Source organism: Phragmites australis, chromosome 15 (genome assembly GCF_958298935.1).
Source record: "Phragmites australis chromosome 15, lpPhrAust1.1, whole genome shotgun sequence".
Taxonomy (NCBI): domain Eukaryota; kingdom Viridiplantae; phylum Streptophyta; class Magnoliopsida; order Poales; family Poaceae; genus Phragmites; species Phragmites australis.
The window spans coordinates 23,560,998-23,632,891 of NC_084935.1; the positions used below are offsets into that span (position 1 = coordinate 23,560,998).

At 42.8% G+C, this 71,894-nt stretch overlaps 4 protein-coding genes across 6 annotated transcripts; 1 reads left to right on the top strand and 3 right to left on the bottom strand.

Moving 5' to 3' along the window:
* Positions 1–15,007: 15,007 nt before the first annotated feature.
* On the top strand, positions 15,008–32,514 carry LOC133892344 (KH domain-containing protein SPIN1-like). 2 transcript variants are annotated; one of them, XM_062333050.1, is made up of 7 exons: positions 15,008–15,170; positions 15,295–15,386; positions 27,508–27,659; positions 27,826–27,945; positions 28,035–28,151; positions 29,870–30,013; positions 31,957–32,514. In XM_062333050.1, exons 1-7 carry the CDS (start codon positions 15,091–15,093, stop codon positions 32,098–32,100), a joined length of 849 nt encoding a protein of 282 aa, XP_062189034.1. In that variant the 5' UTR covers positions 15,008–15,090; the 3' UTR covers positions 32,101–32,514. The 2 variants fall into 2 exon arrangements, with proteins under 2 accessions (XP_062189034.1, XP_062189036.1); XM_062333052.1 differs by having other exon boundaries at positions 15,298–15,386.
* Positions 32,515–35,658: 3,144 nt separating this feature from the next.
* On the bottom strand, positions 35,659–36,870 carry LOC133893003 (ethylene-responsive transcription factor CRF2-like). Its single transcript, XM_062333984.1, has one exon. It carries the CDS (start codon positions 36,655–36,657, stop codon positions 35,941–35,943), a length of 717 nt encoding a protein of 238 aa, XP_062189968.1. The 5' UTR covers positions 36,658–36,870; the 3' UTR covers positions 35,659–35,940.
* A 9,538-nt stretch (positions 36,871–46,408) lies between these two features.
* On the bottom strand, positions 46,409–51,626 carry LOC133892655 (uncharacterized aarF domain-containing protein kinase At5g05200, chloroplastic). The gene is made up of 10 exons (XM_062333548.1): positions 51,250–51,626; positions 50,818–50,960; positions 50,355–50,468; positions 49,808–49,996; positions 49,578–49,733; positions 48,653–48,918; positions 48,428–48,525; positions 47,995–48,173; positions 47,483–47,593; positions 46,409–46,817 (listed from the first exon to the last, which is right to left on the bottom strand). Exons 1-10 carry the CDS (start codon positions 51,431–51,433, stop codon positions 46,638–46,640), a joined length of 1,620 nt encoding a protein of 539 aa, XP_062189532.1. The 5' UTR covers positions 51,434–51,626; the 3' UTR covers positions 46,409–46,637.
* Positions 51,627–53,345: 1,719 nt separating this feature from the next.
* LOC133893234 (glycerol-3-phosphate dehydrogenase [NAD(+)], chloroplastic) lies at positions 53,346–57,817 on the bottom strand. Of its 2 annotated transcripts, none has more exons than XM_062334210.1 (8): positions 57,342–57,817; positions 56,593–56,698; positions 56,313–56,514; positions 55,683–55,770; positions 54,715–54,862; positions 54,478–54,627; positions 54,240–54,389; positions 53,346–53,704 (listed from the first exon to the last, which is right to left on the bottom strand). In XM_062334210.1, exons 1-8 carry the CDS (start codon positions 57,743–57,745, stop codon positions 53,690–53,692), a joined length of 1,263 nt encoding a protein of 420 aa, XP_062190194.1. In that variant the 5' UTR covers positions 57,746–57,817; the 3' UTR covers positions 53,346–53,689. The 2 variants fall into 2 exon arrangements, with proteins under 2 accessions (XP_062190194.1, XP_062190193.1); XM_062334209.1 differs by lacking the exon at positions 53,346–53,704 and adding an exon at positions 53,711–53,924.
* Between the last annotated feature and the right edge of the window lie 14,077 nt (positions 57,818–71,894).

The window sequence follows — 71,894 nt, forward strand, 5'->3', positions numbered from 1 at the left end:
ACTTTCATATTTATTATAGAGAACGTCCTGCAGTTTTGCACGGGAGGCTCGTAACAATTTAGAACTGTCAGCATATAGAGAGTTCGGTTGAGGTACCTAATGAACTAGATGGCCTGAATCACATGTTATGAGCTTTTTGCATGTGAACCAGCAATCTCATACTATTATCCTAGAGGGTGTGCAACCACATCTTGTTTCAAACAGTTTTGTCATTGTCCATACATTGTTCGAGATGAGAAGAAACAATGCATGGGCTTTGTACTAATGCAAGACATTGAAGGAAAACTTTGATGTATGATGCATGGATGATGCAACCGGTGGTAGCGAGGATGAAGAAGCTGTTGACAACAATGATCCGGTGCCTGCAATCTAGTACTTTTGTGGTGCTGAGCTGCTAAATTGTGCCGCTGTTGAGTATAATACCTTATCTAACTAGGGATACTAGAATAGCGATATCCATGTTGGGCAACAGTTTCATAACAGGGGAGGTTATCCACTTTATTAGCAACTACGCTGTAATGATAAGAAGGGACCACAAGTACGTCTATCTAACCCTACGTTGTATGAGGTCAGGTGTATCAAGCACCTGAATTGTCTTTACTCTGTATGAGCACATATGCCGAAATATGAGAATAATTTTGTGATCAGTGGACACACACCACATACATGCAACAAAGAGGCTATTAGAAATCTAAGCCACGCCATTGATGCAAGGTTCATAGCCCAAATCCTCATCACTCTTGTTGGCACGGACATTTATTTGTCGCCAAATTTATTATGGGGGAGGTGCAGACTAAGACAGGTATACTGATCAATTACCACACCACGTGACGAGCGAAGTAGAAGGCGTTGAAGATGTTGTTTGGAAGTTTTGAGGAGTCTTAAAACTTTGTTCTGAGGCTACTACAAAAGATTACCATCACAAATCCAGGGACTCAGTGGGCTATGGCGGATGATCCGTTCAAGCTAGAGGATGGGTCATACAGCACCACTGGCTGATACCTCATTAGGTTATTCTGGTCATTTGAACAATGTATCAAAGCTTTTAGACATTGCAGGCCAGTTGTATGTGTAGATGCCATATTTCTGAGCGACAAGTACCATGGTACCCTTATGACAGTGATAGTGGCGGATGTAAATAATCAGATCATTCCTCTCGCATTTATAATGGTTGAGAGTGAGAACAATGATAGCTAGTTGTGGTTCCTCACTTTGGTGAGGACATGTGTCGTGGGAAATAGGGAACGAGTTTGCATCATCTTAGATCACAACAAGGGCCTTCTGCGTGTGTTGGATGTGCTGCATGATAGCACAAATAACTCCATTGCATGGCCTGATGTAGAGAAAAGACGGTGCATACGACATTTAGGAGCAAACCTATACACAAGGTACCGTAGCAAGTCTCTTATAAAGAGATTCAAAGGGTTGTGTCTACAGAATCAACAGATGAAGTTTAATGAGATATGGAAAGAGTTAAATGAGATCACTCACAAGATGATAGCAGATCTACAAGCACAGGTGGATCATCTACGAATGTAAATGGTTGGGGGACAAATTATTGTTAGCCGTTCATGTGCTACGTTTATCTAGTGGGTACAGGGAAGCTGGCGGAGCGTTGGACCCTAATCCATGACACTCATGGTGCTAGGTTAGCATATAGAATTTAAATGATCATATTGCACCCTTTCTTATGCAAATAAACCTTCTAAAATTATTGTATCACATGTTAGGTACACCATCTTGATAATGAACATAGTGGAGACATTCAACAATGTCCTAAAAGGAGTACGGGGCCTCCCGTTGTGTGCCATAATTGAGCTTATATTCTATAGAATGGCAGACTACTTTTGAGACTGTGGTAATACTACTATGAATCGCAGCACGTGGTTCACACATAAGGTGGAGGAAATCATATCCAGAAGGAGGAACAAGGTGCACTTTCATCGGATGAGGACCTACGACCTAGCCAATAATGAATTCGAGGTCATGTGCCGCCGTAGGTATGCTTCATGGTATAGCGCAAGGGACACCATGCAGCAATATCAATTTGGGACTCATGATGTGAACTGCACATGCAATAAGCAAAAATTGCACCAAATCATGTGCTCGCATGTCTTAGCCACTTGCAGGGACATAGGCGGCAATGACGGATCACATTACGTAGCACCGTACTTCACGATCGATGCATTGAGGAGCACATGGCATCCAAAGATGTGGTACTTCAACATCGGAAGTAGCTATAAAGTGATCGAAGGGCCTAGATGGGTACCTTATCCCCGAGCTTGACGCACGGATCCTGGAAGGCCTAGAGCCATGAGGCTGCAAGGTGACATGGATGAAGTAGATGCTGTTGACGGCCTACGTAAGTGCAAACCTTGCAAATAACCTGGCATGACAGGAGGACATGCCTGACCCAACAGTAAACTATCAGGCCACTATCGAATTGTAGTGTATTAGACTTGTTGCATTTTATTTTGTTATTTGAAGTTATTCATAATCATGGTTTATATTCTAAATTGTTATTCACCTATTAGTCATACTACTTATTTTGTAATACATTATTTGGTATTGGCATCACATACGATGTTTTTTTATTGAACCATGAAGCTTGTTATTCACCTATTTATTGAACCATGAAGCTTGTAATATATTCTAATTTGTTATTCACATACTTACTGAATCATGAAACTTGTAATATATTCTAATTTGTTATTCACCTACTTCTTAAACCATGTAGCTTGAAATCATTATCATGGCTCATTGTGGTCTTCCCGAGCTTCTTCAGCAATGGTACGATGAGAACCATAGGGGATGAATGATTTTCACAGGGCAGCAGGTACTACAATTATATGTGCTTTTTAATTGGCATGATAATTTACTACCAGCTCATTATATATATTGTATACCTTTTGTAGTTTCTTCCGTTGCGAGCTCGGAGTGTCCACGTGACTAAGGAGTTAGACATCGATTCCATGAGCCACTCGCATGGGCAGAACTACTACCTTTTGCTCTCATGATGGCCGGAGCTCCCATGGCTAGTGGTGACAAGACACCTCTCCCACCAATTAAGGAGCCACTGCTCACAGGTCTTGTTGGCCGGTGGCATCCTGAAACACACACGTTCCACTTTCCTTTTGACGAGATGGTCGTAACATTGAGGGACGTGACCATGCTGACCAGGCTGCCAATCAAGGGCACCCCGTTAGTAGTTTCACGACCAGTAAAAGAGCAATGGAAGGGTTACGTTGAGGGTAGATAGTTATTTATTATATAATGCACTTCAAATATTGTAATATTATTCAAGATTCATTGACCCTCTGCATCTTGTAGGTTTGGTGTGCAATATGATAACAAGAATGTTGGCCTCTCTATGTCCTGGATTCATAAGCTACCATAGTTCCATCCATGCTCTCTGGATGCGGACGAGGCTACAATTATACAACACCATGAAGTGTACTTGTACATCCTCCTAGGAGGCATCATGTTCTATAACTCGATAGGCGATTATGTCTTCCCCCATATTATATGGTTAGCGAGTCAACTCGCGTCACATCCTTATGAACCGACATATTGCAGTTGAGGATCTATTGTGCTGGCTACCACCTCTAGAGGATTGTGTGATACAGCCCAGCTATCAAAGAAGAAGGGATCGGTAGCTAGGAGTACCTCCCAATTTATCGGCCTTCGGTGCTCAAGAGCTACCATCCAGTCCCCATCTTCGATGGCATTACAGATGACATTAGGCCTACGGTAGGGTATCGGTGGATGCATGCCATGCTGAGATGGAGTTAGCAGCAAGACCATGGTAGCTACTCCTGGGTGATCAGTGATTTGGGTGTCCTTAGCGTCGATCTCGTGGAGTGAAATCCATGGTGTATAGCACGAGTGACCGAAATTGCGACTAGAGGGCTTATCACATCATATTGTTGGTGTGACTCAGACTTATGGATGACTAAATGCTTCTTATTGTACATGAACAACGTGGAAGCAAATTCCCCTGAAACTGTACAGAGGCAGTTCAGGTACCGGCAGGTGGTGCCAATACCTCCCCCACAAGACACCGGTCAGGCGCACTTGTAAGTGTGTTATTATAGGTAGCATTAGTACATTTGCTAATCCATGTTAATAAATTATAACTATTTCTGTCACGTACAGGAGGAGCGCACAGAGGGCGAAGGCATGAGGGACTAGGCATCTGTGAATGCCGAACACCTACAGAGGTGGACAGAGTTAGCCGCTGTAGATGTCGTCATTCCTGCTAGACAATTCGATGATACCACGTACTGGGAGTATCTTTCATGGTACCGTCCACACATGCGTGCTACCTTACTCAGCAAACTTATAGAGCTGGGCCCTAGACCCTTCCCCGAGGATCGTGCCCGCCTTCTTCATGTTATGCTAAGTGTTGCGGTACTTATAACATTTTTTATTAGTTAAACTTATGTATTACTGACATATCCCTCATCTTATACAGACCGAAGAGGCATACAAGATGCATACGCAGGTAGATCAAGCTTGTGGGGAAGCAAGCGGGTCATCAATACTGAGGGATCAAAACCCTCTCCGGGACTACACGAGGACGAGAGGTTGTTACGTGCAGTCAATGACCTCCTTGTGATGGGTCAATGCTCTATAAGTTCGCTGAGTAAGGTGGCACGCGTGCGTGGATGGTACCATGAAAGGTACTCCCAGTACATGGTATCATTGTATTATCCAGCAAGGACGACGACATCCACCGCGGCCGATTTCGTCCACCTCTGTAGGTGCTCGGCATTCATGAATGCCCAGTCCCGCATGCCTCCGCCCCCCTGTGCGCTCCTTCTGTAAGTGACAGAAACAGTTAAAATTTATTAACATGGATCAGCAAAGGTACTAATGCTACCTACAATAACACACTTACAAGTGTGCCTAACTGGTGTCTCGTGGGGTAGGTATTGGCACCACCTGTCGGTATCCGAACTGCCTCTGTACACACTCAGAAAAATTTGCTTCCACATTATTCATGTACAATAAGAAGCATTTTGTCATCCATAAGTTTGAGTTATGCCAACAATATGATGTGATAAGCCCTCTAGTCACAATTTTGGTCACTCATACTATACACCATGGATCCCACTCCACGGGATCGGTGTAAGGACGTCCAAATCACTGATCACCCGGGAGTAGCTACCATGGTCTTACTGCTGACTCCATCTCAGCCTGACATGCATCCACTGATACCCCACCATAGGCCTCATGTCATCTGCAATGTCATCGGAGATGGGGACTAGATATTAGCTTTTTAGCACCCAAGGTCAACAAACTGAGAGGTACTCCCAGCTCTATAACTTTAAGAGGTGTAGACGACCTATAATTGATCCCTTCTTCTTTGATCGCTGGGTTGTATCACACAATCCTCTGTAGGTGGCAGCCAGCACAACAGATCTCCAACTGTAAGATGTCGGCTCATAAGGATGTGACGTGAGCTGACTTGTTAACCATACAATATAGGGGATGACATAATTACCTACCGTATTGTAGAACATGATGCCTCCCAGCAGGACATATAAGTTTATCTCATAGTGTTGTATAATTGTACCCTCGTCCGCATCTGATGGGCATGGACCGAACTGTGGCAACCCATGAATCCAGGACATGGAGAGACCAACATCCTTCTTATCATATTGCACACCAAACCTACAAGATGCAGAGGCTCAATGAAGCTTGAATAGCACTACAATATTTGAAGTGCATTACATAACAAATAATTACCTACCCTTAACGTAACCCTTCCACTGCTTCTTTGCTGGTCACGAAACAACTAATAGGGCGCCCCTAATTGGCAGCTCGGTCAGCATGGCCACATCCCTCAATGTTACGACCATCTCGCCAAAAGAAAAGTGGAATGTGTGCGTCTCAGGATGCCACCGGTCGATGAGACCTGTGAGCAATGGCTCCTCAATTGACGGGAGAGGTATCCTACCACCACCCGCCATGGGAGCTCTGGCCATCATGAGAGCGAAAGGTAGTAGTCATGCTTGTACGAGTAGCTCGTGGAATTGATGGTCTAACTCCTTAGTCGTGTGGACACTCCGGGCTCGTAATGAAAGCAACTGCAAAAGGTATCTAATACATGTACTGAGTTAGTAGCAAATTATCATAGAAATTAAAAAACACATATAATCGTGGTACCTACTGCCCTATGAAAATCATCTGTCCCCTATGGTTCTCATTGTACTCCTACTGAAGAAGCTCGGGAAGACCACCATGAGCCATGATAATACTTTCAAGCTACATGGTTCAATAAGTAGGTGAATAATAAATTATAATATATTCAAGCTTCACGGTTCATTAAGTATATTTCAACCTTAGGTGCGGACCGCGTGCTGCAATTCATTGCAGCATTACCATGGTCTCAAAAGTAGTCCGCCGTTTTATAGAATGTGAGCTCAATGATAGCACACAACAGGAGGCCACGTACTCCCTTTAGGATATTGTTGAACGCCTCTGCTGTGTTCGTTGTCATGATGGTGTACCTAACATGGGATAGACAATAATTTTAGAAGGCATGTTTCCATACGAAAGGATAATTCTATGTGCTAACTGACACCATAAGTGTCATGGATTAGAGCCCAATGCTCCGCCAGCTTTTCTGCTCTCTACTGGCTAAACGTAGCACATGAACGGCTAACAAAAGTTTATCCCCTAACCATTTACATTCACAGATAGTCCTCCTATGCTTGTTGATCTACCATCATCTTATGAGTGGTCTCATTTAACTCTCTCCATATCTCATTGAACTTCGCCTGCTGGTTTTGCAAACACAACCCTTTGAATCTCTTTACAAGAGACTTGCTGCAGTACCTTGTGTACAGGTTCGCCCCCATGTATCGCATGCACCATCTTCTCTTCACATCAAGCCATGCAACGGAGTTATTTGTACTATCGTGCAGCACATCCAACGCATGCAGAAGACTCTTGTTGCAGTCTGAGATGATTCAAACTCATTCCCTATTTTCCACGACACATGTCCTCACCAAAGTGAGGAACCATAGCCAGCTATCATTATCCTCACTCTCAACCATTGCAAAGGCGAGAGAAATGATCTAATTATTTACATCCACCACTATCATTGTGATAAGGGTATCGTGGTACTTGTCGCTCAGAAATGTGGCATCCACACATACAATTGGCTTGCAATGTCTAAAAGCTTCGACACATCATCCAAAGGACCAGAATAACCTAATGAGGTATCGGTCAATGGTATTGTATGACACATCATCTACCTTGAATAACTCGTCCGCCAGGGCCCAATGAGTATCTGGATTCATCATGGCAATCTTTTTTAGTAGCCTTGGAGCATCATGGTAAGACTCCTCGAAGCTTCCAAACATCACCTTGAACGCATTCTGCTTCACTCACCGCATACCCGTCTTAGTCTGCACCTTCTCCATAATGGATTTTGGTGCAAACAAATGTTTGTGCCAACAAGAGTGATGAGGAGTTGGGCTATGAACCTTGTATCAACGGCGTGACTCACATTCCTAATAGCCTCTTCGCTGCATGTATGTGGGGTGTGCTCGTACGAAGTAAGGACAATTCGGGTGTTTGATACACCTGACCTCATACTCTGTAGGGTTAGAACGGGTGCACTTGTGGTCCCTTCTTGTCATTATAGCATAGTTGCTAATAATGTGGATGACCTCCCCCTATTACGAAACTGTTGTCCAACCTGGATGTCCCTATTCTAATATCCCTATTTAGATAATGTGTTATACTTAACAACGACACAATTGCAGACACCAGATCATCGTTGTTAGTAGCTTCTTCATCCCCGCTAACACCGGCTTCATCATCCATGCATTCTGCATCTACTTCAGAAGGGTCCACTCTAGCTCCCTCTCTACTAGAACTGCCCTCCCTGACATACCCTCCATCCTCTTCATGCATCACCTGCTGGCCTAATCCTTCCATGGTAGTCACTGCATCACCTTGCACCAGTCGTGGCACTATATTTACATACACCCCCATATCAAAGTTCTCCTCCAATACCTTGCGGGAGTACAAAGCTCATGCGTTGTTCCTTCTCATCTCGAACAACGTATGTAAAATGGCCGAGCTATTTTGGAATAAGCCATGACCGCACACCCTACAGGATAACAGTATGGGATTGCTGGTTCACACGCAAAAGACTCATAACATGTGATTTCAGACCATCCAGGTCATTAGGTACCTCAACCGAACTCTCTATGGCTTAAAAGTTCTGAATTATTACGAGCCTCCCGTGCAAAACTGTGGGACATTCTCCATAATAAATACGGAAAGTCATATTGTATCTGCTAAATAAATATACATCTAATAAAATAACTACTTAGATGTATGTACAATACACAACTAATTACGCCTCTCGATAAATAATAAATTAATTAACAATGCAAATTAAATAGTACTATATTTAACCATGCTAAATATTTATATAATTAACAATGCTAATTAAATCATTAATATTGAATTCTAATGAAATATTTAATATTTAATATTGAATTAAAATATTAATTAAACTAACATGAAAGTTATATTAACCAAAAATTCAATCTCATTATAATTTGACTTTAAAACTATTTTGGAAGCTAATTTTGCTAGGTTTCTTTACACCACATTTACTCTTCCAAAAGTCAGAAGCATCAGCATGCCGCTCTCAACCTGGGTGATCATCTCCTTTTTACGGTGAATACTACTATGCTATAGTTCCTAGCAAAATTTTAATGCTCACATTTGACAATGCACTATTAACCTACCATAGAATCTTTATGCTGAGTGAGTTGAAGAGAGATAGGGACTAGTCTACGGTAAGTAGAAGACACTAAAAACATTGTTTTATTTGACTTCATAGTTGTTTCTTTTTTTAACTAAGAGCAAGAGTTCTTGTACGCACCACTATTTTAATAGATTAAATTAAAATACTAATTAAACAGACGCCCACCTCTATTAATTAATAATTTCAATTTGATAATTTTTTTGGTGCATTGTTATTTTAATCAAATCTTTCTGTCCAACCCAAGTTTTTTAATCTTTCTAAAATTTATTTTTTTGTCCTTTACCCTTTCTTTTTCCTTTATTTTTCTCTCTTTACTCTTATTGCACCGACACCCTACTTACACCTACGGAGAGCATATATGGACTAGACCACCACACTACACCACCACTAGCACAAAGTGCCACCACTAAGCCATCATGTTATTAAACTAATTAAATAGTCTAATTACACTCACTAATCAAATTCACTCTAATTACTATTATACAATCTACTTACTCTAACTAAGCAAATAATTACTATTATACAAATTCACACTAATTGCTATTATACAAATTCATGCTAATTACTATTACATTGACTAAGAAAATAATCAAATTCATATAATCAAACTAAGCAAATAATTAAATAAATATAATTTAACGGATTAAACAATCTACTTACTCTAATTACTATTATTGGTACAAGTATTAATTAAATACATAATTTATGTACTTACTATAACTCGCGCTACTGCTCCTCCTCGCCTCGAGTTGATTCTCCACTCCTTGCGCTGCAGCTACTGCTCACCTCGCGCTGCTTCTCATCTCCACGTGTTGTGTTGTTACTTCTCCTCTCCCCTCCTCCCTTGCTCGCACTGCTCGTCTCCTCTCTGCTCGTGATGCGGCTCCTTACCAGGCTGCCCTCATCTTATAGTGAAACACGACAGTGCGGAGGCTAACTAATTAACGCAGGGAGAGCAGTGTGTGGGTTCAGAGATAGCAGCGTGTGGGTTCAAAAAACTAACAAAAGTGAAACAACACGACACGACGCAACCGGACGCACCGAAAGCAGCGACATGACACGACGTGAGTAGGGCCGACATGTATTGCTGAATACAGCACTGTTCACCGTATTCAGCACCTCAAATGCCGAATACAGTGAGTTTTCGGCACCTAATGTGCCGAATATGGTGAATAGTGCCATATTCGGCACCTCATGTGCCGAATATAGGTGTTTTCGGTGCCTCAGGTACCGGAATCAATATTTTTATGCTTGAGGTGCCGAATACAGATGCTAGATTTGTAAATACGTTGATATGTTGTCTATTTTGGTAAATATGGTAGCATTTGTTACCTATTTTTGGATTTTTTCCCTTTGGTCCATAAAAATGTTTCTAGGGTGATGGGCCCGCTGGAGGCCTATTTAGCAGTCAGTGAGCATTGCCCTTGATTGAGGAATTTTTTATATATATTTTTAATATTTATAAAATTACATGTCTGTTTCAAAAATTTGAACAATAAGTTAGGTAAGTTTCACTCCATGAACAAGTGACATCTTGTGGACCCCCGACAAGAAATAAAAAAAAATAGCAGTTATCAAGGGTCTCGCTTGTTCAACGGGTGATATCTTGTTGTCGCCCGCTGAACGGACAAGATCTTCCTCTCATAGATGGCCATCAGGCCCAGCTAAAAGGTGTCGTCCACTGTTTGAGCAAGGCCTTTTAGGTATAAAATACAATCACATCGCCTCGGCCGACGTCAGTGACCTCATTTGCATCTAGCCGAGCCAAGAGAGGGAGGAGAGGAGGAGAGGGGAAGGGAGGAAGGGGAAATTGGAGGCGAAGCCCTATTAGAGGAAGAAGGTACATTTTTTGATCCAATTTATTTACAAACCGGTAGAATAGCCACTAGCATTTGGTTTTGACACAGGTTAGAGGTTAGATCTAGGACTTTTTAAAACCCGGTAGGATAGACAGTAAACGTATGTTGGAATGTATATATAGGTTTAGAATTAGGGTTAGATATAGTTTAGCAATTAAATTATGTTTATGCACATATTTTATAATTAGATGTAAAATTTAGACATATGTTAGGTATTAGATGTAAGATTAATTAGACATAGTGTATACATAACTGAGGTAATAGATGTAGGATTCATAGGTATTTGATGTATCGGCCTGGGTATATTTTATTGCAATGTAGATTAAGGGCATATTTGGCAGAGCTTTAGCTCCAAGAATTTTTAGAGCAGGTCATCCCTAGCCCCTAGCTCTAAAAATTCTTGGAGATAGAGTTGTGGACAGATTGAGGTCTCTAGTTGAGACATATTGTTCTTATTTTGGATTGAAAACATATAATTAAATCACTTTATTTTATCCTATAAACTCCAAATCCTGTATGGATATCGGAACTGGAGCTCTTCCAAATAGGGTCTAACTATTGGTCCATATTTTTAACTAATGTTGCATTATTGTAGATGTAGTTTTATGTATCTTTTTATATTGTGTCAGAATAATATTAGGGTTTATGTCGATGGTTGGTAAATATGTCGGATAAGTGGCAGTTTAGGATCTTTTTATGGGATAATAAAATATTATATGGTTCAAAAGGGGTAGTACTGTCGGTGTTTAAGTCAATAGACAAGGATATCTCCAGACCTATAAAAAAAGGTGTCGGACACTTGTACAAATGGTTAATGTGGGGTTTCAAAATAGACTCCGAGATTAGCATTGTGGGCAACTATATGAGAGATGATGTAAATTGGGAGGTATACCCATTCAGGGAAGATCGAGTCTGGAGGATATACCTACACGATGTTGTGCAAAGAGGTTTTCCACCTATGTTTCTTGTGTAATGGAACAATAAGAAGATAGTTGGGGAGATATAGGGTAGGGAGTACACAAAGGATGAGTATGATGAGGATGAGGGTAATGAAGATGGTGATTCGGATGTTGTACATTTATCAGATGATCCGACTGAACTAATCGGTGAGGTAGACAAAGTGGAACGAACCCTTTCTCTAATTGAACAGATGGATTGGGACGATCTTGAGGCTAATGAAGCTCCTGAGTATGACATGTCGAATGATGAGAACGATGTTCATGTTCCCGCGGATTAGAACAATCTCAACTTTAAAAATCTTGTAGTGAATGAGGAGAATCAGGTATCCTCAGAGTATACGCAGAATGAGATGAGCGAGGGGGCTAGGTATCCTACCAGTTAGGCCATGAAGGATGTTATGACTTAATAGACGATATCGCTTCAACGACAATTTTATGTTGCCAAGTCAAGCAAGACGGAGTATGATGTCAAGTGCGTGAAGAAGGGTTGCTCGTGGTTGGTGCACGGCTTCAAGGGGGAAGTGGGTTGAGTATTGGGAGGTATCGATTGTGGTGGACCACACTTGCACGCTGGACGAACTTGAGCTTAGCCACAAGAACATCACCTCATCATTTGTCGTCAATGTGATGTACGCCGAGATTGTGAACAACATGAACTACGAATAAGAGTCTATAATCAGGTAAATTGAGGGGGAGTACAAGTACACTATCAGCTACAATAAGACATGGAGGGCAAAGAGGAGGCGATTGAGATGAGGTTCAGGGCGTACAAAGTGTCATATGATAATCTTCCACACTTGTTGTAGACCATTGCTTGAAGGAACCCGGGGACGTAGTACGACATTGATAGGTATCCATTGTTGTCTCAACATGACAAGTATATCCTAAAGTGATGCTTCTTCGTATCAGGACCATGTATCAATGTTTTTGAGCATTATCGGCTTATTCTTTGCATCGATGACTCCTATTAAAATTGTCGTATTCAACCTTCCGTTTTTGTCAAATCCGGGTATCCAAAATATTGCACAAACATCTAGTGGCACTGGACGAATCGACAAAAAAAATTACGGCGCATAGACATTTATTCTGCCACAAACAAAAGTGAATTAGAGCACAACAAGGTGTCTCTTGTTCATTGAACGACACCTTACTGTCGACAAGAAAAATTATGGCGCATAGACATTTATTCTACCACAAACAAAAGTGAATTAGAGCACAACAAGGTGTCTCCTGTTCATTGAACGACACCTTACTGTCGCTCAACCACTGGGAGAGAGAAAGATCTCGCCCATTTAGCGGGCGAGAGCAAGGTCTTGCCTGGTGAACATGTGAGACATGCAACATCACACAATTTTTTTATTTCGAACCAGAGGGGCCCACAAGATGTCGCCCGTTCATAAGGCGAGACCTTACTCTCCCACGATGAACATGCGACAGTAGCCTGTTGTTGCAAACTTTTGAAACAGACGTTTTATTTTGCAAATATATATATATATATATATATTGTGTGTGTGTGATTTGAAGTGTTAAGTTTTCTAGTCTCATTAACTGAAAAAAAGTGCTCTGGTTTTACTAATTAATGGTAGAACAAGTTTAAACCTATAAATAAATCCTTCACATGTGTAATTTGAGAGTGCAAATAAGACTTTTTGTTTATTGTTTTTTTATAAGTTTATCATACTATTTTTGCAGTGACCTTGCTAGAGCGAACTACTAGACCGCACGCATCAAGAAGACCATGTTGACACGATGGCGACTACCTCGCACCATTTAGGGTTAGGGTTTAAAGTGGAGAGTTGCTCCATCTGTTAAAGAAACCGGGCAGTAGGAGGCCCTAAGGGTGGGTGTATCCAGTTGGTGGTTCCAGGAGGAAGTGAGATGGCGATGTCATAGTTGGACATCATTGGTGACAATCCATGGCGTTAGTAACAACGTCGACGATTGCTAGGGTCATAGCACGGCATGTGAGGATAGAGGCACACCAGCGCCGAAAGAGATCAACAGGGAAGTGGACAATGAGCGGGATGGTGAACCTGGATGGCTGATTGCTATTTCTTGCTATTGGTACCTGTAGGAGATGAGATCAGTACTTTTTTTAAAAAAGATGAGCAGCAGTCCCTTTAGGCACTTGAGCAGCCTCTCTTTATGCAGCAGCACCTGCACACTGCAACCTAAAGCAGGAAAACCTTTCTACCATCTCTCTCACACCCGGGGTTCACCTTATCGTTAGTAACCAGTCGAAAACCGCGATTACCGAGTTTATCGGGCCACACCGAATTCATAATGCGAGTAGTTTTTGAATTTGAATTCAAAAATAAAAAATCTTAAAAACTAGAGATAATTCTAAGATCTTTTGTGAATTTTTTCCAAAAATAATGTCGTTTGCATCATATTCTATATGGAGAAATTTTGAAAAAAGAAAAAGAAAAAAGTTAAGGCGTGCAGCTCATTTATTAACTAATGTTAAGGAAAAACTTAACATGCAAACACATATTTTTTTGTGTAGGACGTATCTTAAGAAAATCTTCAAAATTGGTTTCACTTCATTTAAAGGTTTATCAATATCTCCATGATTTTTACAAAGTTCACAAGCATAAAGTGAATATATTAAGAAATAACACTGTAATTAACTTTTTCATATCTACATAATTTTTTTACATAAAGTGTATTATAAGTAAACTAATAAAAGTGGTTTAACTAATTTTGGAGGTGTGATGAGTCAGTTATGAATTAATCTAATTACAATACATTCAAATATCTTGCATGTTACAATAACTATTTCACGAGTTCATGTATTTTTAAAAGACATAGGATCATGTAAAGAAGACTAACAAAATTGGTTTCATGATTTTTGGATTAGCAAAGAATTAACTATCCATTTAATTAGGTTTAGCAAATATATTTTCTCATAGAAAATATTCAACTTTGTTATAAGTATAAATATTTTATTATGTAGATCATGTTACAAATAAACCAACAAAATTTGTTGTATTTGATTTGAAACTCAGACGAATTAGTTATTGATTTTACAATATTGAACTATTTTTAGTTTTTTGTTAAACTTCACTAAAATTTGAGAAAACTGCTTGATAAATCGAGAAAACTGAACGATTACCGAGAAATATGATCAATACGGAAAAAATCGGTCGATAAATCGGTGAATTCACTCGGTAATCGGTCCAATTCGAGCGTTTACCGAATATTGTTTCGATCGATTTTTTCTTCGAATTACAAATTTAATTGAATGAATTTTAAACAAATTCTTATTAAATTTTGAGTGATTTTTATGATAACTACGAATTTCTAATTACCGTCGGAGACCAGAAACGTACTATGAACATTGCTCACACTCAAACCGTCATCCCCTTCTATTTTCCTCTTCTGGGTCCCTCTCTCTCCTCTCTCTATCATCATTCTCCTCCCTCTGGAAGGAAAAAACCTCTCTCCCAGCTCTCTCCCTCTCCTGGCCGCCACCATGTCAGGGCTCTACAACCAGGGCTTCTCCCCTGCAAGAACCCTCTCCCCTCAGATTAGGAGCAACCCCGATGCTGATGGGTACTATTTCTCCTCGGATTGCTTCGTGCTGTTTCTTGATCCAAAGATTGATCCTTTTTTCTCTTTCCCTTACCCTTGCGATTGATTGCTATCCTGATGGTACGGTTTTTGCTTGCCTTCTTAGCAGCCAGTACTTGGCCGAGCTTCTCGCGGAGCATCAGAAGTTGGGGCCGTTCATGCAGGTGCTGCCGATATGCAGCCGGCTGCTGAACCAAGGTGATATATTTTTTATCCTTGCTTGCTGTTGCTTGCAGATTGATGAGAAATTTTAAGCGTATGAGTATCAGGGGGGTTTCTCTGCAATCGGGATTGGGGAATCGTACGACTCCAATGCTCGGATGGCTGCTGATCTTTTCTGCAGCTTAGTGTTTGGGCGATGGTCTGTGTGGTGTACTGTTTCGATGGAGTTGGCAAGCTGCCCTCTTGATTTGTCTTAACTGGCATAAAGCAATCTCATTATGTCTTACTGACCCGTTTGGGGGATTGCCAGTGGATTGGCCTTTTAAGTAATGTAGTGAAATGTTTCGACCATCTTGCGACTTCGGTAATGAGTTATTTGGTGATAGTTGATCGAGCATCAGTAGCTGAAAACAGAGTAAACCAATTGATCGGGGGAGGTCTATATCCAGGATGCCATCACTTATTCATTGCATTTTTTATCGTTTCCATGCGCAGAGTTAATAGGATGGTTGTATGTCATACTGCTTTGCACAGCATTGCGTGTTGATTATCTTGTTTAACAAGAACAATTTATTGTTTTCAATTGAGGAGATCCTTTTGAAGGCTAAATACTGTGCAATCTATAAATCATTACATGAGATATATCTTAATCTTTTTTTTCTGTGTGGTGGTATTCTGAACACTTAATGCATCTTTCTTTCATGTACATAGCTTGCAGCATGAAACAATCATGCATAAACATCGAATACATCTTTTTATCATGCATAATGCATCTTTCTTTCATGTACGTTTGCTGGAGCTTTAAGTAATTATCCACAAACATCAACCACATCTTTTTATCATGCATGAGGATTCATCTCCTTTCCTGTTTTTCAAGCATGGCCTACAGTTTGGCCTAATTAAACGGATTGAATAACCGCTAATTTTCTGGTTAACCATGTTGCCATTGTAGATAGTTTAACCTTTCAGAGTGGCCGTTTTTCAACAAGCAAAATGGAAAGTGACCTTTTCCTTTTAATACAGCCTTTTACAAGGCAAACTGGCCTTTTCCAGGTACTGATTAAAAAATGTGCAGAGGGAACTATACTTTACTGTAAGATAGCTGCATTCAGATATAAGCACCAGACATTTCTTACAAAAAAATTGAGCTACTAAACTCATGCAGTGCTACTTCTGACAATTGGATTTCTCCCTTTTGCTTGAGGTCTTGAAAAATGAAATATGTGTTTTTTTCGATTTAGCTTGTTCTTTGCCTGTGTATATATGTTTTTTTTTGACAAAACCCATCACACTATAAAAAAAAAAGTTGAGGCGTATATTCATAAAAAAGAAAATATTTCACGTGAGTCGGTGTTGACCATAGAAGTGTTAAGTATATATTGCCCATATATATATTCTAGGTCCATGTTGGCCCATCTCCTATTCCATATATTGAGAGCAAGACTAATGGATGGTTATCTCACCTTTTCCACAATTCCAGTCAAGGTAACATGGAATCAGAGCAAGGTCTAGGGTTAGGGTTAGACTAATCTACACCACCCACAATCCCAATTTTTTTTCCTTGACGTCGTTCCTCTGTTCTCACGTCGAAACCCGCCAGGCTGTCGTCACAACCGTCCTTTGTCACGGCCGTCGCTGCCTATTCAGCTGCCGTCGCGGCCGCCATCCGTCACAGTCCCGGTGCGGCGGTTCTCCGTTACAGCTCATCACGGGCTCTGTGTCCGTCGTCCCGCATCATGCATCTACTCGCCTCCGTCGCAGCTCGTTGGGTCTCCATCACGCATGCACTTGCCTCGCCGCGCCACCAACGTCCACCTTTGATCCACCTGCCTGCCAGTTCGTGGCCGCCTTCAACCCGCCCGTTGCGGCTGTCCCGTGTCGTCGCGGTCGTCGGGGGATCAAGTCCTCCCCATCGCCGCTTTCGTCCTTCTTCGCGACAAGTCGTTAACCCGCCCACTCGCCTATAGCGGATCGCTATCGTCGCGGCTGTCTCGTGCCGTCGCAATCGTCGTGGATCTAGTCGCCCCGTCGTTATTTCGTCATTCCTCGCGACACGTCGTCGTCCGGTCTACACTAGCAACCTGTCACTGGATCTGCGGTCCACCAGCGCTATCATCTGCAATCCACTGTCGCTGCTTTTCGAGCTCTTGGTGGTCTGGTACTATTGTTGTGCGCTCTTTGTTGCTGCTGTCGTGTGCTCTCTGTTGGGGTTGCTCCAGTTGGTCTACTATCGGTGGTCTGCTGCTACTGTTGTTCTGATATTGGTGGTGGTAGTGTCTTGGATCATTGTTGCTGGTGGTGTTGGATTTGGACTTCTCCCATTGCTGTTGCTGGTGGCGGTCTGCAGGGCTGCTGGTAACCTCTTTATTGTTGCACAGTTTTTGTTAGTACTTCAGTCACGTCGCAGCCTACTGTTATTGCTTTTCCTTTCAAGCTTGATGGTCACAATTATCGAGAATGGGTTTTTTCTGTGAAAACTGTGTTGAGGGTTTATGCTCTGACATCCCATCTGACTAATGATCCACCTATTGACAAGTTAATAGATGGTTCTAGTGCAGCTGAAGCCAAGAGTTGGCATAATGATGATGGAAGAGTAATGAGTGCTATTGTCACTAGATGAAGGAATCCTTGATTATGAGTCTTGAGCGTTACAAGACTGCTAAAGAAATGTTGGATTATCTGCAGCGCCGCTATGTTCAGAATAGTGGTTCTCTCTTGCTTGCTCTGATGATAGGACTTCATGGTCTTCAATAGAATGATTTGTCCATAGATGAGTACTATACCGCTTTTGACCGTTTGATGGGACTGTTGCTCTCAATGATACCTCATTGTACCGGAGGATGTTCAGGCTATTGTGAGAACAAGAACAACTTCATTGAGAAGTTTCTCATGTACTAGTTTTGTCATGGACTACGCACATAATTTGAGTCTATTCGCACACAATTGCTTAATAACCCCATCACTCCACCCATTGCTGACGTATTGTCTGCTTTGATTGTTGAAGAGACTCGTCTTCGCTCACTCACGACTGCTCTAGTTTCAGTATCTCATAGTGTACTTGTAGCTTCTCAGAGGACCAGCACAGCTAGAGATAGTTCCTCAAATGGTATTCCTTGTGAACATTGCAAGAAGACTGGCCGTCGTTCAAAGAATTGCTTCTCTCGTCATGCAGAGAAGTTGGCTGAGTTATGTGCATGTCGTGCTGCTCGTGCTTCTCGTAATACAACTCCTTCCCGAGGCTCTATATCGGTTGCTACTGCTCGTGATAGTGATTCTCAGTTTTGGATTCTTGATTCAAGAGCTTCCTTTTATGTGACATCTGATAAGTCCCAGTTGGTTGCTTGCAAGCTGGTCACTACTGGCGGTTCTATTCAAACAGCTGATGGTACATCTTGTCATATCACTGATCAGGGTGCCCTTTCCACTTATTGTTTCTCTGTACTTGATGTTTCTTTTGTACCTCAGTTATTTATGAATCTCCTCGCCGTCGCCGTAGCGGGTCTCCCGGCCTTTACGTTTTGGACACTTTGCATCTTCCTCCTTCCACAAGCTCCTCCGCTCGTACATCATTTGCTGCTTCGTCATTCGCTTCATCTTTTGCCAAATGGCATCATTGTCTTGGTCATTTATGTGGATCATGTGTCTACTTTGGTTCGTTAGGGTCATTTAGGTCATATGCCCATTGAGTCTATTTTTCATTGGAAAGGTTGCAAGCTTGGTAAACAACTCCAACTCACATATTCCAGTAGTATTTTCCATTCTGCTAAACCTTTTGATCTTATTCATTCCGATGTATGGGGTCGTTCACCTTTTGCTTCAAAAGGTGGTCATAGCTATTATGTTATTTTTATTGATGATCATTCTTGATATACTTGGATTTATTTTATGAAACATCGCTCCCAGTTTTGTTCTATATATCAATATTTTGCTCGTATGGTTTATACTCAGTTTTCTATTGCCATTAGAGTTTTTCGCTTCGACTCTGGAGGAGAATATATGTCTTATGTTTTTCGTCAATTCCTCTCCTCTGAGGGCACTCTTGCCCGGCTCTCATGTCTTGGGGCTTATGCTCAAAATGGCATTGTTGAACACGTATCGCCATCTTATAGAGACTACTTGCACACCTTATTGCATCAATTGTTCCCTGGGGGGGGGGGAAGCTGTTTCTACAACTGTCTACCTTATTAATTGGCAGCCGTCTTCAAAGCTGGTCAGAAAATGCCCTGGTGAGACCCTTTTTGTATTCCTAGATATGATCATCTTCGGGTTTTGGGATGTACATGTTATGTTTAGCTTGCACCTTGTGAGCGGACTAAGTTGTTTGCTCCGTCGGTTGAGTGTATTTTCCTTGGTTATAGTCCAAAGCATAAGGGTTATCGTTGCTATGATCCTTCCTCTTATCGCATGCATATTTCTCGTGATGTGACCTTTGTTGAGGACCGTCCTTTCTTCTATAATCCCATCACTCAACCCTCTTCCTCTCTCATAAAGTCTACTTTTCTATGTCCTCTTCCTTCATCCGGTGATCATGCCTTTGATCCATCTCCTACAACTTCTCCACCCACCTATGATTCGGTTCCACCTCCTTCACCCACACTTGCTTCGGATTCAGATCCTCCACCATATATTCTACCTATCACCCATGTGTATACTCGTCGCACCACCGTTCCTTCAAATAATCCGTCCATTCCCACCTCATCGGCCAGTCTTGATGCTCCTATCTTTATTGATTCTAATGTTGTTGATGAGTTGTCTATTGTCCCCGTTATAATCTACGTGATCGTGCCACTATTGAGGCTCCTGGCAGGTGGGGTTTCCCCGTGCGAGTGTTGTTGTGTCTGAGGAGCCATCTACTTATCAGGAGGCATCTGATATTCCCGAGTGGCAATCTGTTATATCTGAGGAGCTTGCTGCACTTGATCGTACAGGAACTTGGGATCTTATTCCTTTACCATCTCATGTTGTTCTATCACATATAAGTGGGTGTTTAAAATTAAGACAAAGTCAGATGGTTCTATTGAGAGATACAAAGTTCGTCTTGTTGTCAGAGGTTTTCAGCAGACTAAGGGTCGAGATTATGATGAGACATTTACTCATGTTGCTCATATGACCATAGCTCGTACTTTGATTGTAGTGGCTGCTACTCGTTCCTGGATTATTTCTTAGATGGATGTTAAGAACACCTTTCTTCATGGTGATCTGCATGAAGAGGTTTGTATGCAGCCACCCCCAGGTGTTGATGCTCCTTCAGGATATATTTGTCATCTTCGTCATGCTTTATATGGTCTCAAACAAGTTCCTCGTGCTTGGTTTGAGCGGTTTGTTTTTGTTATACAGGTTGCTGGTTTTTCATCTAGTGATCATGATCTTGCTTTATTTATTCATCTATCTCTAAAATGGTGTACTTTGCTTTTTCTATATGTCGATGATATATTGATTACAGGAGATGATATTGAGCATGTTGCTCATTTGAAGAAGCAACTCAGTGAGTAGTTTCAGATGCTTGATTTAGGCTCTATCAATTATTTCTTAGGGATTGAAGTTATGACTTCTAAAAAGGGTTTCTATCTTTCTCAATCCAAATACATTCAGGATCTCATGGTTACCTCTGGTATCATTGATACTCAGACAGTTGCTATACCTATGGAGCTTCATCTGCAGCTTCGTCTTACTGATGGCACACCTCTTGAGGATCCCTCTCGATATCGTTGAATTGTGGGTAGGCTTGTTTATCTCACTGTTACCAGACCAGATATTGCTCATACAGTTCATATTTTGAGTCAGTTTGTGAGTGCTCCATATGTCTATTTTGGTTATTTGCTTCGGGTATTACGTTACTTGAGGTGGATGTCATCTCAGTGCTTATTTTATGCTCGTTCTGGTCCGTTTCAGCTTTATGCTTACTTAGACTTGAAAGAGATTGTATTTGTGTGGAAAAAGGTAATTGATTAGATGAGATGCCGGGTTACACATATATAGGGCTGAGGAGATCTTGAGGTTTATAGAAACACCACCAATCAAGGATCTCCTCATATCTCTCTAACCAACTATGACTGGGTCGGCCGGCTGAACACGTCCAGGCACTGGACCCACACACACATGTACACGGCAATGTCTAACACGCCCCCGCAGTCGAATCGTCGGTAGAACAGACGTTTAGACTGGACCGGAACTCCGTAAAGACTGACGAAGGCAGTCCTTGGTGAAGATGTCGGCGAACTGAGACGTCGTAGGGACGTGAAGAACACGGACATCACCAAGGGCAACGCGCTCCCGAACAAAGTGTAGGTCGATCTCCACATGTTTGGTGCGCTGGTGCTGAACGGGGTTTGAAGACATGTAGACTGTGCTGATGTTATCGCAGTACACCAGAGTTGTCTTGCGCAGAGGGTTGTGCAGCTCAGACAACAGTTGGCGTAACCAGGTAGCTTCAGCAACGGCATTGGCGACCGCTCGATACTCAGCCTCAGCACTGGAGCGGGAAACTGTATTCTGACGCTTGGACGACCACGAGACTAGATTGTCACCCAGAAATACCGCATAGCCAGAGGTGGACTTGCGAGTGTCAGGACAACCAGCCCAATCAGCATCAGAATAGACAACCAAGTCGGACTGAGAAGAGGGGCGCACAAACAGGCCCATATGCAAGGTGCCGTGGACGTAACGCAGAATGCGCTTGAGAGCGACAAGATGAGGCTCCCGTGGATCATGCATATGAAGGCATACTTGCTGAACTGCATAGGAAATATCCGGCCTGGTGAAGGTCAGATACTGAAGGGCGCCCGCAAGACTGCGAAAGTCCGTCGGATCAGACACTGGAGCGCCATCCGCAGAGAGCTTCGGATTCACATCAACCGGCGTTGAGCAAGGCTTGCAGTCAACCATTCCAGCACGCTCAAGAATCTCAATCATATACTGCCGCTGAGAGAGAAAGAGACCGGAGCTTGTGTGCTGTACATGCATACCCAGGAAATGATGAAGACCGCCTAAGTCCTTCATGGAGAACTCCTGCTGAAGGGCATCAATAATGCGCCGCAGTAAACCCGTAGAGGAGGCTGTCAGCACAATGTCGTCGACATAAAGCAGGAGATAGGCAGTATCCGCTCCACGGTGATAGACGAAAAGAGACGTGTCTGACTTGGCTTCAATGAAACCGAGCTGCAGGAGGTGAGAGGCAAATCTACTGTACCATGCACGGGGCGCCTGCTTCAGTCCATAGAGAGCGATTGAGCCGACACACGTAATCAGGATGAGCAGAGTCCTCAAATCCGGAAGGCTGAGCGCAATAAACTGTCTCGGACAAAGTGCCGTGGAGGAAGGCATTGTTGACATCGAGCTGATGGATGGGCCAGGAGCGTGAGACAGCCAAAGAGAGGACAGCTTGACGACGGGATTGAACGTCTCTGCAAAATCAACACCGGGTCGCTGGGTGAAGCCATGAAGAACCCAGCGTGCCTTGTAACGCTCAAGAGAACCATCTGCTTTGAATTTGTGCTTGAATACCCATTTGCCCGTCACCACATTGGACCGAGGTGGTCGAGGAAGGAGAGCCCATGTGTGGTTGGACAGAAGCGCTGAGTATTCGGCCTCCATGGCGGCTCGCCAGTTCGGATCGGCGAGTGCAGTGCGGTAGCTCCGGGGAATGGGTGACAGTTGTGCAGCCTCAAACAGTGCGGGCTGGCGAAAGCCGCGCTTGCCACGCGTGACCATGCCATGTTGGTTGGTCACAGGGGGGACTGGCACTGCACCGGTAGGAAGGGGCGCCGGAGCTGGAGAACCGACCGCCGGGACGGGCGACGGGGCGGGAGCCGGCGCTAGGGAAGCTACCGGGGCCGGGGCCGGTGTCGGAGAAGCCGCCGGAGCCGGGGCCGGGCGCCGGGAGTAGATGAGGCCGCGGTACCGGCCAGTGACCGGTGGGCAACCCCCACTGGCGGGCGACGAAGCGGATACCGCGTGGGGCGGTGAAGCGGAGGCCCGTGGCAGGGGCCCAACAGGCGGCCCAGCATGGGACCGAGCGAACGGTGGCCCAGCATGGGACCGAGCGAACGGTGGCCCAGCAGGGGGCCGAACAGGTGGCCACGACGGGAGCGGGGCCAAGGCCGGCGCTTCAGCTGCCGGGCCTTGGGCCATGACGCCGGGGGCGCGGTGGGCCGCACCAGAGGGGGAGCCCTGAGCTCCAGTAGTGCCAGCCGCATGTGGCGATGCGGGGATGGCACCAGAATGTCCTGCAAAGGAAAAAGGTGGTGACAGCGCAAGAGGAGCCGGCACCGGGTTAGAAGAATCCTCCAAAAAATCAAATGCCGCACGTGGGGGGGAAGAGGGGTCCTCAGAAAAGGGAAAAGAGGACTCCTCGAAAACCACATGGCGCGAGATGATGACCCGGTTTGTGTGACGATCAAGGCAAAGATATCCCTTGTGGTGCAGGGAATAGCCAAGGAAAACACATAAGGAGGAGCGGGGGGCTAATTTGTGAGGGGCTGTGGCGGAAAGGTTAGGGTAACACTTGCAACCAAAGACCCGAAGATGCTCGTACGAGGGATGAGACCCGAGAAGGGCGAAGTGAGGTGTAGAGAAGTTGAGTGTTTTGGTTGGAAGAATGTTAAGGAGATATGTGGCAGTGCTGAGAGCCGCAGCCCAAAAGGTGGGGGGGATGCTGGCCTGAAACAGCAGAAAGCGAACGACATTATTAGTGGTGCGAATGATGCGTTCAGCTTTACCGTTCTGGGCCGAAGTGTAGGGACACGACATGCGAAGGTGAATGCCGTGGGACAGGAAGAATGTGCGGGCGCTGAAGTTGTCGAATTCGCGGCCGTTGTCACATTGAACTCCCTGAATGGGGACCCCAAACTGTGTGCGAACATAAGCAAAAAAGTTAGAGAGGGTGGTGAAAGTGTCAGACTTTAGGCGCAAAGGAAATGTCCAAAGGTAATGAGAGCAGTCGTCAAGAATAACCAGATAATACTTGTGACCAGAGATGCTAGTGACAGGAGATGTCCAAAGATCACAATGAATTAACTGAAAATTGCGTGTAGCCCGTGAAGACGACGCATGAAATGGTAGACGGGTATGGCGACCTAGCTGACAAGCATGACAAAGAGTATCGCTAGCACTTTTATTACAAGAAATAGCGGATGAATGGGCTAGTTTTGACAAAACTTCATGTCCGGGGTGCCCAAGACGCTGATGCCAAAGCGAGGAGGAGGTGGACGCATGAAGAGCAGAAGCCGGGAGCTGCAAGGGGTAGAGGGGTCCGGAGCTGTCACATCTGACGATTTCCTTCCGAGTAGGAAGATCCTTCACAGAACAGCCAAAGGGGTCAAACTCCACAGAACAGTTGTTATCAGAGGTAAACTGGCGAACAGAAATGAGGTCTTTAATAAGGTTCGGAGAAACAACATTATTGAGACGAAGTTTATGAGAAAGGTGTGTAACGCCAATGGAAGTAACTGGAATAAGGTTCCCGTTACCGACAACGATGTTAGAAGGAGAATGACAAGATGAAGTAATAGTGTGCGAGAGGATACCAGCATCGGAGGTCATGTGATTAGTGGCACCGGAATCGAAATACCACTCATGTTGCGGTGGCTGCTGTAGGGTCATGGTCTGGAAATTGGCCGCTAGGGCCTGTTGATCCCACCCTGCCGCGGGTGGGCCGTACGGCGCGACGGGAGGCGGGACGCCCCACTGACCGGCCCACTGCCCGTGTGGTCCAGCAGCAAGCAGGGCGTGGGGCGGCTGGGCCGGCCCAGCGGGAGGATGAGGCGCGGTGGGAGCCTGCGGCCCGGGCCACATGTGGATCGACCCGGACCACGGGTTATAGGGGTTGGGCCAGACGCCGGTGGGAGCCTGTCCCGCAGCGCCCCCGGAGGCAGCAGAGCCGGCGCCGCCGCTGTTGCCACCGGAGCCCTGGGTGGCGCGGCTGCCGCGCTTGCCGCGTTTGCCGCGCTGCTGTGGGGTGCCGCCGCCAAATCCGCCACCGGAGCTGCCCCCGGAGGCCGCCTGTTGGGGGAAACGCCGGGGCGGCTGTGACGGCGGGGGCCGAGAAGCGGCAGATGGCGGGTTGGGGACGGGCAGCTTGGGGCTGCCGGTCCCCGAGGCAGCAAGAGCCGCGGCGGGGGCGGCCTTGTCCATGGTGAGCTCCTCCAATCGCAGGTCGTCGCGAACCTGCAGGAAGGAGGGGAATGGATTGCTGCGGCGGAGATGGAGGCCGATGGCAGTGAAGCGCTCGTTGAGGCCTCGGATGATGTTGAGGACGAGGGTGCGGTCGGTGATGTGTTCGCCGAGGTCGCGGAGGTCCTCAGCCATCCGCTTGTAGCGGCAGCAATACTCAGCGACGGGGAGATCTCCCTGCTGGAAGGCCCGAAACTCCTGGTCGGCGTAGAGGGCGCGGGTGGTACGATTCCCGAGAAACTGGGACTCGATGGCGAGCCAGGTGACACGGGCAGTGGCACCGCGCTGGGAGACGGTGTCGGCGAGATCGTCGGAGATGGTGCCGAGGAGCCAGGTGCGGACGACGCAATCCATGCGCACCCAGTCCGGGGAGGTGGGCGCGACGTCGTCGGAGAGGACGTGGCGCTCCAAGGAGAACTTCCCGACGGTGAGGAGGAACGACTCGCGCCACCGGGCGTAGAAGGTGGAGGTGACGTCGAGGAGCAGCGGCACGAGGGCGCGGATGTTCTGCACGGCGACAGCCTGAGCGTGCAGGTTCAGGAGAGCCGCGGCCTCATGTTGAAGAAGGGCTGCGTCGAAGGCGGGAAGATTGCCGACGGCGGAGGCGGCGTTGGCGGCGGCGTCCTCGTCGCGGGGGGGCTCCGCAGCCGCGCGCTCACGGGCAGCGCGGACGAGGGCGTCGCGTAGGCGGGCATCGGCTTCGTCGCGCTCGGTTTGAGCAAGGGCGGCCTCGCGCTCTGCTTCCGCCGCGCGGGCGAGAGCGGCGTCGCGGTTGGCCTTGGCCGCGCGCTCGCGGTCCTCCTGTGTAGCGCGAGCCTCCTCATCGCGCTGGAGGGCAGCAGCGTCGGCGGCGGGATCCTGAGGGGCGGCGGGATCGCCTGGCAGCGGCGAGTTGGCCATGGAGCAGCGCCGGAGGAGATGGCGCGCTGGGTGCGGAAGAGAAGCAGGTATAAAACCTAGACTACTGATACCATGAAAGAGATTGTATTTGTGTGGAAAAAGGTAATTGATTAGATGAGATGCCGGGTTACACATATATAGGGCTGAGGAGATCTTGAGGTTTATAGAAACACCACCAATCAAGGATCTCCTCATATCTCTCTAACCAACTATGACTGGGTCGACCGGCTGAACACGTCCAGGCACTGGACCCACACACACATGTACACGGCAATGTCTAACAAGACTCCACTTGGACGAATGATCTGACAGATCGTTGTTCTGCCACTGGTTATTGTATTCTTCTCGGTACTTCTCCTCTTACATGGAAGTCTAAGAAACAGGTGGTTCATGTTCCAGTACAGAGGCAGAACTTCGAGCTCTTGCTACTACAAAAATTGTATGGTTTCGCTGGTTGTTGCCTGATTTTGGCATTTCTTGTGAAGCACTCACACCTCTTCTACGTAATAATACTGATGCCATACAAATTGCTAATGATCCTATGAAGCATGAACTTACAAAATATTTTGGTGTTGATGCTTCCTTTACTCGGTCTCGTTGTCATCAGAAAACTATTGCTCTTCTGTATATGCCATCCGAATTGCAAGTTGCTGACTTCTTCATCAAAGCACAAACGCGAGAGCATCATCGACTTCATTTGCTCAAACTCAGTGTTCGTGAGCTTCTATACCGCCTTGAGTTTGAGGGGGGTGTTAAGTATATCTAGCCCATATATATTCTAGGCCCATATTGGCCCATCTCCTATTTTATATATTGAGAGCAAGACTATCTCACCTTTTCCACAATTCCAGTCGAGGTAACAAGAAGTATATATGGTGCTCTGGATCTAAACTGATTAGGAACCGACATTATGTAATATATATCTGCCCATGCTTTTTGGTTTCCACTCTTTTTCCTTTATATGTGTTTTATATTGCACTATGACATGATTATGACTAACAATAACACTTTGTGGCAATATATAGACCCCCTCCCATTCTCACTAGTAACCCTGCTGATTCCTTATTTTCCATTCTGTCTTGCATAGAAATCATGCGGGTATCAAGCATGGTTCACGACCATGGTTTCAGCGATTTTGACAGGCGTCGGTTTAGAAGTCCCAGTCCTATGTCTTCACCAATTGTCCGGCCTAATCTTCATGGCAATGGATTTGGTCCTTGGAATGGGCTACACCAAGAGGTAGGCATAACAAATTAATCACTGAAATAAACTTATTTTTTAATAAGTCTTGATCTCTTCAATAACCTTCCTTTAAAAAAAAGACTCGTTATTCTGTAGTGAACATACTTCAGGCCTAGGGTGTGTCTATGTCATAAATAATAACGAGTCTTCTTTAATATAACAGAGATTGGGCTTTCCTCCTCCTGGAACAAGTATGGACTGGCAAGGAGCACCACCAAGTCCAGGCTCTTATATTGTCAAGAAGATCATACGCATGGAAGTTCCCGTCGACTCTTACCCTAATGTATTGCCTCCCAAAACCTGTGGAATTCAGCCTTCAGCACTGAATATAATGTTGCAGTTCTAATATGTTCTATTTTCAATTTGCTCCAGTTCAATTTTGTGGGGCGCATTCTAGGGCCAAGGGGTAATTCTCTAAAGCGAGTTGAAGCATCAACTGGATGCCGTGTTTTTATTAGAGGGAAAGGTTCCATCAAAGATACAGATAAGGTATCCAAAATATTGTATTGTTTAATCACGTCCCGCTAATATGTTTTTGTAATTTATGTTATCTTAAATTTAGCAAAGCTTATAGCTAGTTAGGTTGACAAGCTTCTCACTTATATCTTATTTAATGTCCATCATGAAACTCTACGAACTACATGCCACTTCAGTTTTCTTGCCTGACTTGTAATCCTGTTTTTGTTCCACTAGTATTTCCATCTCTGTGATGGATTTAGACATAGTATTCCCGTTCTTCAAATTCTGGCCTAGCTTGACCGGAAAAACTAACATATAAAAGGACAAGTACAATTTTGTTTTGGATTAACATGCAGATACCTTTCATGGTAGGTCATATATGTGTGCTGCCTTGCTCGTCAATTTTTTATAGTATTTTATTAGATCTTGTTGTTTGGCTTGGGACAGAGTGATAGAATAGGCTGCTCTCCACATCCTCCCATTTAGACTGAGAACAGCAGCTCTGTGATGACTAATGGCGCTTTAAGGAAATATTTATTTGGAGAATTTTTCGATTTTGCAACTGAGTGTATTCTTCATTCTGCCATCAAAGTTTTGCACTCTTCCTTTTTTTTTTCTCCCTATCGTTCTGTCAAAGCACCATTAGTTTTTCCAAAAAAAAAAATTACTTTTGGCGCTAAGTCATACCAAGGAGTGCTATAATTTACAATTAACTATTTTTGCCATCATTCAATTCACAATATTTATTGTTTTTGCTACCACCATTAGTCAAAAGCGGCCAAAACGAGTAGAGCTTCAACGGAGTGATGGTAAAAACGAGAAGTGCGTAATGTCCATTGCAGTGGCTAAAACAAAACATTCCATTTCTTACCACGGCAGAATGAGAAATGGAGCTTCTTTAGTAGGAAAAAACATTTGATTTCTTTTTCCATGTCTTTGTTATTTGTTTTTTGGTTGCTTGCTTTGGATGGAATTATTACTATTGGAATTGAGAAAGAAAAAGTTTGAAATATTCCGTATATCTGTTTAGCATGCTGAATGATACTATATGCTTTTGGCATTTTAATGCTAATATTTTACTATAGCACTATTGGAAATTGACCTTTCAGCATTTAAATCATTTGAGTGTTTACAGAATAGTTGAGAACAGTTGCTAACAGGTCATTGGCCAGTGGACCACCTCTTTGTTACTACTAAGAAGTTCATAGAAGTCTTTTTTTTTGTTACTGATCACAAAGAACATAACATATTGTCTAACTTTGTACATCTTGGGTGTCCAATCCTGTTAGATGCACCTCTATTATGAATATCCAGTAAGCCTATTAGAGCCCTCTAGTGAAGAAGGTTTAAGGAAGCACATCCATTTTCTGTTATTTGACCCCCACTGTTCCATGACCTAGACACATGTTACCTTGTAAAAATAGTAACATTTGGTTATGTCTTCGAGCCAAATGTGTTGGAATATTGCAATTTTATATTCAGATTTGGAACGTCAAATATGCAGTGATGAATCTTGTCGTATATTTGTGGATATCGTTTATTAGTCTTTGTCTTTTTTTTTTCTGCTTACCATGGCTTAAGAAGATGGATTTGTATCTTTATGAATCAAGAAGTTGTATTTCTCCTTCCCGTCTTTTAATCTTGGTTAGTTAATATTTAGAGCTCCTATAGCCCTATTGCTCCATTTCCTCTCTTCTGCTTAATTCCCCGGGAATATGCAATTGACATTTTTGTTTTGATTTCTTTAGGAGGAGAAGCTTAAAGGAAAACCTGGCTATGAACATCTGAATGAGCCACTGCATATCTTGATCGAGGCTGAGTTACCAGCGAATATCATTGATGCAAGACTGAGACAGGCACAAGAAATCATGGAAGAACTTCTAAGGCCAATGGTAAGTTCTAGTGTACCATAAATTCTACTCATATGGGTCCTCTTCTGCCAAAGCTAGTGGCAAGTTCTTCGTAAGTACTGTAAATTCATGGGTACTCTTACGTGACTTGGTTGTATTTAGTTAATCTGAAATTTGGATATTTATCACTTCAAAACTTATAGTTTGAGAAATTCCACCATAGAGCTTACGTCTGGTAAAACTTTACCAGCCCAAACATCATTTGGTTGTTACTCCCTCTAGTCACAAATAAGTGTCATTTTGGACATCGGCACGGTCCCTAAAATACAACTTTGACTACTACTTTTTGTTGTAATATATTGATAAAAGATAGCAAAAGTATAATATTATAAAAGTACTTTTCGAGAGAAATCTTGTTACGTGCGGCAGTACCTACAGCAGGAGTAGAGACAACAGAGGCCCTAACGAAGACAGAATTGGTGGTGGCTGAATAGGATATAAGTTAGTTTAAGAATTCAGAATAGTAGAGATAATTTAGAGAGTCGGATTAGGATAAGTTAAAGAGCTAGAGTCGGTTTAGTATTTGGATTCGGTCAGTAGAGATGGATTCGGTTATGAGAGATAAAGGAGTTGTAATCCAGTAGGACTTGTAACACAGTAGGATTCAGCCAAGGCTGAGCTCTATATATAAAGAGCAGCCGGCTCCCCTTTAGGGATTAAGTAAGCAATGAGAATTAATCTAAGTCTCCCCTAATATTCTAAGTTTCTCTCATCTATAGTATAATCTCTTGTCCCTAGCAACTGACGCCGTCCGGCTATACCCGTTATGATCTCGGATCTTAACAAATCTACCGTATTATTTTCAAATATCCAAACTAAATACATAAAAAGTAATTTGTAGCCAAAGTTTGAAACGGTTGACTGCACTTAACCCAAAATGACATTTATTTGTGACTGGAGGGAGTAAATCGCTATTATAGGCTAATGCTGTCAAACATTGCATTACTTTATATCTATGACTAATTGCAGTTAGCCTGAACCTATATTGTTCATCTTATCTAACTTTTATATATATATATATATATATATATATCAAAACTTGAAGGTGCTGTAGTATACCTAATTTAGTGGTAACTTTCTTAAAATACAAAACATTCGTACTTTTTCCTAAAAGATGGTCACTTGTATGTAAAACATGATATTCCCTTCACTAAAAGATAAGTGACATTTTGGGCTACGTGTAGCCAATCTTTTAAAACTTTATCTATGTCTTTATGTATATTTAGATTGGACATTTGAAGATTACATGCGTATATTTATCTCAAAAAGGTACTGGAATACTATAGTTTTAGTGGTTTTTTAAATATATTATATTAGGCAGTGGTCAAAGGTGCAGAGACCATGTCAGGCTCCAAAATATCACTTATTTAGTGTGACTTGAAGGAGTATTAGTGGATTGAGTAGAGAACATATTTCTGTTGTTTATATGCAAGTAATCAAGTACTAGTCGCTTGAGAGAGCTAGAGAATAAATGGCATAATAAACTCTGGTGCCATTGACTTCATTCTAATATATTATTTTATAAGCTAGCTTCGGTCGGTTGTGAGTATTAGTTTATTGAGTAGAGAACATATTTCTGTTGTTTATATGCAAGTAATCAAGTACTAGTCGCTTGAGAGAGCTAGAGAATAAATGGCATAATAAACTCTGGTGCCATTGACTTCATTCTAATATATTATTTTATAAGCTAGCTTCAGTCTGTTGTGGGCTAGCTGCTGATTGCTCTTTAATAGCAATTAATTGTTCTCACTCTGTTTTTTGTAAAGCGGTTTTCATTTGTCAGGCATTATAACGTGAATATAGTATTTATATTTTTCTCTAACTTCTTTAGATACTCCATATAGTATTCCAAAGATTGTCTTCCCATTTCCAAATATGCCTTATGGTCAGAACTCAGTTCTTGTTCTTGTTTTCCTTCTATGTAGGACGAATCACAAGATTTCTACAAAAGGCAACAACTGAGGGAACTAGCAATGCTGAACTCAACTCTGAGAGAAGATAGTCCTCATCCTGGAAGCGTCTCTCCTTTCAGTAACGGTGGCATGAAACGTGCGAAACCGAGCCAGTAGAGAAGCTTTTTCTCCACCCTTCAAATATTCATGGTGTAGCATCAACAAGGGGCCCTTGAGCTTGAGCTGTTCATTTCGTGGGTGTTTGTGTAAGAAAAGGTATGCATTAGTCGGGTATGAAGCGTGTTTTCTCCTTCGGATGAGGAGAAATCAATGGCTATTGAAATGTCTCGATCTTTGGTGGATCCAGCCGTATTGTTGTAACTTGTAAGGTCATGGACATTCATTTTATTCGTTATATTGACTGTTAACGCTAAGTAGCTTGTGATGCTAAGGATAGGTGGTTTCAAGAGAGATTGGGTAAGTCTGAGAATGTGAGATGCTCGTTTAAGTGTTTAACTAGCATGTATTATTACCCCTGTTACATTATGAGTTGCAAAAATTGCAGATGATGACGCACTCCGCTTTATGATAGTTCAATGACAATAGCCTTGAATGAACATTGTGAATTCGCAATGCTCTGTACTCTTGCGAATTGTCGAATTCTCATATTTTCGATGCAGTCTAGTGGATCGGTGGGATGTTCAAATACTGTATTTTTAAATGAACAATCCGCTAAGTTTCATGCTACAAATTTGAGTTGTTAAGTGGATATCCATCTTTAATTGCCTGTATAATGATTTGGATGTGTTATATGAGCCATCCGATCTTGTTAAGTGGATATCCATCTTTAAATTGATTGTACGATTTTGGTTTATCGTTAACTGTGACATCCGATTACAGAAGTATCCGATGAACTCATACAGCCGATGTAGCTGATTACATGTGTAGCTGAAGTTGAACAGAGGCTTGAACTGGCTGATGTTGAAGAATCATTAGATAAGTTAGGCTTCAACTTCAACAAGTAGCTATATTTCCACACGAAACGGGTCTCTGAATTTCATTTTGATATTGAGCTACAGCCCGTCTTTTTCAAAGCTTGAAGGTACCTGGATATCGAGCCTAGGTCGGCCAGCTTCTTCCGTTGGAGCCTTTACCAACTGTCCTATAGCGTCATGAGCTCATGATATTATAAACTTGATCTTAATGATAATATAATAGCATAACCAGAAGTAGCGTAAATATATACAGTGCATTTTCGGTACTTTCATGCATGCAACATCCAAACACCAGCGAAATAGTGATGAAACACCCCAACAAAAAAAGAACATGTATGTCATGAGTTTATCAAGTACTATTGCAAAATAAAAAAACCACTCAAATAATAACGTAACTTATGATAAGATAAAACAATGAATTGCAGCTTTTAAAGAGTTTATATTCTTATATCTAATTTTTGGATTTCCTTTTCTACAATATTTTTCTTTATTATCCCCATGTTTTCTCAATACTCCCTCATTCACCTCTACTTGTTACTCTTACCATTTTGTTTGTTTAAAAATATTTTGTCACTTCACATTTCCTTCCCTTATCTCATGGTCACCTGTGCCGCTCAAATCATTTGAGTCATGATTCTATTGGGTACACAGTAAAGATAGTCGTCACGGATATCGCGATATCACAATCATATTCAAGAGTGTGGCAGTATGCTGGTTCTATTGGGTACAAAAGTTAATTGCCTTGATAATCGTGCAATCGTTACATGTGACAAGAAAGCTCAAAAGAGCAGATTAGCTGTGCTAGTTTTATATTTTTAGATTATTGGATCGATGCAAAACTAAAAAGATAAACTAAAAATTCACTCTCATATAGCTAATTTAAGAAAAATAAATAAATAAACCCAAAAATACTCACTCGCGTCCCTGACCTAGTGTCTCCCAGTCCCGTCCTCGGAATGCGTGATGACTTCATCACCCGCAGCACCTAGGGAAAGCTGGCACGATGGCGACGGCGGCGGCGGCGGCGGCGGCCGTCAATGTGTCGGACTTTACCGTGATAGGAAAACTTCGGTAGCTGATACCCAGACAAAACCCAAAAAGCTGCAACTTGACGACGCCTCTGGTTGTCTCCGACTGTCCAAGTTGGCCTTGATATTTTTGTGCCGGCCAGGGGATAAGGTGACGTCGCGAGTCCCAGCCACGCCCACAGGATGATGGGTGATGCAGAGCTGCAGCCTATGCAGGTCACTGAGAGCAGAGTTACTCCGTGCATGTAAACGAATATAAGGTCACGGAACCCTGTCATCCTGTGCAAGTGCAACGGTTTATCTGAGCTATATTCAAGCCATGTCACGCAGAATTTTCTGAGCATGAAAAATCAATACGTCCCTAGGCCAAAAGAGACAGCACAAGTCTTGTTTCAATGAGAAGTATGGTACAAAGTATACAAGGGTTAGTGATAAGTAGGGATACACATAGGTACCTAATTGATAGTTCTCGCTCACTGTTTAGTTCATTTTTTTCTTAACTTAGTTAAATAAGAATAAATCTTTAATTCATTTTTTTTTAGTTTTGAATCTGATCCAATGAGCCCAAAAAGTACCAAACTTGCATCGCTAGTGATAAGAGACAACTTAGATACAATTCCTGATCATCTGTTATCTTGTTTGTATATGATTGCATTGTATATGTTGTACCTTGTATAGCTCATAAAGGATGTGGTTGTTTTTTCTAGACAAGTTGTATTCCCATGAGTATGGGACGAAAAAGGTTCAAAAATGATTTGAAAAAGCATAAATTATTTCAGTTTTACATTTTCGCTCAGAAACAAAGTCTAACACTTAGACATGAGCAGCAGGAGATAGGCACACATCACAGAAAAAAAGTTCTTAAGGTCACAGGGGGCAAGCACACAGGCCACAGCACAACACTGGAATGTCTGAATATACCGGGAGGAGGCCTTCAAAACTGTTGGGCGCAACACACGAGTCACAGCAGGCTCGAGACAGAGAGTCGGGAGCCAGGAGGCCTGTTGGGTGGCCGAAGAAGCCTACATAGTGGCCGAAGGAATTCGAGAATTTCTATCAGAAATTACCAACCTAAAACTAAAGAACTCAGAAACTATTAAAAGTGGTCTAAATTGTTTTTGCTATCGTTTATATATAGTTTTATCGTTTGTATTCCTGTTTTTTTAAATATCATTTCCAGCTTCTCCGATAAAAAAATTCAAAAACATCTCTAAACTTCCAAATTTTACCATTTTTGTTTTTATCCCTATCCATGAGTAACTCTCATTACTTGTGTAAGCATATGTGTACACTAGGATTAAATGATTTATTGCTAGATGGAGAGAGATAAGGCAAAACATTAAATGTGTGCACCGTTCACGTTTGCTAACCGCGTTTTCAAGTATACTACTCCAAATGATGTTATTTTTTGCCAAATTTCGTGTAAAGTTAACACATAGCCTCCCTAAAAAATAGAAATTCAACAAATAGCTTGGGAGAAGATGCTTAGAAATCACAATTACTTTGGTACATAACAATTTATTGTAAAAAATACTATCAATTGCTATGAAGATGCTGCTGTAGTGAATCTCAACCACACATTTCGAATCCAATTAATCACAAGTACAGTAGCAAGTCTTAAACAAGTACTCCTGGCAGCCATTGACTGACATCAAACAAAAAACCACAACAGTGGCAGCAATCTTGACTCTGCCATTGATATCTCCACAACCTTGTTCAAACCGAAAATGTCAACACATATTATTTATTACACATCAGGGTTCATCAGATTTTACAGATCAGAGTTCATCTACTGCGATTATAGCAGCAGCATATGTACATCATCAGCATCAGTTCATGGAATCAGAGAAGTTACCGATTGTTCACATTACAATCGCCCACAATTACAGAAAGGGGAAACGAGATGGTAGTAGTAGTGGTTGTTCAGATGGATTGGTAGTACCGAATAGTGGTAGGGGGGTCGCGGCCTCGCGGGTGGGTGCTTGGTGGGAGTCTCAGGCGCGGCCGGCCTCCTCGGCGGCGGGGGTGCGGAGGGCGGGAACGCGCCCGCCGCAGCCCGACCGCTTCTTGCGCTTCCCCGACAGCAGCGCCCACACAGGCAGCGGCACGAAAGGCGGCTCCTGTGCGGAGGAAGCGACGACGCCCTGCTTCGCGCTTTCCGGCAGCGGTGGCAGCGGACGCTTCTTCGGCGGAGTCGGCAGAGTCGGCGGCGGCGGCGGCTTCTCACGCGGAGGTGGTGGCGGCGGGGGGCGCGGTGGCAGGGCCGCGTCGGGGCGGTGCGTAGGCGAAGGCGGCAGGTTGGTGGCAGAGCCGGGGCCGCGGATGCGGAGGCACGCGGCGTCGTATGCGGCGGCGGCCTCCTCGGCGGTGTCGAAAGTGCCGAGCCACACACGGCGGCGGCGCTGCGGGTCGCGAATCTCCGCCGCCCACCGCCCCCACGGCCGCCGCCGCACGCCCCTGAACCTCACGCCCTCCGCCTCCTCCTCCCCTCCTCCTCCAGCCCGGAGCAGCACGCGCCTGCGCTTCACGCTCCCTGCCGCCGCCGCAGCTGGAGCCGGCAAGCTCTCCTCCTCCTCATCCTCCTCCTCCTCGCTGGACGACGAGTCGGTGGCGTCCTCGTCGTGTACGATGATCCGCACGACGCGGCACCGGGCCACCTCCTTCGCCTCCCCCACCTCCCCGGCCACCGCGTCCTTCAGGCTAGGGTCCATCCCCACGCCTCTCCACGCTCTCTTCACCCCATAGACTTCCTCCGCACCGCAGCTTCAGCCCCCGATCGCGGCAGCCATGGACGCTCCTGAGTTAGGGTTAGGGTTTCGACCTAATTCCGGAAGCAATTGGTCGGCGGGCGCGGCGAATTTGGCAAGCGAGCGGGAAGGCGAAGAGAAATTGGGGACGGAAAAGGTGAGGGGAGGAGGGATGGCATTAAGTTGAACAGACCAAGGGCATTACGGTAATTTGAAGGTGTTAGTTCCTTGCAAGGAATCTCCTCTTCGGGGCTGAAGATGCCCACGTGGCGGGGTGATGGCCGTGTGGGGCATGTTGGCTTCGGGAGAAGGGGAAACGGCAGGAGAGGAGACGGGCGAGGGCGGAATGACGGGACTACCCTTGGTCGGCATCGGGAATATTCGCTTGGGTTCAAAATTCAAACGGGGTAAACTTGGTTCAAGCGAGGTAATCGTTTCTGGAAGCTACTGAAGCTGGGCTGGGCTGGGCCAGGCCCCAGACTGATGACGGCAGTTTCAACTTGTGCATCAAGTAGTACCGGCAATTCGTGTGCATCCCCGGAAAAGAGAAGTGTTGGAATGTGAGGGCATGTGTAGAGGTGTGATGTCAGCTGTCTATAACCGTGGGCACTTAGGATTTTAGAATGATATTGAAGACTTTAAGTAATTTGTAATTGCACATGTGTTTTATATTTATAGAATCAATTTAAAATATAGTAATGTATCGAATATAAATATTAAATGTTTAGTATAAAAGATAAATAATAAAAGATTAAATGTATTTTTAGAATGTATGGAAGATAAATATTTGATGTTTAGATATGAAAGGTAATTAATGTGAGATTAAATATTTTTTGAAAGGAGGAACTAGAAGAATTTTTGTACGATGATCATTTAATCAACTCGATTGAACGATAAAAATTATTCTATTTTATTATAACTCGTGTATTTTATAAAAATATAGATATAGAAGAAAGAAGGTTATCTCTTGAGCAAGAGGCAGCCCGTAGCAGTGTAGCACAGAAACAAAGCTAATTGTCTCTTATACTACATTTATTATGGGCTAGTGCTAACAGACTATAGGTTGTACAAGTCATCTTTCAAGCTTCTCTAGATGACAGGGACCAAACTAATTGTCTCTTATACTACATTTATTATGGGCTAGTGCTAACAGATTATAGGTTGTACAAGTCATCTTTCGAGCTTCTCTAGATGACATGGACCAAACTACATATAAAGACAACTCTAATGGTTATAGATAATAGTTAATTTTTATTACTATAGTGTGCAAAGAGAAGAGAATTAAGTAAGGGTGGAGATAAAGCTAATATGGAGAAAAATCTTGTTCAAGTGAAGGAGAATCTTAAAGAACTAGCTCTTAAATAAGAGAAAATAATAGATAATTATAAGTATTAATGAGGTATAATAAATTAAAAATATAATCTTTTAGAAATATGTAAAAAAAATAAGAGATAGCAACTAGAAATAACAACTAAAATACCCTAACTGATGTGTCAACTGAACTCCATGCGTTGGTTGTCATGTTTGATAAAGCACGATTACCGACACATTACGATTTTTTATATTAGAAGGTCGAAATAAATAAGCAAACTAGTACAATAGTAAATTACTATCTTGTGTTTGGGGCCTCAACTTGCAAGGCGGGTGGGAGCATAACAGAAAATTAGGAATTAGGAATTGCGCATGGACAACTGTGCGTCAAAATGTAAATCAATAAATTGATGAAAAATAGTATTCATGTTCTTTAAAGAAGTACAAGCATTAGTTCTCAAACATGGTGACGGTATTCTTATTTCCTTAAAAAAAATAGTACCCGGTTCCTTCTAGAAACTCGTGTTTGTTTCAGGCCTTAAAATGATATTGAGTTCTATTTAAGAGTTTTGTTAGGACCAAAATCACAACACAGTTGTTAGGGAAAACTTTCCAACAAGAAAGAAATAAGTGATGGTGTCCCCCAAATGAGCTTGAGAGCTCATGACCACTTAGGGTCTTTATATATATATATATATATATATATATATATATATATATATATATATATATATATATATATATATATATATACATATATACATATATACATATATACATATATACATATATATATATATACATATATACATATGTATACATATGTATATGTATACATATGTATACATACATATGTATATGTATACATATGTATACATATGTATATGTACATATATATATACACACATATATTACGATTTATACCATTACATATGGTTGGGCTAAATCTTTGTATGGGTCTATTCCTGAGCTATTTGGGCTATCCCCTAACTTTACTCCCTCAGGTGTAAGCTCCTAAGCATGATGAGCCTGCAACTACAACTAAGGATGGCCCTTAGCCTATCAGAAATAGGAGCATCTACTCTAACAACCCATAACACTGATACGTCTCGTTAAAAACTCCAGCCTAAAAATCCAATGGGAAAAAGGGCATGGAGAAAAGAGCGCGTAGGAGGCCGAAGCCTAACAAAGTCGAAGGAGCCGCATCACTCAAAGTCTTGCAATTGTGACAAGGATGAAGGCGTAAAATCGAAGCCGAAGGAGTCGCACTCCCACATGCCAACGTCAGTGTTGACGAGGTATAGCGTAGTCAAGATCGAAGTCACCGACGTAGCCGAAGGAGTCATCGGCTAGTCCCACGGCCTGGCGGAGTCTACGGCTATGGAGCCTACCAAAGCCGAGGGAATTGCACTCCTTCCAGCGTACTCCTGAGTCAGCAAGGCCTGGTGAAGTCAAAGTCGCTAACATAGTCAAAGTCGAAGTCACTGAAGTAGTCGGAGGAGCCGAGTGGAGTCGAAGTCGACGAAGCCGAAGGAGCCGCACTTCCTCTGGTGTGCTCTGTTGATGACAAAATGGAGCAGAGTCAACATCGAACAAGCCAAGGGGATCAAAGTTGACAAAGCCCTATGAAGTAATCGGTGAAGCTCACCAGGGTTGAAGGCGTCGCAACCCCGGGTGTATTTAGCACCTTCAGGAGTACCTGACGAAGCGTACGGGTGTCAAAGATGAGCCAACACCCTTGATGAAGTCCCTATGCCTAACGAAGTCTAAGGAGAGTCGTGGCGACAAGACTTGACAAAGTCAAAGACGAAGACAAAGAGTGGTGGCAGCGCTCAGTGAAACTGAGTGCATGCTCCCTTGTCGACGAAGCTTAGCATAATCGAAGGAAAGCCGCAACAATGAGTCTTGGAGCCATACTCCCTCAGGCCTACTCCGGTATTGATGAATTCTGGCATGGTCGATGTTGAGCTGAAGCTTTCGAAGCAGAACCGAAGTGTTTATCGAGGTCAAAGTAGAGTCGAAACCTCCATTGAAATGGGGCTAAAGCCTTTGTTAAAGTCAAAGTTGAGCTGGAGCCTTTGACGAAGCGGAGGTCAAGCCATAGCCATCGACAAAGTGAAGTCAAAGCTGAAGTCTTTGACGGAGCGGAGTCCACTCCTGGCGGTGAGGCTCGACCAAGGCGCAAGCAGAGGACAGTTGTGGCACCCAATGATGCTGAAGGAGTCGCACTCCCGTAGAAGACTCTTGTCCAACACAATGGTTAAATTTGGACAATGTTATAATGTTGGTCGCTAAACCCCATATTACCTCCTACTCCCTCTTTTAACCAGTGATGTAGGACATACTAAGCACCTCCATTAATGTTTAACGAAGCACGGTGTGGTCGAAGTCATCAATGCCTAGGACGTAGTACTCTAGGGTCGCTGAAGTTGGGTGGAGCTGAGGTCGATGAAGGTGAGGGAGTCATACTCCCTCATGCGTGCTTTAGTTGTGATGACAAAGCCGAGGAACTCGTACTCCCTATGGCACACTCTGGTGGTGTCGGAGCTTGGTGAAGCTGAAGTCGACAAAGCGAGGGAGACGCACTCCCTCAAGCATGCTTTTGAAGTGACGATGTGAAGCCAAAATTGTCAGAGAACAAGCTTCACACTTCTCATGCCTCAGGCGTGCTAGAATCGACGAAGGCATGATTGGAGCTCAGGTCGTCAAAGCTCCCCCTCGAACATGTTGAAGTGTCAAAAGGGTTGCGGTGTGGCTGAAGCCGATAGAAGCGTGGCAGGGCCGAGGCTGACGAAGCGTTCCCTCAGGCACATTGAAGTCGACGAAGGTGCCAAGAGCCAAGACTGGTGATGCATGCTCTCACGTATCCTGGAGCCAATGTAGATAAATGTTTCAACAGGATTACAATCACAAAGCCATTTGAAGTCTAAAGTGTTGAAGATGTGATGGACCAAGAGGCCAAAGCCAAAACCCAAATTCGCCTGTATAGCTGAAGACATTGTTGATTGGTATAGCTGAGGGAGTCCTCGGTCGAATCCGTCGGCCAGATGGAGTATGTGGTGGCAGAATCCAACATCGCCAAAGAGGTTGTACTCCCTCCGTCGTGTTCCAGTGTCGACGAAACATGTCAAAAATTTTGGTGACGCTGAAGGCGTAAATCTTTCCTAATATCCCATAATGGTGATGGTACCCAGTGAGCCAATGGAGTTGTACTCCCTCTAGTATATTCCATAGCCTACAAAGCTTTGACGGAGTCGAGGTCATTTATGAAGCTGAAGATGAAATCAAGCTGAAGCTTTCATCGAATGTCAAAATAGGGTTGAAACCTTTGTCGAAGTAGGGTCAAAACCTTCATTGAGACCAAACTCGAGCCATGGTGGCAACACTTGGCAGAATCAAAGTTTAAGTCAAAGGCGTTGCATTCCCTTAGGTTTGCCTCGCACACCCACGAACCCTGGCACGTTCGAAGGTGTAAGCGAAGTCTCACTGACTGTCTAGACTGCAGCCACAAAGCCACTTGAAGTCCAAGGTGTTGACGATGTGGTGGGCCGAAAGGTCATAGCCAATGTAGGCACTTGGAAACAAGGGAGTTGTACTCCAGAGTCGATGAGGCTGAATGAAGCCAAGGTGGCATACTCCGGTGGCAGCGAAGCCTGACACACCCAAAACCGACAACAAAGATGAGGGACTTGTACTCCCTCTGGCATACTTAGGTAGCGACAAAACTCCCCCCCCCCAGCGTCCGAGTGACGCCTGGTGGAGTCAAGATTGGCAAAGGCAAAGTCGTAGGGATGTCCACTGCTCAGCAGCTTCAATGATGCTCGATGAAGGCGAGTGAGTCAAATTCATCAAAACACTATCCTAGGTGCACTGAAGTTGATGAAGCATTGAGCTGATTCCATGTTGACAAAGCACTCTCTGGCACAACGAAGTAAACGGAGGCCTGCATGGAGTCAAAGTAGACGGATACTCCCTTCAATGCCCTGAATTTAGCGAAGGCACGCTCGGACCCCAAGTCAACGAAGCACTCCCTCAGATGGTCTGATGATCACTACATTTATTAGTCAATCAAATTGGAACCAATTTGCCATACCTTTGTGTCTAGGGACCTAAAAGCCTAGGCTTCATCAACCTTTGTTTGGCTACCTTTGGCTCTTCCTCTAGGATCATGGCTACATATTTCTATGAAGAATCTAGACAATTTTTCAAGTAGACACCTGCATTCAGACATATTGGCAACTCCATCTAATGATTCAGTATGGTAACCGATCGTCCTTGTTTTTGACCAGCAGTGATGGATCCAAATTTTTTTGAAATGGTGTGTCTTTTCTAATACGACATGTTATATGCACTATATCACAAGCAATGGTCATCTAGACGCTAGATGTAGGCAGTCAGGCACCCCACTAGTGACTAGGCTGTCTAGATAGTGACGAGACGATCTATACAATTTTGTATTGTAGCAGTAAAAATGCAAACATATATATTTTCAAGTGAGATTCGAGGCATACCTTTCAAAGATGAATGAAACTTCAATTATCTATTGTCCTCTAGTTCATCGATCAATAATCATCATAATATAGAAGAAGTAAAGCAGAGCACGCACATCACACACACAAGGAGACAACGCCCAGACTACGAGTGTTGGACCAGTGCCTGGGCCAGCCATGGCGACCGCAGCACAGGTTGCCGGAGTGCGCCATCTGAGGGGAGTAGAGCTAGAGCATAGATATGGTGAAGGAGCATACATATATCTGGGATTAGAGCTAGTACATGTCCACCTTAGGGGATTTGCGGAGTGGAGGTGTGACTGTGCAGGCGCGAGCGACGGTGTGGGCGTGTCAGCAGGCGATGGCTTGGATGAGGCCAGGGGCTCATGTGACATTGCAAGTGAAGGTGATGGCATAGGTGCACAGGGGGCTACAACTGGCACCACCACCACAGATGAGAGGAGATAGTCAAAATTTGGTCCTGCGCACAGCCAAAACAAGACGTTCACAAACTCTGCATGCCAAGATGACTGCCAAGTCGCGTCCAGCCATCGTCCAGATTCACTGACTAGTCTATCTTTGACCAGAGTTGACCATCTAGATGGTCTAGTCGTCTAGAGTTGCGTCTAGGCCCTAGACTAGACACTGAGGCTTCGACTAGCGACTAGTCATCGTCTAGATGCGCTAGACGATCGTCTACACGGCCATTGATCACAAGTCCAATGAAATTAAGAATAAAATTAAGAAAAATGTAATACAAATTGTTCAAATAAGAGTACCAGTTGGTTTTACATGAATATAAATTGCAAAGTATCTAAACAATTACATCTTTCCTCTTCATATTTGGGAAAAGTTTATTTTTTGTCCCTCAACTATCGTTACGGTTTAATTTCATCATTCAACTCCAATACCAGAAATCTTTCATCACCTAACATTTAAAACTGTCCATAACTAGTTCCTCGACCTATTTTAGAGTGGTTTTGCACACGTGGTGCTGCTGACTTGCATCCCGTGTGGTCTAACCATGCTGACTTAGCCTCTCCCAGATTAGGGCCCACCTGTCAGCCTCTCCTTCTTCTCCCCCGCCGTTGCTCGTGTCTACGCCCTGGCCAAGATTGGTCGCCTGCCTCCATCGCCAAGGAAGAGGGCCAGAGCCCCTACTTCACTGAGGCCCTAGCCACCGAGCCGGTCACGCTGCCCTACATGTCAGAACCCACCATGCCATGGTTTGGTGGCGCCGGCCAGTGTGACCCATCACCATGGTGCTACTACTGTCGCCGCTCAAGTCATCCCTGCTACCGCCCGTCAAAGCAGAGGGCTGGAGGCCCTTGCTACCCTGCTGCTACCCGTGGAGGAAGACGAAGGGGGGAGGCAGAAGACATGTCACCGCTTGGTCTATGACCTGGCCAAGACTGGTCGCCCGCCTCCATCACCAAAGATGAGGGCCAGAGCTGTAGAGATCCTACTGCACCAGGCCCTAGCCACGAAGCTAGTCACGCCACCCTGCTGGTCGGACCCCTTACTGGCTGGCCGCCGTGCGAGGCCTTGTGGTTGCTGCCTTGCTGGCTGCCCACTCTTGCCCCCGCTACCGCTTGTAGATGGGAAGAGATGGAAGAGGTGGGCAGAGCCTTGTTGCTGTTGTCGCCCATGGAGCTACCCGTTCATTAGCAGATACAATTCATCATGCTCGCGTCATTTGGCCAACCAATGTTATCAACGTCGTGGGTCAGTACTTCATGCCTTCTCTCTCTCCCTCTCTCTCTCTCTCTCTCTCTCTCTCTCTCTCTCTCTCTCTCTCTCTCTCTCTCTCTCTCTCAGCCTGGCTGTGCCATCGTAGCCGATGCTCCAGTCGTGCCGTGGTGTTGTCTTTTCTTGCTTCGTGCTAGGCCCAGCCTTCGTGTCGTTACACAATGGAGGTTGTAGCTGTACCGGCCATCGCGTCGTGATTCCATGATCTGGCCACAGTCACCGTTGAGGTAGCCATCACTGCCTCCCTGGTGGGCTCCAACCAATAAGGCAGCGTGGTTGGCTCGGTGTCTAGAGCCTCGACACAGTGGGGGCTCTGGCTCTCTTCTTCGGCGACGGAGGCGTGCATGCGGTCTTGGCTGGGGCGCAGACCCGAGCGGCGGCGAGGGAGAAGAAGAAGAGGCTGACAGATAGGCCCTAATATGGGAGAGGCTAAGTCAACATGGTCAGGCCACGCAAGATGCAAGTCAGCAGTGCCACGTGTGCAAAACCACTCTAAAATAGATCAAGGAATGAGTTCCGAACGGTTTTAAATGTTAGAGGATGAAAGATTTTTGGTATTGAAGTTGAAGAGTGAAAATTAAACATTAGCGATAGTTAAGGGACGAAAAATAGACTTTTCCTCATATTTGAGACCTACATGGCTACAAACCAAACTATCAGAGTCAAACTATCAAGTAATTCAATAGTTCAGAATTTAAGAATTTAATAGGAGCAAGATGTGATAGTTTGCTATTCAGAATATGTTTGCTATGTTTTAAGCAAGAATTCAACAGACCATATGTTTGCTATTCAGAATTCAGAAATCAAACTAAGTAGTAAGTAACTATGACTATCAATCAAATACTATGACAGTTCAGAATTTAGAAATCAATCTAGCTCTGCCATTTGATTTATGATTTTGATTGATGCTATTAAGAATTCAACAGAGAATCCTAGACTATGAGTACCAATCAAATGCTTTCAAAATCAAGTAATCAAACTAACTACTAGCAGTGTAGACCATGGGCGACTGGTCGTGGCGCATGGGCTGGGCACCGAGTCATCGACCACGGCAGCCAACACGGTCGCATGGGAGGGCACCAGGGCTACGGCTGACGGTGGCTAGAGGTAGCGGAGCAACGCTGGAGATTGGAGATCTGAGAATGCTTAGAGCGGCCTAGTAGCCAAGCCAGCACTCCAGTCTCTGGCGGGGCAGGAGCAGCTGAGGCATCAAGGCACAATGACTGGCGAGCGAGCATTGGAGTCGAGCGACTCTGGCTAGTCGGTCCGGCGAGGCGGTGACTCCGATTCGAGCGGTGGAGCCTAGAGCTAGAGGCGCGAGCAAGGCGGCTAGGGCTAGGACGAGCATGGGCGTCTTCCTGAAATAGAGAGTTAGGGATGGAAGAGTTGAGCTAGACCAGATCCTGAGATCTAGGGGATGGAATGGAGAGTTAGGGATGGAATGGTGCTCTAATTTTTTTAGGTGGGCATCGGCCCACCTGGTGACCCCCTTGATCCACCCCTATCGACCAGAAGAAACTCCAATACCTATTACTTGACTTGTAACCCCAAATTTTTTGCACATGATGAAAAATGTAATTGCATCGGTGAACATGGGCGGATTCACTGTGGGGGCGGAGGGGGCTCAAACCCCCTATCCCTTGGGCGCACATGAGAGCTCTCCAAAGTCACCTTTCAATTTTTGGGTATGAAAGGGAATGAAGAAGAGAAAAAAAAAACATGAAGAGGAAGAAGAAGAGAGAGCCTCCTACTTAGTGGCTTTAGATCCACCACTGCTGGTGAAGTGTTCCAAAGCCAGGTGTCGATCATCTGTTGCAACTGATGGACCGATTGATGCTCAGTCAATGTCACGTTAGCTGATGGTGTAGGCGCGGCATGAATCCTCAACGAGCATAGCATGGTTTTCTTAGAACACCCAGACTATCTGGAGGCCTGTAAATTCAATTTTCGAGCTACTGAAAGTTCATCAGATCAGGATGATTCGGTTTTGTGCAATCAGTGTGCTTCTGCGTCTGTTATTGTCTTATTGAAGCTTGGAAGACTTCTACACAAGTAGAAGTGTAAAACAACGAAAATAGCAGACTGGTTGCTGAAATGGAAAATTGTAAACATTACCACATGCATGTAAAATATGAAATTTTAACTAGAAGCTAAGACATCACCAGTTCAGTCTACTAAAATTTACTTTGATCGTGACATACAGCTTTTGACATGTTGCCTAGTTGCTATGGCATAACGCCAAATTCCACAATATGAAGAAGTGTACAAGATTCCTTGTATGTGGTTCATTTCTATGCTGGTCTGGCAAAACTATATACAGTATTCGGTCGCATGAGCTTGCTAACTATCGCTTCATTACAAGAACTTCTCTAGTATATGACTATTGAGGTAGCGCTACTGAAATTGATTCGTTCTTCTGGGTTGTCGATCGGTGGTGATGTTGATTCTCTCGTCTCGCAGCATGTTCATGCTGGGAGCCAACAATCTTGTATAACGATCAAAATACAAAAGCTGCTTCATGAGAAGAGCAAACTCCCGAGGAAATTTCAGCCCATACGACTCGCTAACCCTAACCTGGGAGATGCAGTAACAAAAATGTTAGCCTTCGTTTTTATTTCTTTTCTTCCAGAAACAAAATATACTGGCATAGGAAAACTCATGAAAGTACGCCAAATAAACCAAATCATCAACAGTGCTATTCAAATTTCAAATAGCAACACACCCACATCAAGCACAACTATTGCAATGATGAAAGATCATAGATATACAAATCAGCTAATCCTCGGCTTCATCATGACAGCAAGCGAGAGAGTCCAGGCATTTCCAGTCTGAACTACAAAGCAGAGGGCCACAATGCAATGTGAAATCCGCTCCTGAACCCAAAAGATTTCAATATGTCCACACATCCGCCAAACTACAAAAAGGAAAGCAAGAAAGCTTCTGCAGGACAGAATACTAAGTACTAACAGTGTGAAAAATACAGTGTTTCCCTAGGCGCTAGTTGGGTGGTAGATCAGAGCTAGCACCTAACCGGCGATTAAGCATGTTTAGGTGGTCACCTTGGTGGACCTAGGTGGGCAAGGCGGCTAGGCGAGGTGGTGTTGCCAAGGTGGGCTAGGAGGATGCCTTGGGCAACACTGGAGAAATAACAGTTCACAGCTTATTATCCTATATAATCTTTTGCTTACAGTAGTACCGTTTGTCTGTTCTAGACAGAAACACGGAAGAAAGTAGCTCACCAGATCAAGAAATAGTGCATTCATCTGTCTCTCGTCAAGGACAACATTAGCAGATACGGCTGTAGCATCAGGTCCTCTTGCTGTTGCGACTATGATTTCAGTATCCAAGTCCTGCTTTATAAATGAGAAAGTATTAGTGTATTTATCTGTGCTCAATAAACTAGTAAATCATTGGATGTCCAGTACAACAGAGCTTAAAGTAGCAAGTAACTTCAGAAATACAGAACTAGACACATAAAATTTCTGTGCAATAGTTACCTATAATTTGCATCTTAATTGAGATGCAACAACTGTGACAACAGTAGATCCCAAAAAAAAGGTGACAACAGTAAGATCAGGTTTGCTATGGCATTAACTTATACAGTTCTAGCAAGATGTTCCCCGTAAAAGAGCACATCACCGACAGTTGATTTAGGCCTCTCAGAAGAAGGTTTATCAAGCCTTTTTCTCCTCAAAAAGGTTGATCAGGCCATCGGGATATCAAATATCCAACTACTGTTGGGAAACATTACCTGTATTGATGAGAATATCTTTCGCAGGTCCTCTGCAAATTCATTAATATTTATATCCTTCCCTGTAGCACCCATCTCAGAAAGGGCAGAAGCCATAGCATTGTAATCCTCAGTTGCAAAAGAAGCCAGAAAGACCTCCATAGCAGCCCAAGTCCTTGGAGATATTCGACCAACAATTCCTGTAAAGTATTAACTAATGTAACTATACTTTGTTTAGCATTATATTATGTCTTTACAGTAATGAAGAAAGTACCAACCAGAAACTAGCATGATACCACAGTCAACCTAGAGTATTAGGAATTTTAGTGTATAACAAGGTAAAAGTCCACCCTCAGTTGTGTGATGCGATCCATGTTCTGTTGCATTTTTCAATATAACTGACCAATAATCAGGCAACGTGAAGACAACTACTGGGAGAACTGTTAAAGCATACCGAAATCGATAAATCCAATTCTCCCATCACGGAGCAACCATAGGTTTCCTGCATGCACGTCTGCATGGAAGGATTCACAGGATATCAAGCTTCCAAACCTGCGAATTTTGTGCATTTTTCAAAATGCTTAAACCATGGCTCGACTAAGTTCACAGAAGGAAAGATTATAAAAAATGATGGTGTATGATATATCACAAGATAAAGTGAGGCAGCTGTGGAGCTTACCAGACATTAAGGGCAGTGACTAAAGTCAACTCAGGATCAGGAACAAGAGACCTTATTGAATCAAGATCAGTAAGTGGAACACCATACAATCTTTCCATAGTCAGCACACGTTTTGTGCTACAGTGCTGGTACACAAATGGAGCTTTTGCCTGCCTGTCAAATCCCATTGCATCTATGTAGCTCTGAAAGGCCTGAATATTTGCAGCCTCTTTTCTAAAATCAACTTCTTCGAGCATTGATTCCTTTATATCCTTGACAATAGCTACCTATAATAAAACATTTTAGTAAAGATAACATTTGTTAATTATATACTTTGCAGTTTGTCTAACTCATTGAGTGACAACACAAAAGTTGAAACTTAAAAACTTAGCAAAATATGAATGCGAATTTCATAATGCCATATGGGATGTCCCCAACCAAGATATGTATGAACTAGAAAAGTGTTCCTGTATTTCTCATTATACAGAGCAAGTTATTACATGGTTAATTTCCTCCCAGACACAACCTCAATATTTATTATGCTCCTCCATGTAATATCCGTTATTCACCATCCTATTCAATGGTCCTAATCTAGGTATGTTTATCATGTATACTTACTACTTGATGCACCTAAATGTACTAACTCTAGCACAATGCACAGTTTAGTAATTGAACTCAGCTACATGATTGTCTGAATACAAATCCAAACCAACAGTGTTAAAGAACTAGTATATTGAAAGATATGCCCACATGCTCCAATAACCACTTGGTTCAGCAATTGTCTTGTACAAAATAAAATATGGTTCACTGCAGATAAATTATTCTTGCTTCATAAAAGAAAGAAGAAAATTAAACGAGGAATCAGTATTTTAACGACAATTTTTTATGCCATGAAAGAGTCAAGTATATTGTTGGATATGAACTTCATCATTAGGAGATCATTTACCAATGATGTCCTTTGTAGTTCAGGGTTTAGGAACTCCAAGACACGAGCAACAACATAGATAAAATTCAGATCAGCAACCAAAGTATCTTCAATACCAGACTTTAGAACTTTAATCACCACATCCTTCTGAGAGCTCTTCAACCTAGCCCCATGAACCTGGATGACAATGGATTGTCTCAATTTTTCCACAGAAGACTGCACAATGTAATTCAAAAGAACCCAAGAGAAACCTGTGCTATTGAGGCAGAGGCTATTGGCACTGGATCAATGTATTCATATACACTATCCAATGGCCGCTGTAACTCCTCACGCAATATTGACTCAATCACATCATATGGGACAGCTGGTGCCCGATCAAAGCAGTTCTGGAATTCCTCAACATATTCTGCAGGAAACAAAGTTGGTGCAGATGCTATGAACTGCACCATCACACAATCAGTTGAATATTCATGCCCAAATAATCAGACTCCATTCCCTCACACACCCTTAAAGACCACCCCAGAAAAGGTCACATGTTGCTCTAGATTGTCATCTGCTACCCTTTGGAACTCTAACACAGGTCTATTGAGCAACTGAGTGTGCGAATTTGCATCATCGGCCGTTACAATCTATTTGGACCCTTTCTTTCATTTTCCATGTACACATACTCCAACTAAGAATGTCATCAATTCAACTTAAACCACATAGATAATTATGAAATATAAAAAACATTCTATTGGTTATCTAATACATCACAGGTTGCAGTCCGTCATAGTACAAAGTATGATGATCCCTTACCTGACCTAGCTTGATATAAGTTGCACCCATGCGCTCAAAAAGCCTTCTAAGGTAACGAGGAGAAAGCAAACCAAGCCGCATCTGATCTGGAATTCCTGCTGATGCGTTAGCTGTCTGCATCAGATTAACAGCACAATATTACATCTCTGTTGAAATCAAAATCACTGATAGCAACTACCTAAGTTAGATCAAAGTCACTCAAAACTTAACCTCAAGCTAACCCACACAGATGAAATCCTACTTCAGACCCAACCCTACTAATGCCCCTTACAAGCTAACCAGTTCAACTAATCTGCACTTCAACAGCCTGACGCTGATCCTACCACACTCCACTATGACTATTTGAGCCTTCAACATACAAGTGTTATTATCTCTCTTTTGGGGGCTACAAGAGCATACGCATTTAAAATCACACCAAGATTTCAAAAGACAAAATACAAGGATAAAAAGAGAAAATTCGCACCTTTGAGAAGTCGTTTAGCCACTCCCCACCAACCCCAAGCACAGCTTGGATCCCTTGGGCCATCCTGAAAGCACCTCGAGGCCCCGTATTAATCGACGTTTGGAGAAGGTCCTCAACTAATTTAGGCAATTCACCAACTCTATCTGCATTGGGAGAACAAAATGAAGATCCAAAAGCTAAATTAAGAAGGCCGAAATCCGCACATTCATCCCCAGATAACTTCGCAACTGAATTTCCTTAGAACTACCCGTCCACCCAACAGAACAAAAAAAAAAAATCAACAACCACCTCAAACTAATTCTAACTATCTCCGTTCCACATCACTCTCCCTCCAAGCTAATTAGTTACGCCGCACGCTCACTGAACCGTTTCGCAGAAGACGAGATATTCCAACCGGTAATTACGTAAGCGACCATGTACCAAAAGGTTTACCTTGGAGGCGAGTGGAGAAGTCCTGGGCCTGGGAGTAGCGCGCGAAAACCCTAACCCCGGCCCCGGCCCGCCTCCGCCCCTCCCGTCCACCCCCAATCCTGGCCCTGCCCACCGTGGGGAGGCGGTGGTGGTGGTGGAGGAGAAGAGGGGAGCGCGTGGCGGCGCCTCTCACGGTCGCCGCCATCGGTGGGTAGGTGGGTGGCTCGCCGGCGTCGGGAACGAAGAGGAGATAGGCTGTGCGGTAGTGGCTCTCCTCCCCGGTTGTCCACGCGCGCGTGCGAAGTGTGAAGGTGCTGTGGGTCCGGTTCGGAGCCCGATCCGTAACAGGTGTACGGGTGGAGGAGGTGACACGTGTACCCGTGAGTGGCCTCGCTTGTGCTCTGGTTCCCCCCCCCCCCGGGCCAAGTAGACAACGGGCAACGGCGTTGCCGTCGCGTGATATTCTTCACAGGTTCGTCCCGCGTGATATTCGTCCCGATCACGATCCTCCTGCCTCTCAATTTCGAGGAAAGGGATGCATAAAAGTTATTCTAAATATTTTCAAAATTAAAAAAATAAAACAAAATAGAAGTACTAGGGAAGATCTTCGGTGCATCTAAATCATTCGATACAAAAGTACAAATATTGATTCTCATCTGTCTCATCCTGATTAGAATATAACTCCTCGTACCATCCTATTTGATAAGCGATTTTTAAATAATATTATTTTATTAAAAAATTATAAAAATATTATTTAAAATGAAAAATTTATAGAAATATATGCCAATTGGCACTTCAATTGTTAACTAGCCACCTATGGGCAATTGAAGCGCCGACATCCCATTTGACACACACGTGGAGGCATATCAGCATACTAATTGCTGACATCATATGTCCCGCAGATGATATTCATTGAAAACTTTATAACTTTTTCCTTGATCTCAGATAGAGATAATCTTTATATTAAAATTATACTTATTGATGATATCTACAACTTTATAGTTAAACACTTTTTCATTTGAATCTGTTTAGATGCTCAAAAAGTAGTTATAAATTCAGATATAAATAGATTCAAATAAAAAAGTATTCAACCACAAAGTTGTAGATATCGTCAATAGATATAATTTTAATATAAAAACCATCTCTATCCAAGATCATATGAAAAAGTTATGAATTTTCTTTAAATATCATCTGTGGGACACATGACCTATTGACAATTGATGTGCTGATAGGTCCTTGACGAATTACATGTCGGCTATCCAGTTGTTAACAAAAGATTAGTCGGTACTCCGATTACCGATACATAGCTAGTCGGCAATTGAAGCGCTGACTAACACCTATTTTTGCAACTTTTATATTTTGAATATTATTTTTGCATTTTTCTAATAAAATAATATTATTTTAAAAAAGATTTTTCATTAATTTCTGATGGGGCCGCACGTGGGTTTTATGCAAATGATGTCTGTGAGATGATGGGAGGAAAAGATACCTTCATATCAGAATTAGATGGGAATTAATGTTTACATATTTACACTGAATGATTTGTTTGTACCGAAAATTTTCACAAAATACTGATGTCACTCAAAGTTGTCTTTTGCTAGTGATCTTTCCAAGATGAGTCTGCCGTGGCCTTCGTCCCTCTGTCGTCTCTCCGTGACTCCATCTCTCCTCATCTCTTTAACACACTCCGATCACTATGCTGGAGTGTCATTCATCTCGAAACGTTTTGGGCCACCAAGTACCGTCATCCGTGTCTATCCAACTTTAGGTCAAACGACGTTGCTAGTTATGGGGAAGCACCCTTCGCTAGTGTTGACCATGTACAAATCCTTGTGTCACCAAAAATCCAATGTTAATGCAAAAATATGATGCATTTGATGTGGCCCTAAGGACATAGAATCCATACTCGCTTGTTTGTTTCTTCCATTATTTTTTATTTTCTTCTCATTTAAGAATACGTATAGTCAAACAATATAAACTTTGATAATTAATATATAATAAATTGTTATGATTTGTCACATAGAAATAGTATTAATAAATTTATTTTGGAAATACTTTCAAATGATTATAGATTAATAACTTTTAATAACAAATGCTTGTATTAAAGACCGTATCGATCATCAAGCGTGAGTATTGTCGTTGGATCACTTGTAACATTACAAGTAAAATGCATGTCATAGTGTTCATCTCCTTCAATGAATACCAGATACTACCCATCTCCATCAGTTAATGCCAACGCTTCCAACCATCTTTTTTTAGAAAGCTTTTGCCGGTGTACAAGAAAGATCGATAAAAAGCTACCAAAATTTGGAACTTGCAAAAGAGCAACACTGAAGTGAAAACAACCTGCCCAGCAGAAAATGTTATTAAACTATAGTGCTCTTATGCATATTTTCATATGGTGGCCCCAAACTACACTTCAAGATAAAAAGAACAAATCATAACTCCGTTCGTATCCTTGTTAGACTTCCTCAACCTGTAAACAAAAATTTAAGATGTTGTCATTCATTACTCATTGGCGTAAGGCTAGTGGCAGTGTTGTTGAAACAAGCAGATAGCAGTTCAGGAACCTTCCTGCCAGCAGAATTGCTGAAAAACCTTCATCGGAGTTTCAGGTAAACTATATTTGCTTCAACTAAAAGCATCGAGTTGAAATGCTGGCTAGTTTGTTTAGTCAAAAGAGCCAATAAGAATGCCTGTTCTCATGATCAAAATATTGTCACTGAAACAACACATGATGAAAGATTGCAGGAGATACTTGATTTGTGTTTTTCTTTTCCTTTTTTTGAGACAACTTGGTTGTTTAGACAATATGCTATATCACCGTTACATTATTGTTAACTAAATGCTAAAGTCAGCTAATTGGAAGAACGAAAATTTCACCTATTTGAAAAGTATTAACGAATTAAAAATTGTGAAGTCATCAGCACAATTTTGCACAACAATTTGACATACAACAAGAATTTCGAGACTGTATTTGAGGAATAAAGTAGTTCATTTGGTAGGCGTACCTGAGGAAGATTCATCAACTCCATAACTGCCTTCTTCGGAGTTAATTCATTATCGATTATCCGTGCTACTGCTGTTAGGACTGGCATTTTGACATTGTACTTCTGAGCCAATGCAATGACAGCCCCAGCAGTTGATACACCTTCAGCAACCTAGAGAGAGAGATGAATGTACTAAATTACAAATCATACAGGTGATATCTTGTGCATAAATTGATGTTGTAGAAGGAATGCTACTCACCTGATTCATAGAACTCATAATTTTATCAAGTTTTTCGCCTGAACCAAGACGTAGTCCCACATTTCTATTCCGTGAAAGATTGACAAAACATGTAAGCATGATGTCACCTGACCCAGACAAACCAGCAAGAGTAGTTGGCTTCGCTCCCATCTTCAATTTAAAAAGTTGATGCCAATGAATGTTGCAAGTTTTCGGTCTTCACAAACAATAAAAATGGAAATTATAAATACTGCAAACCTTTGTAGCCAACCACCGTATTTCTGAACAACCTTGAGCAACAAGGGCGGCCATACAATTATTCCCAAGATGCATACCTTCCACTATACCGGCTGCTATTGCAAGAACATTCTTTAGTGCGCCTGCAATTTCTACTCCTGTAACATCACTGAAGTATCACACGTCACATTCAATTTTTTCCCTAATGTTTACAATAAAAGTTAGAATCAATATAACATATCCCTACTAATTGAACTCCAGAATTGTGTGAAATCCTAGATAGCTAGCATTGGAACAAACATTTATTGATATACATAATGACTTCTGGGTTCAGTGTTTCATAAATATATAAAGTCAGTAAATTTCCACATGTTAGCACAGTAAATTGTGTATAGCCTATTAGTTAGGATGGTTTTAGCTGGAAAAATATTTCTTGTGCAATAAAAATTCCTAAGATGTTGACCCTGAGCCTATTAATGAATAGTGTAGTAGTAACTAACTTCAAATGAGGAAAAGAGTTTCTTATGGTTACCTATTTTACCGAAATATGTAGAACAGACTAATAATAAATTTTAGGTTCGTTAAAAAAAATAGACTACTAAGTCAGTTTCAAATGAAAGTTGAAGAAAAGTCCTTAAGATTTCCTTCCTCACTATTGAGTGATGTTCTTGAATTCAGGCAGTAACACGCTCAGTTTTTTTTTTTTAATAATGGAAGAAAATTATTTCGCTGAATTCAAACTGTGGGACATTTGCTGTGTTTTTTGTAACATACAGAAAGGAGTATTGTAAAAAAATAGGTACACGAATTTGCCGTTTCATTTCATTCACGCCTCTTCCACCTCATCTTCTTTATTGATTTTAGTAATGACAAGTCCATATGCTCCATGCAAACTTTCTCTTGTTTATGCCATGCATTTTTTTTTCATGTTTTGCAGTTGAAGCTTGTCATATCCTCTGTGATGGAGTCTTGGGACAAGGCATTTTTACCTTGATGTGCTTATCCTCAAATTTGGAGAAGCTAAAAGCTGCTGAACAGAACTTGCCAACTTTTTGTCTTTGGAGGCCACCACCATTGCTGCAATTTCAAAGTTGAGTAACCATGAAGCTTCAATCCAAATTAACAGATTACACATTCTTGATAAACAGGAAAAAAGAAACAAAAATCTAGTCACCCAAACATTGTTGAAAACTAGAGGAATAGCTCATGCAATACTGCAATTGTGAGGCTAGATTTCAAAACGCTGTTGTGTTTATTATACGATTATGACATCTATGATTAAAAGTGCAGCTGTATTTGCTGTTTGTTGTTTTTAGAGACTGTAATAAAGTGCAGTTGTATTAACAACTCTAATTAATCTACATTATAATCTGATCCCAACAAAATGAGTGGTGTAAACTCTCTATTTCTCTTGATTAATGAGAGTATGATTTTTTCCCCCTCAGATTGTTCTAATTGTTAGGATTATTGTAGTGTCTTGAATTCCACCAATCCTCTTTCGATATATGGGTCCATGAACAAGTAAAAATAGATTCATGTACAAATAACTTAGCATCAATATAAAAATGCAAAACTATGACATAGCAGGTTAACAATATGAAACAATAATATCAGCAAACCTGTAGGCAATTGGTTCATTAGTTCTACTGCAAAAGATGGTCCTGACAGAACAATAAATGGTTGGCGGGGATTTCCCAGTGCTCGTGGGATGATTTTAGACATTGTCCGAAGGGTGTTGAGTTCCAGCCCTTTGCTAAGTGATATGAATGGCAACTTTGGATCAACATGTGTTGAAATACTTTCAAGAAAGGATGAACTGAACTGCCACAAAAAGTATTAGAGTCAAAAAGGACAAAATCCTTGCAGAAAGCACAATGCTTCATAAAGAATTGTGAATACCTGAACCGGAACAGCATGGAAGCAGAAATCAGCTCCCGCTAAAGCATCAGTAGGACTAGTTGTTGCAACAATATTTTCCGGCAATCTGTGTTCTGGTAAGTACTTGCTGCATCAGAATGACAGAAGATGTAACGCAGGTATACTCATAATATTCTTCCACCCAAATTTAGTTCATCATGGGACACTCTATATAAAAAAAATATCTATACACATGAGCAAAATATTGTATCTGCTAGCATACATGAATTGCAATGTAACATATTCTCAATATATAACAAAATCACCTCCAGATCAACCATGTCGCTAGCAAAATGGCCACTTTGAAGACAAATAATTTCACTTACAGTTACATGTACGCTTGTATTCAAGTCAGTTTAAACCAAATCTGGTATCCATCTACATTCTCATACGTTGGCAAAAATGCACGTCACATATAATTTTCCTAGCACTATGCACATTTGAACTTTCAGGAGCAATATGGATGGGAATGTACGGTCGAAATTGATGTATCATAACAGCTAAATGGTAAAACTAGTTTTTCTCAATCGGAGACCCGTCATTGCCTCATTGGTAACAATAATGAATAATGGGATGATCTTATCGTCTCATGCATGCTGACCAAGACTACAAATTTCGATTGATAGAAATATTATCTTCCTAGATTTGCACGTACGATAGTACGAGAACGTAACAAACTATTTTCCCGCACCGATCAAGAAAGGTTTATAGGAGGTACGATGATTACATACCAATTGACATGGCTGTGGTTGATGGATCGGCAGACGGCCTCGTCCCGGAGCAGCATCGCAACCTCGAGGTCAGACTTCTTGGCCGCCACGTGCGCCGCCATGGCCGTCCCGAACGAGCCCCCTCCGAGGACCACCACCTTGCGCGTGGTCTCGAGGACGTCGCTGCGGTTGCGGCGGCGCCAGGAGCGGGACCACCGAACGAGCTTCTCCCACGCGATGCGCACCGCGCGGCGCCGGTCCTTGCCGCCGCCGCCGCGGCGGGCGGCTTCGTCGCCGGCGCCCTCCTCCTCCAGCTGCGGCGCGGCGCTGGTAGCGCCGGCGAATATGGGCGGCGGGCGGCGGGCTGCGGCGGCGAGGCGGGGACGAGTGGTCGGGGTCGGGGGAAGGAAGGCGGCGGCGGCCATTTTTCGCGGCTTCGTCGGGGAGTGTTTTGTTATCTTATCCGTTCCCGCCTTTCTCAGCTTCGCTCTTTTTTTTTTTTTTGAGAAAACTTTTTTTTCTTCAGCTTCGAGAGTCGTGGTAATTTCTCAAATCATCTCATTTCTGCCCCGCTGCTCCATCCAACCGCTTACTCGTCGCTTCATTCGTCGACTATTTGTCTCTCACACCAGCAAATTCCCAATTACTCCATCGCTCACATCCTAATCCTTTTGCCACTGAAATCACGGCATGTTTCAGTAGACGAGGCTAGGGAGGAGGGGTTTCAACTGTCGCCAGGCTTCGTGCAGCGACAGGGTTATGGTAGGATAAGAAGGGTTATGGTAGGGGTGATGATGAAATAAAAGAGGTTAGTGCAGCGACAGGGGTCAGTCGCGGATGCAGCGCGCCAAGTCATCGCTAGAAATAGGAGGAAGGAAACATAACATGATGAACAATTGAATATGCACTACGTTAGGAAGAAGCGAGAGGAAGAAGAAAAGATCGGCACCATATGACCTGGATACAACAGATGAAAACGATCAATTGAGCAACTAGCCATTTTTAGTCAATGGAAAGATAGCAATATCCTAAGGCTACTCCTAATGCTTAACCTTGGTTTATATCACTACGTGAAAAATAGACAAAAAAGACACTACATAAGTGACGAGTCATAATATGATCCGTCACTTATGATAAAAATAGCGGGTCGTAGTTGTGACCTGTCACTAATGCTAGTCATTGGTGACGGGTGAAAAATTGACCCGTCACCAAGGACGACCCATCACTCACAGGTCATCGTAAGCCAGTCATTGGTGACGGGTCTCATAGGCCTGTTATAAGTGATGGGTGAAGTTATGATCTGTCACTAATGACGTTATTCAGAAATATAGAAAATGATCCAAACATTGAAAAAAAAAATTTAATTTTTATTTAATTTTTCTCTTATTTTTTCTCACTTCAGAAGCACTAGAATATGAACTATTATATATTTCTGCTCAAGTTGATGTAAGGGGTAACGGCTATGGACACAAACGCTCGTTCGGAAAACGATGCAGAAACTTCCGGAGGCGAGAACTCAATCTTCTAAGCCATTTTAGGCCTCAACAAATTCACCGAACCCGACTTGTCAGGAAAAACGGATGTAACTTTTTCTGTAGATGTCCGTAGAGTCAAAAAATATCGAAATCGGAGTCCGTATGTAAAAGTTATGACCATTTAACCGAAGGCACCCCGAGTCAACTGATTTTTATATCTATTGTAAAATTAACATTAGTGATGGATCATAATTGTGACCCATCACTTATGATCCTCGGTAAAATAGTTAAAATGATCTTTCATCCGAGTCCCTTTAGGACGCATGCGAGATTGAGGTGGTTAGGCAGCTATGTGCGCAAGGGGCCATCGCGAGTTCGATTCCCACGGAACGCACATTCTAAAAACAGCCTAAAAACTAAAAAAATAGGTAGAGACATGTGACGAGTGGTGATAGACATGAGTTGGATTGGGTTGGGTGAAAAATATTTTTTTGACTTTTTTTCGCGTCTAAAAAGTGCGAAAACCGTATATCAGTCATAAGTGACGGGTCACAACTGTGACCCATCACCAATAACCTTAATAAAGTTTTGACCCATCACCAATGACCTTATTGGTGACGTGTCCTTACTCGTCACTTATTACATGTTATCAGTGACACGTTCGGGGTGACGGGCGTCACCCATGACGGTTATGACCCGTCACCCTTGTCTATTTTTCATGTAGTGTATAATCTATGTGACAAGCAATTAAACGAGGAAAGAGAATGAGCTAATACCTTATGAAAGAAATAAGCTAGTCTCAAAATCCAAGAGACAAGAATCAAGTAAATATGTATTGGGAGATAGTTGGTGATCTCGGTATATGTCCTCGCATTTATCTATTGGTCATAGAAAACTTTATAGATACAAGCTATAGAGATAAAATAAAATATTGGGAGGTTGTTTCTTATCATATATTTGTTTTATCTTCTTTATTCTATAAAGATATTTAAACATCATGTATTGGGAGTGACGTAAGTTTCGTGGACCATCATGTCACTAGCGTGTCTAGTCTACCGTTGCTCTTAGTCCTACATCTTGGAGGGCTAATGGCGCGGCCTTCTCTTTCACCCCTAGGACTCCACTAGCACCCTCAGACTTTTCCCCCTGGACTTTGGCGACTCGCCATTGCCGGTTCCAACAGGTTGCCAGCCTCAATTCATGGTGCAAGTAGACTGTAAGCCTAACTTGGTGAACATTGATCAGATAAATGAAATATTGGAGCTTTGCTGCAGACTGTGATCGAGTGGTGCCGTAGAAATCATAATGCATATCCAAATGGTTAGAACTTGGAGTAATTTCCCCATGAGACATTTGTCAATTTGTTTTCTTGACAAATGGTCCCATGAACATTGATCAGAAAAAGGATTGAGCAGTAACAAGCTTTCACCTCAAATGACGAAGTTCAAACATAACATGATTTGCCACACAGAACAACATCATTTTCATACTTTCTTTTGCAATGTAGTTTCAGGTAAACTATAATCGAATTTGCGAAACCATGCATTCACTTTTCATAACTGCTTTTTGCCTGCAAATATAAGCATACTAGGAAGGTAGAAGGTCACACCCCAGAAGGAGCACAGCAACAGATTCACCAAATCAAATGAAACGCAGAACAAAATCGCACCACAGCAAGAGCACCACATACATTCCTGACGGGTCTCACATAAAACATGCATTTCACGCAACCACAACCGAGTATGAAAACATATATTCAGCAGGCATCGACATGAACCTAACCATCGAATGAGATGGCAACAAAAAAGTAAGCAGAATCTCAACTCTTGATGATTTGCATTAAAATCCGATGACAGCACCATAAATAAAGTTCAAATGTCCAAAGTGCTCATATCTCCTTGGCTCACCCTAAAAACTGTTGTAATCTCCCAGCAAGCCCCAGAACCAAGCATAAATGTAAACCCAAGTCCAAAATATAGAACATGAAGTTGTAGGTACTGAAACAATCTATATCTAGTGAGATTTGGCATACTCCTGCACTATGTTAAGGCCCTCAGATTCTTCACCATAGTCCTGGCAATTGAAATCAAGCAGCCAAACGTCATGTTTGCCTATATAAACTGATAAAATAGAATGCAGTGGTACAGCAGGGAATCAATGTGTTACCTTCACAACGACACAGGAGCATCCTACAACCTTTCTTGCCATGCCCTCAAAGTCAATCTTGCAAAGCTACAAAAGGACCATAGTAAAGCTTGTCAGAATCAAGATTCAATTTAATATAGCAAATGCATAAAATTGTGCAGTACAAGACAAGGTAAAAAATGGCAACTCACGAAAGTTGAAACTAAACTGAATGAAATAAAAAATGTAAAAGCATATGAAATTCGAAAACAATAGTAAATTCTCCCCTGTCAACAATTAGTGGATCATTGTAAGCCATAAACTGGATTCTGAAATGGAAAATCCAGTAGCACCATCTAGGCAGCAACACTAATACTAAGAAAAACAGAGTACATTTTTGAAGAGAATTCTCCAACTCACCCCAGCCCACTCGCCAAGAGTTTTAGCACTAGGCACATTGACCAGGTGAACATTGTGCTCTGCGCAGAGTGCCTTAACCAGCTTGACATAATCAGGCTGGTCAGAGTCCTCATCAAGCACGCAGAGCTGAGTGTTATACCTTAATTCTCATTTAATTGACATGATGCTAGCCCTACGATCAAACACAAGACATTAGAGCACAAGCATGATTGATTACCCGGATTCGGTGATGCCATCTTGAGTTGACAGTGAGGAAGTGATATGTTGGTGTAGTTGATGCCGTGCAGACCGTCGGTGAAGTTATCGCCGGCGTGATGTAGAGCTTGGTGAAGATATGGCCGGCGTGAGGAAGGGGTCATTGGCAAGATGCAGCCAGTAGATGTGGTTGACGTAGGTGCTGCAAGGGTGGCGGTCTTCATCTCGTAGCAGCATCCGTGAGGATCGGTAGGGTTAGGGATGGGGGGGGGGTTAGGTCTAACGTGAAAATTGGATGTCATAGCTGCCGACTCCCCCTCCCTCATGTATTTATATGGCGTTGCTTGAGATGGGACTGCAACTAACACGTTGGTTGCGCCCTCGATCAGGGCGCGTATGTGGGGATGGAGCTCCCCCTTATCTCTCGGTTGCTTCCGTTAGGATATGTTCCAGAGCCAAGATCAATATCCAATATTCTCCCTCTTGATCGCAAGACTAACATCATACGTCCACTCTCAATGAACAACACATCAAGGAAAAGCGTTATAGCGGCTAATGAAGTGCCACTGAAACCCAAAAACATATAGCATACTACTTTATCTTGAATGGATATTCATTATGCTTAATGGGAGTTGGTTTGTTTTATGGTCATCTTATCCAGAATCATAGGCTTTCCAATAACCTCACGTCGGTAACATGATCACAAAAAATATGGGGTGAGAAGCCTTTAATGAGCGGTGCCGTAAGCATTAACTCGGTATTTATATGCTTGACACTGATGATTTGATTCTGGATTATATCTTTCACAATACGAAACTTAATATCGACGTTTTTGATAGCACCACTTAACTTGTTGTTACTGGTAAAGAAAACTTAGGATAACATAAGGGGTTTCGTAATATTGTCTATCTTTCTTAATTCCGGGATAACATAAGCTCTTTAGTCATATAGCCTGCACGGTAGCCTCATAACATACTACAAACTCAGCTTGCATCGTTGATGATGCAATAAGTGTCTGTTTGAAGCTTTTTCACGAGATAACTCCTTTGATGACGGTGAGAATATGACCTGACGTGAATTTCTTAGTATCCACACACCTTGCAAACAAATTCTTAAACATAAGCATGTAGTACTTAGTGCCTTGCAAATAGTGAAAGACTTTATCAATGGCTTTCCAATGGTCCTATTTTGGATTTGATTGATATCTGCCAAGTATCCCGGTTATGAAAAACTAAATCAAGGCACGTACATAATGCTTCTTACAACTGAAACATAAAGAAGCGACTTCATCTGATCATTTTCATCATGGTTCCTCAGACATCACATATTAAAATGTCATAAATTTATTACCCTTAACAGTAGGAGCAGGCGAGGCATAACACTTATGCGTATTGTATTTGTTCAACACTCTGTCCATGTATGCCTTTGGAACTATCTCGATGAACATCAATGCAAAGAAGATAAAAGCTTCACCGTGATCCTTCTTATGATTAAGATGGTGAATTTTTCCTTTTTAAACTTTACTTAAATGTAGTTGTCAATTTCTTTATGATTTGAACCAAAATGAGAAGAATCATTAGTTGAGCTTTATTATGGTTAGTCTCTTCTCTTTGAGCCTTTTGATGTTTCCCTTTGAGTCACATTTTGTTTTGTAGACCTATTTACAGCCTACTGTTTTGGCTTCGTCGGGAGTTTCTACTAAGTCTTATTCATCATTATCGTTTAAAGACTTCAATTGATCCTTAATGGCATTAACCCACTTAGGTGAATGCTATTTATACGAGTTAGGATCTACTAGGACTGTTGAGGCTCATCGTTAGGTGCTTCATTAAGAATTTCAGAAACCTCAATAGCTCCCCTTCAATTTATGCAATAACTAGAATTAGAGAAGTCTAAAAGGTGGAGAATCACTTCCTTAATATGATGCTATATTCCCCTTCGAAATGTAGCCAAAAAGACAACGATACAACTTCGAATAAGTCTCATTATTCATATTACAGACATTCAGAGATACCAATAATTCATTTAGAGGAAGCAAGACTAAATTTTTTTCTTCTGAATTTAATGATACACTTATTGTCTCCAAAATTACATTAATAACCATAGTCGTCCAATGAAGAAACTAAAAATAAGGTTCCTCCTGATGGAAGGAACATGAAAAGAATGAAGCCGCTGTCTAATACTAATGAAAGTGATTTGACGGCTTCAACTTCAGCTTTCTTTTGTTGGCGACTCTAAGACTTTGCTCCCCCTCTCTTAGGGTTCTCACGGTATGGAATTCCCGTAATGAGTTGGTAATGTGGACAATGGCACCTGAGTCAATTTACCATAAAATAAGAGAGAAATTAACATAAGTAGATTCATTAATAAATATTGTTATATCATTACCCTTTCTTACCGGCCACTTCAGGAAACCAGGACAATCTCTCTGGTAATGTCTTTGTTGCAGAAGTGGCAACAATCATCCTCAATTTCTTCAGTCTCAGAAGCACAAGGAGCAAGTGCCTAGGGTGCCCTCTGCGTTGCCTTGTCGTACTTAGCGATGAAATGCAACTTCTTCTTAGACTTATAATCTGCTTGGAATTTCCTTTTATTGCTGGGACTGCTTACTTGATTAACATAATCTTTATTTTCAGTCATCAGCCTCTCTTCCTCTTGGACACACATCATGATTAAGTTGCTTATGGTTCATTTCTCTTTCTGAGTATTGTAGTTGATCTTGAAGGGAGAGAACTCAGGAGGAAGAGAGGTCATAATAAAATGGATAAGAAAACCCTTAAAAAATTTCATATCCATACCCTTTAGCTTGGCAACCATGTTTGTCATCATGATGTTGTGCTCTCTTATGCTGCTAGACCCATTATATTTAGTGTTGAGGAGTTTCTGAATAAGTGTACTGGCATAAACTTTGAAGGCGCATTTGAATTGATCCTCCATGGATACCAAGTATGTCTTAGCTTTCTCTAAATTAGGGATTGCTCCCCTTACGACATCTGAGATGGAGTTTCTCATTATCACAAGTGACATGCGGTTGGACCACTCCCACTTCTTAGAAAGTATATCATAAGTTTTCTTTAGTTCTTTGTAATTCTCCACACCAACGGCGTGAGTAGTGGGAGCATCAACCCTGAGTGCATAGTCAAGGTCCAAAACTTCAAGAACAACCGTCACTTTAACTTTCCAAGCAAGAAAGTTTTTCCCTGTAGGTTGATCTATGCCGTCAATTGTGGCGGTAACAAAGGAAGCGTTAAGAGTTAAGGAAAATATTTAACAAGATTAGAGAATCATCATGAAATAATATTTGCACGAGATTAACCCTACGTTGGTCTAATTAAAAACATGCAAAACTAGATTCTTATCCATATTACCGTTGGGCAGAAGACGGAAAAGATATTAATAAATACATAAATGGCATATAATTACCCATCAACATTAGTCAGAAAGTAATTATGGACCTTCATAAAAATAATCATAAAATTCGGTGCATGATCGCAAAAAATGTTGGTCAGTATGCAACCACATCCAAAAAGACATCAAAATTATCTAAAATTTTTCCTATTGGTTCCAATTTACCCGGAGAAAAATCGTAAATTTTGATGCATAAAATATCATTATTTGGACCACATTAGTCAATTAATCCAGTGCATAAAAGAAAAGTATTAAGTTCACTGGAAAAGTCACCTTAGAGAAATAATCATGAATTTTGTTACATTATTTATTTAGGCCATCATGAAATTTTGTACATTATATATTATTCATTTGGGCCATTATCATTAATAAATTTCAATGCATAAAAAACATTTGGACTTTACTGGAAAATCCATTAAATGGAAAGAGCCCAAAAACCTTTGTAAAATCGCGCGGCCCAAAAGGGTGAGCGAGGCCCAGCAGCCCGGCCACCATTCATGCGCGCCGGCCCAACCGAGAGCACAGCCTAGACAACTCTCGCACTAGCCCACCTCTTCGTCCGGCCCGATCCACCATCACAGCCCGTAGCCGCCGATCTCCGTGTGATCCTGACCGTCCATCGTTTGACGACTCACCATTGTTCTCGCGGGACAAAACGCTGCTTGCTCCCCCCGGAACCCTAAAACTAATCACCGCTCCCTCCACTCCCCACGATAGCCTGAGAGAGAAAGGCGATAGCGGTGGCCACGCGTGAGGAATATCCAGCAACGGCAAGCCACTGGTGAAAGAAGAGAGAGCAAGAGGAGCAGACGGACATGAGTGAGAGGGAGAGGGCAGCGAACGCCAGAGCAAAAGAGCTGATACTTTCATAGATCCACTTGTTGGCGCACGCGTGGCTCCGTTGAGCTCTTCCGCAATGGCGTTCGAGATAGTGAAGGTGCGCACAGCGAAAGGGAAGGGCACAAAAGCCCTGACTTAGGCATCCACGCGCGATCAAAGACGTAAGATGCCCGCGGTGGCTCTGGCGACGGCAAGAAGAACATGAACATGAAAACGTAAGTAAGAATTCCCCTCTCCATAGGTCTAGGCATTGAATGAGGTTTTTGTGGCCGGGATTCCTGAATTGGGAAATTAGGGTTAGGGATTCGGGGATGATTTGGGGAGTTTACTTTAGGGTTTTTTTTTATTCCCCAACATCAACTCCTTCTAATTGCTTCATAACCCCTAATCAGCTCAACCGAGGCCAATTTCGCCAAAACCCTGAGTCGGGTTTTATGAGGAACCATCCAAATAGTATTGTAATTAATCATTATATCGATCATGGATCAACAACATTATCAAGGTTAAGGTAATGCAGCAACTTAGGTTTTACCCATATTACCTGACTCTGGAACACTACTTATGCAAACATACATAAAGCATAATTTATCATATTAGACACAATCGATCCAAAGTAAGAGGTGCAATATGCTTTGATGCTTGCCTTGTTGCTCTGGTACCTGCCTAATGCTACCTGCGCAGCACTACAGAATTCCAAAGGCTTGATGTCGCCTTCAACTAGTTGGACCGTTGGCACGACAGTATCTAAACGAATCAAGAATGCATCGCATAAACAAATGAATAATTGAGAAGTGTGCATATGATGCATGCTAAAACAATAATAAAATGTCATGTTTTGAAAACATTTGCAGAGGAACGCTAGATAATCCGGGTAGAAAAGGTTTGAATCTCAGATAAGACGTCCTAAGGACATACAACTTTGCATGGCTGGCGGTCAAACTGATGTTGCGGCGGCGGTCAGACTGACGGTATGGTGGTAGTCAGACCGGCCCTAGTGGCGGTCTGACTCCTGACTATAGATTTGATTGAGGTTTTGATCTCCAAACTGGCAGTCAGACCGGCATGCGCGGCGATCAAATCGCGAGTCCATAGTGGTAGCACCTCTGTGAGGTCATCGGTGAAGGTTCTGGTGAGGTTTTCTACCGCAAAGGGTACCAAAACGCTCTAGGAGACTAATGTAGTGCTTCTAGGGTGGTTTGGACAACCTTCACCGAGCCAAACATGGAAAACTCCTTGAATGGGGTCTAAGCTAGGGTTGAGTTTGAGCCTAAACGACATGAGGATCAATTATAGCTTGGGAATGATAGAAAATTGGTAAGGGATGTCTTACCGTAGTGTAGGGAAACTTCCTAGTGGGTTGGAAAGCTCTGGGGAAGCTTTGACTTGCGGATCGGGCTCCGGAGTGGTTGATGAGCTCGAGGTGAAAGGAACCTGTCTTCGGTGAGGGAGAAGAAGGGAGGAGCTTGGGGAAGCTCTCACTGTCGATCTTTGATTGCCACGGATGTCGAAGTGGGCTTCTCCTTCTCTCTTTAGGGCTTGATGGAGGGAGAGAGTGACAGAGGAAATGAAAAAGAGAGAGAGTGAGAGCGGTCGATGCCTTAAGTGGAAAGCCACTGAGCTCTAGCAGTCATACCATGGGAGGTCCCGGTCGGACCGCGGGAAATCCACATGGCTGCCCACATGGCTGCCTTTGGCGGTCAAACCACGACTATTCCCGGTCAGATCGCTGGAAGCAAATCTCAATGTTTCCTTTCTTTTCTTTTCTCCTCCTTTCTAAATGGCTTTAATTATATTCAAGGTATTTTTTTGAAGTACATTTGAACTTAAATTAACAAATAAATGTGCACAAACATAATGCCATGACGATTATGCATGGTTAACTACACAATTAATATTTTGGGACGTGACAACCCCCCCCCCCCCCCCTAAAAAGAATCTTGTCTCGAGATTCGGCAAACTCGGGGAAGGATGATGATGATGAAGTGGAAGGGATCCTACCATAAATGGAAAAGAATTTTGTCAAAATTTACCGACAAAACGGGAAGATAGCCATCGAATCTTTCTTTGCCATGGCAGTCAGACTGCAGCTAAGCTCGGTCAGACCGCATCACAGTTGGACCACAGGTATGGCGGTTATACCAAAATATATATAAAGAGTTTTGGTCTCCTACGATGAGACTGCGAGCCTTGGGCGATCAGACTGCCCAGAGCAGAGGGTTTTGCTAGTTTCAAACGCTTATAGCGGTCTGACCGAAAGAGGCTCAGTTGGACTGCCAGGAGAAAAAATTTCGACCAACATGAAATGAACTATGGATATGTGAGATGCTCAACACACGCATAATTGAAACGATACTCACAAGTTTTCAAAATGTCAGGGGTATTCGAAGCGGATTTGATCTTCACGCTCCTAGGTTGCTTCATCTTTCGTATGATTTTTCCATTGCACTTTGATGAATTTGATGGATTGGCATCGAATTTTGCTTTCCGTTTCGCCTAATATCCTAATTGGTTGCTCACAGTAAGTCAAATAGGGTTGCAAGTCTTTGTTTGTAATTTCAATGACTTTGGTTGGAACTCGAATGCACTTATTCAATTGTGAGATGTGGAACACATTATGCACGGTGGAGAGGGACGAAGGTAAGTCCAACTGATAAGCCACCTCTCCACACCGAGTAATGATTTGGAAAGGTCCCACATACTAAGGTGCCAACTTCCCTCTGACTTGAAAGCATAAAACCGCTTTGAGAGGAGGCAACTAGAGATACACAAAATCTCCAATGGCGAACACAAGTTCTCATCTGCGGCGATCTGCATAGCTCTTCTGTCGGGACTGAGCTTTGAGGAGGCATCTGCGAGTGGTCAGAACATGATCTTCTGCCTCTTTGACCAAATCCGGACCTACAAAAGCCATTTCGCCGGACTTGGACCAATTCAATGGCATTCGACATCTTCGGCCATAGAGAGCCTCAAATAGAGACATTCTGATGCTAGATTGATAGCTGTTGTTGTAGTAGAATTCTTCAAACGACAGATAAATTTTCCACTTCTTCCCATATGTGAGAGCACAAGCTCACAACATATCTTCTAATATTTGATTCACCCTCTCAGTTTGACCATCGGTTTGAAGGTGGTAAGCGGTGCTATGAAAGAGCTCGATTCCCATGGATTCATGAAGGCTCTTCCAGAAATGTGAGGTAACTGAGTGCCTCGATTGGAGACGATCTTCTTAAGAATTCCATGAAGGCAAACAATTCGGGTAGGTATAACTCCTCATAGTCCTTATCACCATATCAAGTCTTCACAGGGAGGAAGTGCACTTGACTTTGCGAGTCAGTCCATAATGACCCAAATCGAGTCATTCCCTTCGAAGGTCTTTAACAAACTGGTAATAAAATCCATATCGGTCTCCTCCTACTTCCAGGAGGGAGTAGGTAAGGGCTAAAGCATACCGGCCGGCTTGAGGTGTTCGTCTTTCACTCTTCAGGAAATATCACACTCAGTGACATAATGAGCGATTTCACGCTTCATGCGGGTCCACAAAAATCTTAGCTTGAGGTCTTAGTACATCTTGGTACTCCCTAGGTGAATAGACAACAAAGAATTGTGGACCTCATCCAAAATCTTCTTCCTCAATACACCAACCCTCAAAACCACTATCCTCTTCCCAAACCATAAAGTACCTTGATTGTCTTCAAAAAAATAGGTAGTCTTGCCTTCCTTCATTGTATCTCGAATTCGGGTCACACCCTTGTCATCCTTTTGAGGTTCTTTTATTTGATCCAGGAGGGTGGATTTGATCTCCAAGTTTGCAAGAAATCCGTCCGAAACCATATCGAGTCCAAGCCTTTAGAAATCATCACAAAGCATGGTGACTTTAGGCTGGAGCGAGAGAAAATTGCATTGAACCTTTCGACTCAGTGCCTCAGCAACAACATTCACCTTGCCGGGGTGATAATGAACTTCTAGCTCATAATACTTGATCAGCTCGAGCCATCTTCTCTATCTCATGTTCAGATCAGCGTGAGTGAAAATATAGTTGAGACTTTTGTGATCCGTGTAGATACGACAAAGATTACCCAGCAGATAGTGATGCCAAACCTTCAGAGCATGCACAACTGCCGCAAGCTCTAAGTTATCAGTTGGATAATTTTCTTCGTGCCGCTTCAATTGGCGTAAAGCATAAACAACAACTCGGCCTTCTGGCAACACTCCTTCAGCTACGATATATGAAACACATTTGTGTACATCTTCCAACTTGGGCGGCAGTTCCAACTGGTAGGCCACTTTTTCACGTCTGGCACTCACTTTTCATAGTACAATGTACCTAGGTGCCAACTTGCCTCTAACCTTAAACGACGAAGTTCTCTTAGAGGCGAGGCCTTGAGATACACATAATCTCCAACCTTAAAGGTTAACTCTTGGCAATGGTCATCTGCATAACTCTGCTGTTTAGATTGAGTTGTCTTTAACTTTCTCTTATTGCCTTGACTTGTTCCTCTGCTTCCTTGAGTATATTCGGTCCAACACTTGACCCTTTCCAGTCTCACTCCAATGCAGAGGCATTTTACACTTTCTTCCTTATAATGCCTCAAATGGGGTTATTTATAAACTAGACTGATAACTGTTGTTATACCAAAATTTTTCATATGGCACATTCTTGTCCCAACTATTGTGATTTTGAGGTGCACATGCTCACAACATATCCTCAAGTAAATGGTTTATTCTTTCTGTCTGTCCATTTGTTTGTGGGTGATATGCTAAGCTAAAATTCAACATCATATCTAGTAACTCATTGGGTGGCTGCCAAATTGTTAGGGGTAAATTGGGCCCCTCGATCCGACACTATTCTCCTTAGAACTCCATATAAGCACACAATCCTAGATATATATAGCTCTGCTAACTTATCTCCTTTATAGATTGTTTTAACCAAAATGAAATGAGCTACCTTCGTGAGATGATATGTAATGACCCATATTGAATCATAGCTCTAACTGGGTACAAGGTAATCCAAATATAAAATCCATCCAAATTTTCTGGTACCTTTAGAGATTGTAGCAATCCTGCTGGTTTCTGTTGTTCTGCTCTTACAAGCTGCCATACATCACACACTGCCACATACTCGGATATTCTTTGTTTCATACCAAGCCATCAATAACGGTCTTTCAGATCCTGGTACATCTTGGTACTACCTAGGTGAATAGAGTAAGCTGACTCGTGAGCTTCTCTTAAGATTATCTCCTTAATCCATTTCTGGTCTGGTACATAGATGCGTTTGCCAAACTATACTATGCATTTTTCATCCTCCGAGAACTTTGGGGCTTTGCATGTTTTAATATTCTCTTTGATCTCCTTCATATTTCCATCTTTTTCCTATCCTTTCTGGATGTCCTCATCCACAGTAGGTTCCACTTCCATGGCTAATACTCCTAAGTCTGCAACAAGACCTAGGTTAGGGCACCGGAATTCTTCACACGAAGTTGGTTGAATTTCTTGTAACATAGCTATAGTACTGTATACTTTCTAACTTAATGCGTTTGCCACCATGTTTGCTTTTCCCGGGTGGTAATGGATTCCCACATCGAAATTCTTGATCAGCTCTAGCTATCTTTGTCACCTCAAGTTAAGATCTGTTTTGAGACGAATATATACTTCAAGCCCTTATTATCCGTATATATCTCACATCTTTTCCCAAGAAGATAATATCTCCATATTTTTAAAGCATGTACTATTGCCACTAATTCCATGTCACGAGTTGGATAATTCTTTTCATGAGTCCTTAATTGTCTTGAAGCATATGCTACTGCTTACCCTTCTTGTATCAAAACACATACAAGACCTCGTTGAGATGCATCACAATATATATATTTAAGTTCTTCTGGTTATCTTGCAACACTAGCACTAGGGCTGTACTTAACCTTTCTTAAGCTTATTGAAACTTGCTTCACAAAAGTTTGTCCCTTCATACCTCTTTTTCTTCTTTAGCAACTCTGTGAGTGGCTTGGCTATCTTCGAGAATTCTTCTGTGAAGCGACGGTAATATCCTGCTAGACCAAGGAAACTTCTTACTTTGGTAACACTGGTAGCACATCTTTCACCTTACTTGGTTCTACTA

Excerpts from the sequence above, each read along its gene's own strand:
- LOC133892344 (XM_062333050.1), top strand. The coding sequence starts at position 15,091 with ATGTCAGGGCTCTACAACCAGGGCTTCTCCCCTGCAAGAACCCTCTCC. Across the intron at positions 27,660-27,825 it reads GGAATGGGCTACACCAAGAG|AGATTGGGCTTTCCTCCTCC; the intron begins GTAGGCATAACA and ends TTAATATAACAG. Across the intron at positions 28,152-29,869 it reads CCATCAAAGATACAGATAAG|GAGGAGAAGCTTAAAGGAAA; the intron begins GTATCCAAAATA and ends TGATTTCTTTAG.
- LOC133893003 (XM_062333984.1), bottom strand. The coding sequence starts at position 36,657 with ATGGACCCTAGCCTGAAGGACGCGGTGGCCGGGGAGGTGGGGGAGGCG.
- LOC133892655 (XM_062333548.1), bottom strand. The coding sequence starts at position 51,433 with ATGGCGGCGACCGTGAGAGGCGCCGCCACGCGCTCCCCTCTTCTCCTC. Across the intron at positions 48,174-48,427 it reads AATTGGATTTATCGATTTCG|GAATTGTTGGTCGAATATCT; the intron begins GTATGCTTTAAC and ends AATACTTTACAG. Across the intron at positions 47,594-47,994 it reads AGATATTCTCATCAATACAG|GACTTGGATACTGAAATCAT; the intron begins GTAATGTTTCCC and ends TTTATAAAGCAG.
- LOC133893234 (XM_062334209.1), bottom strand. The coding sequence starts at position 57,745 with ATGGCCGCCGCCGCCTTCCTTCCCCCGACCCCGACCACTCGTCCCCGC. Across the intron at positions 56,515-56,592 it reads TCCATGCTGTTCCGGTTCAG|TTCAGTTCATCCTTTCTTGA; the intron begins GTATTCACAATT and ends TTTTTGTGGCAG. Across the intron at positions 54,628-54,714 it reads TACGGTGGTTGGCTACAAAG|ATGGGAGCGAAGCCAACTAC; the intron begins GTTTGCAGTATT and ends TTTAAATTGAAG.